Source organism: Humulus lupulus, chromosome 8 (assembly GCF_963169125.1).
Source record: "Humulus lupulus chromosome 8, drHumLupu1.1, whole genome shotgun sequence".
Classification (NCBI taxonomy): Eukaryota; Viridiplantae; Streptophyta; class Magnoliopsida; order Rosales; family Cannabaceae; genus Humulus; species Humulus lupulus.
This window is the reverse complement of record NC_084800.1, coordinates 2,289,062-2,361,150: the sequence shown is the minus strand read 5'-3', so window position 1 is coordinate 2,361,150 and position 72,089 is coordinate 2,289,062. Positions and strand designations below refer to the sequence as shown.

Below are 72,089 nucleotides of genomic sequence, written 5' to 3'. Positions count from 1 at the left end.
GACCAAAAGGTCGATCGTTCTTAGGGTCACTCTTTTATTCGTTCGAGCTCGGACCCGAGGTAAGAAAACTGCACCCAAAGTGTGACATGCATGGATATTTGTGAGGCATGTTGATTGTATAAATATGGACATGGATTGAATACAGAATCGACAAAAGTGTTAGTATCAGCTGTGAAGTTGTGACTTACTTGTCAGGTTCGGCAGTGATACTGGACACAGGTCAGGTAGCGCTGATTTATTTGTCAGAACGACCTTAGCGTGATTCACGCAAGCCAACAGAGATTAGATCTAATCGACTACTAGCATTGAATGACTCAAGGAGCATTAATGCCTGACCGACCTTAATGGTCGATGAATAAACAGAGCTTGGAGGCAAGTGGCTTACCTAGCAGCCACTCTCCTGCTAAAAAGAGAGCTTGGAGGCTAGTGGCTTATCTAGCAGCCACTCTCCCGCTAGAAAACAGAGCTTGGAGGCTGGTGGCTTACCTAGCAGCCACTCTCCCGCTAGGAAAGAGAGCTTGGAGGCTAGTGGCTTACTTAACAGCCACTCTCCCGCTAAAATCATGTGTTGTTCATTTGCTTGTTTGAAAGCTTTATGTTCAGTGTGATTATAATGATAATCATTTGATAATGTTATGAAAAGTATTATGTTTTCTTGCTGGGCTTTGGCTCATGGGTGCTATGTGGTGCAGGTAAAGGAAAAGAAAAGCTCACATAGCCTTGAGTGGAGAGCTGAAGTGGTGATGTGTACACATGCGGCCGCTTGACCACCACGGCCAAGGCATTCTCAGAGGAACTAGGGGGTTTACCCTATTTTTGCCGCTTAGGTCGGCGATATTGTAAATTTAAATTAGTAATGACCATTTTGTACTGAGAACCACTAGTAAATGTTTTGTTTAGCTTTGCAGAGCAGTTTGTAATGAAAATCTCCATTTCCTTTTTATTGGTTTTATGCCTTAACCTGTTAAGTACACTTAGAGCACGTTTTTTACCAAAGGACTCAGGTAACGAGTCAAATTTCTGGTCCACCGTTCACCGTAACTGTTCTGGGGTAGCCAGGGCGTTACAAAAAGTACCAAATTAAATGGATATTTGTGATTAAAATACTCAATTAAAGGGAGCATTTAAGAGATATTTGCGGTGAAAATACTAAAATTATAAATAAATTTCACGACAAAGTAGCAGACTTAACGAAAAAAAAACAAACAGATGCACTAAACGACACCAAAACATGAACGAAAAGTACTTTCGCCGCAAAAAAATTAATTTAAGTACTTAAGTGCTGCAAATATAATAATTTATGTATTTTCGCCACAAATATCCTTGACGAACTCTGATATATACTAGACGAACCCATATGAACAATATGATAAAAAAAAATTGATGGACTAGGTAAAAAAACATGCTACATTATTTGTATGTGCTATACTAGTATCAACTAAAATTAAAAGGCATGGATGCACGTCACTCACATTATATTTTAATCCAAAATCTAATTAATACCTTTTCGCTTATATATATATATAATAGTATTATAGTGTTTTAATATTTTAAATAATGAGAATATAATTTGATTCAATCGTCAAAATAGGTGGCCAAAAGAAAAATAACATAAGTACAAAAGGAACAAGGACAAAATGTAGCTTGATTAGAGATAGAGTGAGAGCTAGAGAGATAATGCAAAACAACTTATCTTTATTAATGGGGTCCATTAATTAGACCTATATCAAAAAGATATTAATATATATAAAAAAAAAGAAAGCAAAAGAGGATTAATTAATAGTTTCGATATATATAAATCTTCATTGTATTGTTAAAATATCACGGCATGATGAGATTATTGTTTTTTCCATTAACGAGAAAGTTAAAGAATGAAATATGGTTTTGTATATTTCTAGTTAGTTTGATATGAGAATTTTGTATATAATAATTAAGAATGTCATAAAATGGTGTGTAATTATTTGATTTGACACAAAACAGAAGAGAGAAATTGAAATAAATTTAACTTAATAATTATGAATGGAATACACATACAAATTTTTAAATGAGAATTGCTAACGAGTATTATTGGTGCCCAATACTATAAGGATATGACATATCATTATTGGTACAGTTTAATATCGGGACTTACATATTTGAATTTAATAAGTATTATAAGGTATCGCTAACTAATTATTATATACCACCTCATGTAGTGTTGGACACTTTAAGGTGCTAAATAGCAATATTCATTATTAAAAGAGAAATGTTAAGGCACACAAGTAGTATTCAACATTACAAGAAGGTGGCATATTATGCAATCTAATATCATGTATATATATATACTAGATACAAACAACGTGCAATATACACGTTTGCTTAGTTTTCTTTATAGAATTTATTAATTATTTTTATTAAATTTATATTAATGTCATATAAATTTCAAATAAATATCATATTTTAATTAAATAATTTATTTACTTTTGTTTAAGTTTATGTTTGTTCTAGTTTTTGAATTTGGGAGTGACAACAAAAGATTATATATTATATGTTTAATGTAATACTAAACATTATAAGTGAATTTTAAATTTAAGTTTCTTGTTAGTTTTTTTAAAAAAAGTAATTTGTTGCTAATTGATAGTAGATTATATTATATGTTTAATATGATATTATTTTAATAAGTGAGTTTAAGTTTAATTAAATTTTATTTAAGTTATAAAATGTATGATTTTATTATTTTTAAATAATTATTATTGTAAAATATTTCAAAAATATCATATTTTAATTTATTTAATTATTTATTATTTTTAAATAATTATCATTGTAAAATATCATATTTTAATTTGTTTAATTATTTATTATTTGTAAATCATTATCATTGTAAAATATCTTTAAAATATCTTATTTTTATTTTTTATTTTATTTAAGTTTAAGTGTTTACAAACTACCGTTAAGTATAAAAATATTCTGTTAAATATAAGAATATTATGTTAAAATTAACATTAAAATAATAAAAAGCTGTTAAAACTAAGAATTTCCGTTATCTACACACGACATAAATTGTTATATGAGACAAGTGGAGAACTTGAACATGGCAATTATTTCACAAATGAAAATTTAATATCTGTTGTAGGACACTCCCTAGTAGTATTATAGGGTAATATATAGTGAATAATATTAATACTCTTTAGCTTTAATAAATAAATATTTTTATTTTCACATCCTTATCACTTTGTAGCCATAAATAATGCTCACCACCAATTATTTCTTATAATTAAAAAAATACAATAAATAAATAAATTGACCAGTACCCTTGACACCACAATATAATTATTTGTATATTTATATCGTTCTTTTCTGCTCATATAGAATACCTCTAAAGTTCTAAGTTCACTACCTAAAATTCTCTCTTCCATTCTTGTTATTAAAATTTTCTTTATATGGCTCTAACTCTACTGCGCAGCTTTGTGCCGAACACGATCGCCGCCGTCAGGGGGCTGACTTGGAAGCCTATCTACCTGAGTACCGCCACTGTTCTGTTAGTATATATATATATATACATACTTTAAACTCATTCTACCTTTGTTAGAAAATTTCTCAAGTTTTTACTAATTTTTAACTCTCTCTCTCTCTCTCTCACGCAAATATATATATACATATAGAAAGAGAGAGAGATGTACTGTAATTGCCTGGCTACAACTAACAACACTTGATTATATCTTGTCAGGAGGCAACCCAAAACCCCTCCTCCTGTCACCAAGGGCGGCGGCCAAAGAACTAACGGCGGTGGCGGAAGTGTGAAGCCCAGCGATACTGCTCAAAACTCTCCCAAGATCACTAATATTGAAGAATCATCAAAAAATAATAATATTGAAGGACTATGGTCTTCTGAGGTTGCTAATAATTAATTAATATAATATAATTAAGTGTTATTAGTTAATGAGTGCATATCTCAATAATTGTATAATTAGTGTTTCTTATGATTTTCTCATCAAATAAAGTTTCTACTTTCTACTACTTTTTTCTTGTGATGATCAAGTTAAATTTTTTGTTGTTTTGTTAGTTAGAAAACAATTATATTGAAATTTTCTTTTTATATATAACGATTTTTCGTTTATTTCATTCAAATAACTTGTAAAGAACTCCTGTTCAAGTATAATTTTTTATTTTACATGTGCTGTAAAATACTCTAATTAAACTTCACTTCTTCTTCCAAACATGAAATCTATTTGTAACTATTTTGTAAATTCCAAATTTCAATTAACAAAGAAAGTGATTCATAATTAATAATTAAAGGAAATAATAAGACTTTTTGACTTTAACAAGTCCTACTATTAATGAGTCTTATAATATATAATAAGACTCATTAAAATGAATAATCATATTTAAGGTGTGATAATTCGTGTTCCAGTGTTTTCAGGTCCCTGAGATATGTGTATTGTTATAATGAGTACATTTGATAATTTCAAACAGTATGATCATGATATACTTTTTATAATTCGTGTCATAATCTTTTAATTCAAATTTTAATAAACCTATAACTTGCTGTAAATCACATTTAAGATATTATTTACATACAATATTTAACTTGTATGTAAGTTGAAAGATATTTAAACATTTTTAATAAAAAATTGACATATTAATATACATTTATACAACTAATTAGTAAAACATTAATATATATTATAAATCAAATTAATAAAACAAATAAATTATAAATCAAATTTACAATATCTTCATGTTTTACTACCCCTATACTTGACAGCTATATTTAATAGCAAAAAAAAAAATTGACAGGGAAAAAAACTAAATTATATGAAAGAAATTTAATTTATAGTATGTATTTTATCTATAATAAATTATATTATTTTTTTCCTAAATTATATAATTAGGTATATTAATCACACTACATTACATTATACTTGGTGATTGTTATTGTTTAATTTGCGTACATATATAAGTAGTGATTGAAATAGTTGCCGCAAAAATTGAAACATGAACAAAATTACCGGATTAATGATCTGGGTTGAGTCGCGGACTAGGTCGCTTTCTTTAAGACGTTCGCGGCACTGCCTAGAATTATGCAAGCAGACTATCAGCCCTGTTGTCTCCATGATAAAACAGCACAGTCGAACACTGTATCAGACCCCCACCCTATTGCACTGTAGAGAACCGTCGAATACAAACACCCTAAAAGCTACTGCTCGGAATCGATCATAAAATAAAACCAATATTTTTTCTGATGTGAAAATAAGAGATGTATTTTACCCCATGAAATCCATCGTACTATATCGAAGAAGTGGACAGACAATAACAGGAATAAAAAACGTTAATTAAATCGTGGGAGAGGAATGTGGATCCCTAGAAAAACTGAAGAGAAAAAAATCTTCTGTTTACCAAAAAGTTAATAAAGTTTTTATTAAATAAAATAATAATTTAATAAATAATTTTTTTCTCTAAAAAATAAGGTGCACACCACATCAACCAGCTAGCTCAGCTCGATCGGGCAGCGACGGCGGCGCGTATATAGTGTTCATGTGAGCCTTTATGTAGGGCTGAGCATAAAATCCGAAAAACCGAAAAAACCGTGTACACCGACCTACCGAACACCGAAAAAATCAAAACCGTTTAAACCGAAAACCGAAAAAACCGCCGACGGTGCAAACCGCCACTGTTCGGTCGGTTTTGAAATTTTGGGTGAACCAACCAATAAAACCGAAACCGACCGAACATAATAAAATAATAATATAATATTATATAATTATTAATTATTAAAAATTTTAAAATTTGTACTTTTAATTATGTTTCAAACTTTAAAATTTATAAATGTAATTATGTTCTATATATTTATGTTTTAAAAATGCACAAAAATGAATTCCAACAATCCAAAATTTTTAATTTTTTAACTAAAACTTTCAAAAAAAAAATAATAATAATCAATTCGGTTTGGTCGGTTTAACCGACCAAACCGCGGTCCAAAACGGTCGGTTTTTTTTTAAACTGGTTTGGTTCGGTCGGTGTTTGGATTGCACCAATCCAGACCGAAAACCGAATTCTGGATTTTTTGTTGTGAAAAAACCACCCAAACCGACCGGTGCTCACCCCTACCTTTATGTAACTCCTCCCTCTTCCACAAAAGTGAGTATCCTTGGGTAGGCTCAAGTCTACTCTTGGGTAGGCTCAAGTCTACTATATATAAATATATATATATATATAAATAACATGTGATTCACATTTTCTATTTTTAACCATTCATATATATATATATATATATAAAAAAGTTCCAACAAGTAGTCGACTACTCTTACAACTCAACTAGTCCAGTGCATGCGATGTTTTTGTGATTGTGATATAAAGATGGAAAGTTGCCAGGTCGGTCCCCTACCCTTCGATTATCATGAACAAGATTTTTCTTATTTGTATTAATATTTTAATTAATGTCCTAAGTTTGCATTTTATTAATATTAATTGTACATATCATCATAAACATAGTTTCCAAGTTTGTCGGTCAATAATGCACACTCATGTGATGTATATATATAAAATTAATTGTTCGAGAATTATTGTTTATATATATGGACTATATATATACAAACTAAACATTTCAAGTCCCATTAGATATTATTTATTTATAATTAATTATAAATATAGTGTATAGTGTATAGGATATCGTACGGTAATTTGAGAAATAAAGGATGGTTTTTATTTTTTTACAATTGAGATTAGATTATGATTGAAATCACATGAATTCAGTTTGGCTGAGCATCGGTCGATTTGTGCGATTTTTTCATATTATTAAATTTAGAATTTGGTTTTCGGTCCGGATTGATGCGATCCAAAAACCGACCGACCAAACTAATTAAAGAATAAAACCAACCGTTTTAGACCGCTGTTTGGTCAGTTAAATCGACCAAACCGAAGTTCATTTAAAAAAAAAAAATTCCATAATTTTTTAGAAAGTTTTAGTTAAAAAAAACTAAAATTTTTGGACTGTTGGAATCCATTTTTGTGTTTTTTCAAAATATAAATACATAGAACATAGTTACTAGGGGTGTTCGTAGTGCGGTTGGTGCGATTTTTCTCTAATTTTTTGAACCACACCGCATATGCGGTTTGAACAATTTTCCAAACCACAACCCGCACCGCATATACCTCAAATTGCATAAACCGCACCACAAAAATGCGGTGTGGTGCGGTGCAGTTTTGGCGGTTTATACCTATCGCCAAATAATTTAACAATTAAATATTATAATTAAGAAATATTCATAATAAATCTCATAACCATAGAGTGTTTAACAAAATAATTAAATGTACAACAAGCTGATAAATTTTAAGCAAAACAATAAAAATATAACAAACTAATAACAAATAAAAAATATAATATAAAAGTAAATATTATTTTAATTAAGGAAGAATATTTTTAGATTGAAGTAGAATATATGTTAGCATCCTATGAAACATTATATTTCTTTATAGATATTGTGTCTATTATATTATACTATATAAATATTTATGCATTAACTTTAAATGTAGTAAAATTGAAAAAAAAATATATATAAAAAAGTTAATATATATAATGATGCGGTGCGGTGTGGTTTGAAACGCATTTATAAAATTTAAAACCGCAAACCACACCGCACCGCGCAGTTTGTCAAAAATACAAACCGCAACCGCACTGCGAAGGGTTCTAAACCGCAAATTGCGGTGCGGTGTGGGCAGTTTTATGAACACCCCTAATAGTTATATTCACAAATTTTAAAGTTTGAAAACATAATTTAAAGTCCATAAACATAACATAACCTATATATATTTATAAGTTCGGTCGGTTTTGGTTCAAACCGGTCGGTCCACACGGATTTTTCAAACCGACCGAACAGTGGCGGTTTACGCCGTTAACGGTTTTTTCGGTGTTCAGTTTAATTGATTTTAGTTTTTTCGGTGTTCTAAAGGTCGGTGTACTCGGTTTTTTCAGTTTTTCGGATTTTATGCTCAGCCTTAGAATTCAGTGTCGGCCTCACCTTAAGGCAGGTGAGGCAGTTTCCTAAAGCCTCTGAACATAAGATGCCTCATCTTCTATATTCCATTCTATATATGTATACGTTACATTTTATATAAGATTAATATATACTAATAAATGATTAGTGTAAAACTACATATAAATGTGTGGAAAGTATAATAAAAATAATAATAAGAGAAAGACAAAATAAGATAAAAGAAATAGAACACAAAAAAATAACAAACAAGATGATTAAATTATAATAGATTGTTTATCTCTGTTTTAAAATTCTCATTGTTAGTATTAGATTATTTTGTATCAAATGCCAAAATTTACTATTCATAGAAAAATAATTGACTGAAAAATGACATATTCCTTGTAAGTCCATCTAAATTTTATAGGTAATGGTTTAGAGTTAGAAAAAAAAATCCAACATAAAATATGCATAAAATTCTCAGTGAAAAAAATATGCATCAAATTATATTAATGTTAAAATTTGAACGGAAAAAAAATTAAAATAAAATGTATAATTTTTTGTGTTTGCCTACGGCCTCGGATTTGCTCGAGCCGTCCCTGCATGTATTAAATTCATATTCTCAATAGAAGAAACAAGAAAGAATAGCTTATTGTAAAAAAAACTTTTACTAAGCCAAAGGTGAAAAACCAAAAACTATGCTAACCACAAAAAATATGATTTTGATCAAAAAATTTTAAACTAAAATCACAAAATTTTAACCAAACTAACAATTCAGAACAAAAATACAATTATTTTGCCAAACAAATTGTGTTGTCATATTCATTCATTTCATCATCAAAATTAAATTTATGAGTATATTTAAATTATTTTACAGAACACATGGTCTCAACATTGACAAAACACAAATTCTAAAATAAATAAACCCTAACTAATGTAAAATATAAGACTGAACATAAATATTTAATATTGTGGCTTACATTGTTGTGTTCTTTTTTAAAGTTTTTTTTTTGCCTGTTACAATAACTAACTTTAAATCCACACGTGCATGAAGACTATATTTAGTGAATTATGAAAATTTGATGGATATAGAGTTTTTAAATGATAGAGTAATATGGATATAAAAAGTTTAAATGTATAATGACTATATTGCTTTCTATAAAATACATATTTTTTGTGAATATAATTATTATTTTTTTATTATCTCGTTCTTCTATTTTTGTAAGAATTAATTTTGATGGATTAAGAAAAAAAAAAGTCATTTTTTCTCGTGGCAAATCATAGACTTTGCTCTCCTCAAAGGCTCATACTCTTCTTCCTTTTATTATTTATGTCTATTCAAATTTGCGACAAAAATCAGTAGATAGTTTATAAATTCACTAAGTAATTTTTTTCGGCAAAAATTAATAAACAGTCTAAAAAGTTGCACTTAAGTCACTAAATAGTTCTTTTTTCGACAAAAATCAGTAAATAATTTGAAATATTGTACTTAAGTTACTAAGTGGTTTTTTTTATTACAAAAGTCACATTTTACACCAATGACTCAATTTTACTTGATTAATAAAAACCTAAAAAAATATATTTCTAACAATGAAAATTGATTTGAAATATGTTTTAAAATAAAAAATCATTTAAAAGTTGTAACATAAAAAATTTATTTAATTTTAGTTAAATTAAAGTTTAATTCAATTTAAGTTGTTAGTTTAAGTCAAATTAAATATTTTTTTCATGTTAGAAATTATAATTTATTTTTTATTTTTAAATCAAATTTCAAATTTAGAAATATATATTTTTATTTCTATTAATTAATTAAAATTGAGACAAAATTAGTGTAAAATTATAACTTCTGTAATAAAAAAATTACTTAATAACTTAAGTGAAGCATTTCAAACTACTCATTGACTTTTGAGTCTTTATAGTTAAAATAATGACAATTTCTTTAGTCCCTCACTAGACTAAGTCATTCATATAGTGCGTCCCATTTTTATTCCAAGTATCATATTCTAAAATATGGTAGAATTTTTTGTTTACTTGGTGTATCCGATTGCCATAACCGGTTGGATTAAAGTAGTTTTGTGTGATTGAATAAAGTAAGTGGTATAACTGTAAATGTCAGTCCAAAAAAATGATGAGTTGTGAGTTGTATGGTCAGTATTAGCAATGTAAAAATTTATTTGGAGCTATGTAATTAAAATGATATATTGTGTAACATGAAATGCGTAAAATATAACAAAAACTCATATGTATATATATATTATGAATGAAGTATGTGAGTTTTGTATTAAGTATTTTTGGAGAAATTAAATTTTTATTTTTATCTTTGTTAATTTTGGAATGATTCAATTACCATTAATTAGGTTTGAGGATATATATTATTTAGAAGGTTTGAGGATATATTATATGGTAGAATGAGTCATATGAATGGTGTATTCTAATTCTTTTAAGTGGTTTTTTTTAAAAAAAAAAAAACTTATAGATGTTATTATGTTTAATATTAATTAATTTTGCTAATGTTTTTTATAATAAGGTTAATTAGATTTTTTTTAACCAAAAAAATTAATTTTATGAATGTATTTAATAATAAGATTAATTAGATTTTTTAATAAAAAAATAGATAGTAGAATGTTTGGCATCAATTATTTTTGCCAATGTATTTGACAATAAGATTAATTAGATTTAAAAAAAAAAAACTGTTATAGATGGTAGAATGTTTAGCATTAATTAATTTTGCCAATATAAGTGATAATAATATTAATTAGATGTTTATTTAATATTTTTTTTTATAAATGGTCGAATGTTTAACATTAATTAATTTTGTTAATGTATTTAACAATAAAATTAATTATATGTTAAAAAAAGGTAAATAGTAGAATGTTTAGAATTGATTATTTTTGCCAATAAGATAGTACGATAAGATTAATTCATTTTTTTTAAAAAAAAATTATAGATGGTACAATGTTTATTAAAAAATTTCCAATACATGTGATAATAAGACTAATTAGATGTTTATTTAACAAAAAATTATAAATGGTCAAATATTTAATATTAATTAATTTTTCCAATGTATATGACAATAAAATTAATTATATATTTTAAAAAAACAGAAGGTAGAATGTTTAGCATTAATTATCTTCCCAATGTATTTGATCATCAGATTAATTAGATGGTTGAATATTTAGCATTGATCAGTTGTAGTTTTCTTGTGATTGATAATTTTTTTTACAAACATACTCCTTGTCGCTAATATAATACTGGTTAATTTGGACATTAATTGCACAATGCAGTCATGGCGATGATATATTTTCATCGTAGTTGAAAATCTGACTGTTGATTAAGTTCAAAATACCAAATAATTTTCCATAAATAACTACCTTGGGGTAAGATCGATGTCGATTGACACTAATAGAAGACTTTTGACCACTAAAGTCAACATAAACACTCTTTATAAGTGTAATTGTTGATCTTGGAACAACACATGTGGATCCGACTGTTAATTATGTCTAAAATACTCTATAATTAATCAAGGTTGCTATAAACTACTATCTCGGGTGAGATCGGTGGCGATCGACACTGATTTGAGCCTTTTAACCACTTAAGTCAATTTGAACATTCATTATATTGAAACACTGTAGGTGGCAATTCAATCGTTGTTTAGGTCCAAAATATCCTATACTTGGCTAAGGTTTCCATTAACTACTAAATTGGGGGTGTGATCAACGTCGATCCATACCGATCATAGCCTATTGACCACTAAAATTAACAAGAACGCTCTTTACACGTGTGCTTGTTGATCTTAGAACACCACGGAAGGTAATCCGACCGTTGATTACGTCGAAAATACTACATAATAAGTTAAGGTTGCCATGAACTATTACATGAGGGTGAAATTAACGCATTGTAGCCTTTTGACATAAATAATAAAAATCTATTAATGTACATTAAATTAAATTATTTTTAAATATATCACTTCAATTCTCATAATAAAAATACATAAATTTAATTGTGTTTGATTAATTTTTATATATATTTGTAAAATTGAATATCCACAAATTTAAAACTATTTAAACTAGTAATTTTATTTTTAATGCTTATCATTATATATGTATATAATTTAATAACTTTTAAAATTAATTAGCAAAAAATATTAAATTAATAAAAAGAAATAATTGTTTGGTTCTTAATGTCAATGGACATAAAAAAGATATGGTAACTTGAGTCGGCTCAATGCCTTCCATTCCCAAATTATTTCTTAATGTGATAAGAAATACTAGGTTATTTTTTTTTCCTTTTTTAATAATATTCTAGCATATAGTAAATAATAACAATTTTTTTAATTGTTAGAATCTCATTAATAATTTTTTTAATCATTTAGTAGTACAATCAAACACAAATCTTGTAACTCAACATGTATTTTTTTTTTTTTAAAATGGCAGTGAAACACAAAATTCCCCTTCCAGAAAATAAGTAAATATTTGTATTAAAACAAACATTTTTCAATTTGAATTTTTCATCTATATAGAGAAGCTTAAAAGCGCTTCTAGCAATCCAATCTTGTTTTTTTAATTCAACCAAATAGTTATAACATTGTCAAATCCAAAAAAATATAGATATAACATTGTCAAACAAAAATAAAATAACTAAAACTACAAAGAAGAGACCTTGTTAATTATATAATATGAGTTAACTTTTGCATTGGCAAATATGGGTCAAGGATCCACATATAATGAAAGGAAGACATGTCATATAATTTTATCGACACTCTTAATGGTAAACAAAATTAGCAAATTATGCAATACTTCTACACGTAATATGGCTTTTCAATTTTTTGTTATAGCTTGTTTTTATCCATTGTCTTAAACAATCTTCCTCTTCCTCTATTCTATTAGTATAAGAGTTGTTAGAAATTAAACCAATTCAAGATTTCATTAACTTGTAAAGACAATGGGCACACATCATAAAAAGTAAGAACATTACAGCAGTAATCAACAAAGAACTTTAAAGTGCACAAAATAGAGAAGGATATCATAAATTTTATACTTGTTCTGCTATAAAAATAGCCTTCATCCAGTTTTAGCTTCATGTTGAATTCTTCTATTAAATAGCAATATTTTACATCAAAGATCACTCTTATACTCTACAAAATACTCTTACTAAACTCACAATGTAGTACCCTATAACTGAGGCCAAACACCCTTTTACAACCACTCAATGACTCTCAACCTAAGACACAATACCCTATTAGGATCAGCTGACTTGAATAATCAACCATAAGATCTTTAGCCATTTTCCTTTTAGAAATACCAGTCAAAAGTGAAGCATATATAAGAAAACGAAACATGTTATTGGATATCAATTTTCAAAACTTAAGAGAAAAAGTTCAATAGTTTGCAGCTTGGACCAAAAAATTTGATTTTTGGACTAGTTTCACCGACTCAACTTGGTGGGAAAGACAAGTAATTGATAAACAATTATATACCTTGTAAATATAATTTTGTCAAATACCTTATGAACATAGTATATACAACATATATTAGTTATTCTTTTAATTTCATATATTTTTTTATAAAAAAAAACAAACAAATAATAATGTTCAATGCGCCTAAACAAAAAAAAAAATTATGTTTGATAAGATAAAGGTTACGAGGTTTTGTTGTTGAAAGCATAAATGAAAGCTTCAATAGAAAAAATGATCATTTTGTATAAAAATGTTTTTTTGGTTATTGGAGGTATTAATCTAATTTTAGTCAATAACAAGGAAGAACAACTAATTTTATCACCCAATTAAAATTAAAAGAAATTTCATAGTCATAGAACATACATGGCAGATCGAAATTCAAGCAACAATGTTTAGGTCGAAGAAGCAAAATTAAGATCAGAGATTTTAGTGCAACAAACTTCATATTCCTCGCAGAGGGTGTCATGCTTGAAGAAGAAATAGACGTTGACTTTCTTGGTGGTGAGGTTGTGAGCAGATCAAAAGAGTGACAATAGTATGTAAATTAAATTGTATAAAAAAATCCACATGAATGAAGAAAAAAAATCCCAAAATGAAAAGCTAACCAGTTGCAGATTGTTGGGGGTAAATTGGGTATTTTAACAATTTTTAAACAATGCATGCTCATCTAGCCATCCACTATAACTAAAAGAATATCTATTGGCTCATATTCATGATGGACTTAGTCCCTGAAATGCAACTAGGGATTGAAGAATTGCCCTAAAATAATAGTTAAAATTTAGTTTCATTTTCAATATTTTACACAGGCGTAGTATTATGTAATTATTTTTGGTCGACTGGGTCTCATTATAAATTTTAAAAAACCAAGAGCTTTTATTAGAATTCCCCCAAAATTTACTCTTGCCTTACGTGGCAAAAGCTTCGCCTAAAACCCCCGAAAAACCTCGAGACTCCAGAGCAGAGAGCCAGAGCACATTTCTTCGCTTCACAGCACAGCCTCCATTGATAAATCTCCAATCAAAACACACATGGCTTCGTCTTCATTCTTTCTGCTGCTTCTCTAAACCTCTCAACCATTCAAAAACCCTCCATACTCATGTATTTATTCAAAACCCTCCTTTCCCGGAGCTCCTACTCTCTCCTCAGACCCCGAAACATCGCCCACAAATCCTACTCGCCGCGCTTGTTTTTAAAAAAAAAGCCATCACGTTTGGTCGGAGCTGAAAAGCAGAGTGATCCCACTAAGCCCAGAAAGCCTCTGGATATTTTGTTCAAGGAGGCAGTAGATATATACCCGAAGCGGGAAACTGGCGAAAGCGATGGCGAGGGAGAAAACAATGAGGTCAAGAGAGGTTTGAGGGAGCTAGAGAGAGAGATAAGGAGTTTGAGAGCGAATTCGGATCATCAGAGGGATGCGAAAGAGAAGGAAATCGAAGAATCAAAGGAGACGAAAGGCTTGTATGCCATGTTTACGAATAGGGTCGGGTCCAGAAAAAGCCCTAAGGACAGGGGATTGAAGAATCGAAGCGAAGGCGAGGGAGAAAACAATGAGGTGAAGAGAGGTTTGAAGGAGCGAGAGAGAGAGGTAAGGAGTCTGAGACCGAGTTCGGGTCATCAGAGTGATGCGAAAGAGAAGGAAATCGAAGAATCAAAGGGGAAGAAAGGCTTGCATGCCGTGTTTACGAATAGGGTCGAGTCCAGTGAAAGCCCTAAGGACATGGGATTGAGGAATCCAAGGGTGGTTAAGGAGCTTTCACAGGATATGAGGTTGTTTTTAAGCCACTTGTACAAGGAAGGTTACTTAAAGGATGCTAATTTTTTGCCTGCGAAGAATAGTGATGATAATGGTTTGGATTTTAGTTACTTTGACAATAGCTATGGCATCGACTTTATAAAGTTTGCAGCTCAGAAATATGGTAAAGACAACCAAGAAATTGCAAAGTAAGATACTCTGTCATTTTTGTTGTTGTTGTTGGATTTCTTCCAAGTTAATTGGTTTTGCTTCAATGTATGTTCTGTATGCTTTGTCATGTGTTTGAGTTGTAACAATTCTGAGGAGGAAGAAATAATGAAAATAGCTTCAAGATATATAATGTTCTTTGTTGAGCTTGCCATTTCTAGTAAATGTACAGATTTCAGTTTGAGAAAGTGAATGCATTCTCTCAAAACTTGTTAGGTGTGTCAGTTGAATGAAGGGTTATGCTTTGTATTGGTCTAAATAAATCCGTTTCTAATCAATTTGGATGGGATTTTCTATGCTTTATAAAACAGATCATTTCCTTAGTACCGACATTTTTTAGCTACCTTCACGTTTAAGTTTGGAGAAACTAGTATATGACTCTCTGCAAAACACCAGCGTGAAAATGTCACTGGTGAATAAGGGGTTGATTAAATTATAGGAAGTTAATGAAGTTCTTAGTTCGATTACATTTTAATATATTAAATTGCTGCTCAATACTGTTTTATGATATTACCTTTTCAACTAGCTTACAGCCTGGAGATTTAACCTTTAATTAGGGTAGAAGGAAATGAATTATAGTATATGAATATATATATTTATAATTAGGAGATCAATTGAAGATCCAATAAAGCATAGTTTCCTTAGCTATAGAAATCTTTATAAGATTAGTCATTTCTTAACTCTAGATGACTTTTGATTTTCATTAATTTGTTCTGTTTTCAGTTGGCATTCTAAATGTTAATTACAATAGGAGTTTTTTAGTGCTGGGATTGAGAATGGACTGTTTGTCAAGAAACAGTTTCCTATACGTACTTATGCATTAATAAATTTGAAGTGAGATTATTTTTATTTGCTTTAGAAACAGTTTTCTCTTTATCTCAATAGAAACAGTTTCCTATATGAAGTTGTGAGAATTCACTTTTTTTCCCCTCACTCTAGAATTTTCTCTTTATCTCAATAGCATTTCCTTTATGCTTTCTTCTTCTTCAAAGTCAGGATGCTACTTGAGCTCTTTAAATTCTTAATTCTCAATATGTAAATCCGATCACATTAATATATCATTGTTCTTGATGGAAACAACTCAACTATATGAAATGTCCATATTCCTAACAGAATAAACATGATCTGATATGATTTTATCAACAGTGTAAAGCTAGTATTATTAGCAATTAAAGAGTAAAAAGTATACAGAAAAGAGTTGGTCTGGTAGAGTGAGGAGCTGAGATTATGTGTAACACTATGTGCTGTTGGAGGTACTCAGCCTCAATCTCTGTATAACATCTGAAACTTAAAGGAAACTATTTGACTATCGTGGCTTACATAACTTGATCTTGATAGTTGTTTACCTGTTTTTTCATGTTTAAATAATTCCATGTTTATATGGTAATTGAGTTGAGACAAAGACATTATATGGAGGCTGAAAAAGATTGGTTTAGAATGGCGATTCAAGGTATATATTTAGGAGGTGATCACAGGTCAGATGACAATAAACTTCTTCATGTCAGGCAAAACTTAAGTTCTAGAGTCTGAGCAATGAGCTTACAAACCAATCATTCCTCTGGGCCAATCATATATTCAGCTCATTACGCTCACACAATTCATTCCTTGTTTTGTAAATGACTCGTGTCAATTACTAGTGTGTAGTTTTTTTTTTTAATAATTTATTTGTTGTTAGTAGTTTTATGTTTGGTATTTATGAGCTTTTCTCCCATCATTGCTCCTTCTGATGTTTTCAAGTTTTGATTATTTGTTTACCAGATGGCTGTCGGGGAGTGACTTGAAAAACGTGGCACTCTTTGGCTGCCCTTCCCTTGCAAAGAAGAGTGTTTTCGCAGCCAAAAGGCTGCGAAATTTTTTTGAAGTTCAAGAGGACACTGTAAGTCAATTTGTAATTAACTTATTCTCCTCCTATTGACCCTAAATTAACCTTAATAATAAAATTGAAAACTGTTTGGTGTGTTTCTTATTCAATTACCTTTTTGTTGCCATCAGGTTTGTACAAGATGTGTTTTAAAGCAATCATGCAAGTTTGTGAATCAGAATGTGTGGAATGTTGACAACAAGAAATTGATTCTTACTGATGTCTTGAATGTAATCACTCCATATGCTTTGGAGTCTGTGCCACCTGAGCTGGTTGTGCCTGATGATATAAAGGCTTCAGTTAGCAAATTGCTAAATGAGGTTGTCAAGTTGGGTCAAACTACTTCATGAAGTTACACGAATGGCGTCTCGGTTTTTTTCCAGGTAACTGAGGCTTCCATCCCAAATACGAGTGCTGTGACAGTTTCTTAGGCAGTTATACATTCCTTTTTCTTTTTCTTGAGATTGCCACTTATGTGTTTACTGAGCAAGTAATCAAAAGAATACAACTGAGTGTACCTTCTAGATACTGCATACTTGGATGGATGGTCATATAGAAGTTCAGGAAATTGATTATTAATATTTTATGCTACTCTCTCAACGACCTTCCTTTTCATATTATTAATTGATGCACATGGTGATTATGACAAAGTTACATGCCATCTACATCTAAGACAATGCATATGGCTGATTCCTGAACAAATTCAAGAGATAAATTTGCTTGCCTATATTGGTTGGCTCTATTCTCCTATCTTTTTCACTCTTTCTCATTTAACTTCCAGTTTCTTTATTCAAATTACTGCAGCGAACCAAATACCATAGTAGACAATGAATGACAGAATGAGTTGATTTGGTTTGATTTGCTTGGTTTATTCATAAAATGTTAGTAGTGATGATGATGATCACATTCATTCAATTTTCATCTGAAGTGGAGCTCTGCATTATAATCTGTGATTCTCAAGTTTTAATATGATTTTGTGCTAAAATATTGCTCTATTGTTTATTCAAAACAACTTTAATTTGGCTTTTGGAGACTGTTGACTATGATTAGCATTCAGCATGTGTAGTTCAATTTAATTTTGGTTATTTAATTGAAACACAACACTAAGTGGTCCTCTGGATCTGAATGGCAGATGATTGATCGTGGTTTAATTAACTTTGACTTGTTCCTCAACAGTTTTGTGAATGTCAAAATTCTGGGTTTTACTATTATAAATCTAATTTGGCTGGCTTGGCATTAGGTTTTATCGTTCTCCCCTTTAAATTTTTGATGCTTTTCACTTGGTGCAAACATCACGCAGTTGACTTCTATTTTTGGTTGGTCTTTCTTACCTCTGTGCTGATGCTAATCTCCACAATAATGAGGACGTAAGGTTTATATTGAACATTTCCTATCATGTGTGTACAATAATTTAGTATAAATACTTGGTCATACCATTTGACCATTTCTTATATAGTAAAGATGTGTGCACCCAAAGTATGTACCCAAACATTATATACAGTGACATGTCACTGCTTTTTAAAATAGTAAGTCCTAGTTTTCATAAATGTGATTGACTAGGCTAAATTGTCATATCACTGTGTATAATATTTGGCTACATATTTTGGGTACATATATCATTACTCATTAATTAAATATAAGAAATGATATAATATGCGTGTGAATATCACAACCCACTGTCATCGTGTTGCATGACCAAACCCATCTCGCACCAATCTCGCACTATTATTGATCGACATGATTAATATTATATATTTGAAAGTTTTTTAATAAACAAAATTGATGAATTAAATAATTTATCACAAAATATCAATACAATAAACAAAAGTTTTAATATCAATTAATTATCAAGTGTAATGTTTCAAATTCCCTAATGTGGCTTAATGCATAGATTAGGGGGCCAAGAGGGCCATAAGTAATTTATTATGCCATTATATGATTAAATGCATGATGATAATTGCATACATGTGGGTCCATTTTTCATTGTAAGGGTATTTTGGTAATTTGTTGATGGCATATTTATATATTTTCATGTATGTTGGTGAGGTATGGATGAGGTTTTTGGGTTAAATTATAAGTTTGGATGATGTTTAGGTTGGTTTTGAATCTTGGTATTCAAGGGAAAACGCAGGGGAGAAAACCAGAATTTTTCTGGTCTGTCAACTGGCGCCCCAGTGCTAGGCAGAGGAGAGCTTAGGGTGCTCTCTGACTTGGGGCAGCGCCCCAGTGCTACCCATGAGTGCCCCAACGCTAGGTCTATTTCAGCAAGACTTATTTTTAGGGCTTGGGGGGACTTTGGGGGCTCGGGGGATGGTTCCACCACCCCGTTGCATGGATTAGAAGTCCTGAGAGCACAGGAATGGTCCTGGGAGCGGTGTTTTAGACCATGAACCTTTTATCATTTATTTAATTAATGAGATTTCATATTTGGTAATGACTAGGTGACTGCTACGGGAATTAAGGACCGATCGTTCTTAAATTATTTTACGCTCGAGTCTGAGGTAAGAAATCTGCACCCAGTATGTGACATGCATGGTTATTGATGAGGCATGTTGAGTGTTCTATATGTGGACATTGATTGCATATTAAATGCTTAGCAGTCTTGCTTACTTGTGAGTGGTACTAACTTATTAGTCAGAGTTGACAATGGTGCCAATATTGATTGTGAAGCTATGACTTATTAGTCAAGTTCGACAGTAATATTGAGCACTGGTCATATGGAGTTGACCTATGAGTCAAGAATGGTATTAGCGTGTTTAACGCAAGCCGAAAAGATTAGATCTAATCGACATAAGCATGAAATGCTTGACTAACCTTAAGTTCGATGAAAATAAAAGCAATTGTCTAGTCTAAAGGTTAGTTACTTAGAGCCAGAGCCAGAGCCAAAATGCTCAGGTGACCGTAATGTCACATGGCTTAGGGTGCGGAGCCCAAGTTCGTGACTTATTAGTTACTTACCAGGTTTAAATTTGTGACTTATTAGTTACTTATCTGGTTCAAGTTCGTGACTTATTAGTCACTTATCTAATTGAACTGCAAGCCCCAGCATGATTACCAGAATCATTATTGATAGTCATTTATCTGGTTGGGCTGCAAGCCCCAGAATGATTACCATAATAATTTATTGATATTACATATATGCAGTAATAAGTTTTCTTGATGAGCCTTGGCTCATAAGTGCTATGTGGTGCAGGTAAAGGGAAAGAAAAACTCACCCAACTTTGAGTGGAGAGCTTAGGTGGTGATGTGTACATATGCAGCCGCTTGACCACCACGGCTAAGGTGTTTCTCAGAGGAACTAGGGGTTAACCCTATTTTTGCCGTTTAAACCGGCAGGTTGTAATTTTTACACTGTAATAACCATTTTGGATTGTAAATAACTTTGTAAACATTTTTATGGGGTCATATACAATTTTATGTTTTAAATAAAATATATCCATTCCTTTTGAATCGATATTTTTCACCTTAGTCTATTAATAACACCTAGATGCACGTTTATAACCAAATGACTCGTTTAGCGAGTTAAACACTGTTTAAAGTCCATAGTAACGGTCTTGGAGTAACCAGGGCGTTACATCAAGAATTGATAAGTTATGCTATATTTTTTTTAAAGGAATATTCTTTTTACTATAGAATTTTTTTATATGGAAATTAAATAATTTTTAATTATAAATTAATAATTTTAATGATATACTAAACGGTTAATATGTGTCATTTTCATGTTACATGGATTAATCCTAACTCAACTCAAAAAAATATCTTGCCAAACGAGTTTGACCTATTTTCGATCCGCACTTAATTTTGTCAACCCTAACCTACTAAAATTGTGTCATTTTTTAGTCGTGTTGTTGTGTCGAAACTCATTTTGCCACCCCTAATTATTTATTTATCTTCAAAATTACATTTTCAATCATTTATAAAAGTTGAATACTTGATTTCATTAAAAAAAATTTCATTTTATTTAGAAAAAACTAATTAATTAAAATTTTAAGAACACCTACTTTTCTTTTCTCAAAATTATCATTTTGAAAATAAAAACCAATTTTAAAAAATAAATACCAATCATTCTTAGTTTAACATTGTTGATTTAATATAAGGTTGATTATATTTGCACCCAAAATTTGATTATAACACTTCATTTTTATTATAATTTAATATATAATATACAATATTTGTCAACTTATGCTCACATCTTTTTATTTTTTTTTTCTTTTTCATATTCTAAAAAATACATATAAATAATATATTTTTTAATATATTTAAATAAACTAAAAATTAAAACAAAAAAAGATAATAACTTGTTAAAGTAAGAGTATTTTTCCAAAAAATTATACATTATTTTTTAAGAATATTATGTAAACATGATAAAATAAAATAATTAAAATTGACAAAAGAAAATTAAAGAATGTAAAAAAAAATATTGAGAAAAAATGTTAAAATTAATTTTAAAAGTTAATTTTTTTAATTAATAAGGTGCTTATATATTTTTTGGTGCAAATATAATCAACCTTAATATATGAATATATCCAATACTCTACTAGATATTACATTATATTTACAGCCATATCTTAACGAAAAGCATAACAAAATTTTCTCTTTTTTTTTTATATAGGAAGCATAACAAAATTTTAAAAAACTGATACTATTCTTTTTTATGACTGAGAAAAAATTATTCATTCTTCCAATTCTTTTTTCTTTCCCACTTCTTTTGTCAGCCTCAAAATTTGAATCTTTGACTGGTTCATATTGAATTGGAGCATACTTATATAAAATCATTGCAAATATCAACTTTTCCATTTCATTTTGGCACAAGTATTACTTATTTTAATTCGGACATTTTTATTTTTTAAATTTAGACCATGGTGGTCCAATTTTATATTCGATGAAAAAAAAAATTGCCACATATTAAAATTCTCACGTGAGTGCACGTGATCTAAATATGGAAAGTTAAAATAAAAGGGTAGAATAAAAGTCCGGACTCATTATTTTTCTCTTATTATTAGCTTTAAAAACAAAGATGGCCTAAGGCTCTAAAACATAGAGAGCGACCCACGTGGTGATGCTGGAGTGTGGTGCGGGTTATAGCCCGAATCCGCTTCATCGGTCAAGCCGGTCCCGTTCTTTACACGTGCGCCGATCTACGGCACGTGGGAGATTGCTCTGCTTTCTCACTCCTATGACGTGGATTAGAACAAAATAACAAAAAAAGAAATAGTCATAGTCATAGCAAGACAGAGACGGTTACGAGGTAACAAATCAAATTCGAACACGTGTCTAGAAAACGTCACGGTGACGGTTAGAAAACGAGATCAGATTATCTGAGTGTCTCAGAGATCGGGAGTCGAGTCCGTAATGCCCCATTAAGGTATTGGTCTATGCGGTTCTTTATGAGAGAAAATGTCTTAAATACCCCTACATGTTATTATTGTGTTAAGTGGGTCCGTTTTGCTTTTGGATTTCAGGTCAACGAAGCATGTTTAGCTACAGCGAAATGTTTCGCTTTTTAATATATATTTTATATTTTTTGAGGTGTTACTCTTGCCATATCGTTTCATTAAAAAATATATATATATTTTTCTTTTTCTTTTTCGAAATAAAACAAAAAAAAATTATAAATTGATTTATAAACTAACATTATGTTCTTTCTTTAGACAAACCAGTCACAGCTGTGGTTAATTATTATTACTTTAAATGTTTAAACTTGTCTTGAGAAAAATGGTAATAATAGTGGGCCGAAAACATCGATATCTGAACGGATATTCTTAACTAAAAGTGACGTTCAAGCTTAGGAAACATTTTCATATGGGTTGTCCAACGTGGATTTATTTATTTATTTGTTTATTTATCAATTTCAAGTTTGTTTGTATGCATTGTCTTGAAAAACTTTTGGTCAAATCAAATAATTAATCATATAAGATAAGGGCAGCAATTAGTATTTTTCCATTTTGATTGAATTATATATAATAGACTAATTTAGTTTTTGCTTTCTTATATATAAAATTACTAAGAGTAATTACAAAAAGAAAAAACCTTTGCGATATCATTACAATAAAACAAAAGTTTTCATTATCCTTTACTTTTTTTCTCATAAAAAAAAGTAGTGGCAGAATCGTAAAATAACGGGGATATGTGGGCAAATAGCAATCCTCATTCTCCAACAACATAATAAGCTCGTTGGTTCCTTCCCTCGTCTCTGCCACTTTTTATTTCACGTTACTTTTACTTCACTTTCTCTCATTTTCCCGGGATTTCATCAGAAAATACCACTCCCGGCTCCGTCGCCGGTTTTTTCTGGTGAACCATCCCCGATCCGATTCTGATAGTAAAAGCCGGCCCGATTCACTTCATACTCTACATCTGGTGGGTTCTATTCAGTGATTTATTACTGAAGCCGTGGTTCCACTCCGATTCTTCAGTTGCATAGTTTGATTATCGCTGAATTCCTTCCGTTCTCTGAATTGTAGTGACTTTTTTGTTTTTTGGGTTGTAGGTTTTTGAAATGAAGAGCTGAATTTGTTGTTTGAATTTAAGCTTGAAGCGAATCTAGTTGAATAATTTTGGAATTCGTTTACTGGTTTTGTTTGTGAAAAACTCACCATTTCAGAAATCACACTTTCTTCAAAGTAATTTATGGTGTAAAAGTGCTTAGTTTCTGCTGGAGCTGTGAGAGAGAGAGAGAGAGAGAGGGAGAGGGGGATGACGTCGGGGACTCGGTTGCCAACATGGAAGGAGAGAGAGAACAACAAGAGGAGGGAGAGAAGACGAAGAGCTATAGCGGCGAAGATCTTCTCCGGGCTGAGAATGTACGGCAACTACAAGCTCCCCAAGCACTGCGACAACAATGAGGTCCTTAAAGCCCTCTGCAACGAAGCTGGTTGGACCGTCGAACTCGACGGCACCACTTATCGTAAGGTAAACAAATCTCATTTCTCTGTTTTCCATGTTCCGTCATCTATAGTTTGTGTTCACGATATAAGAATGTCGTTTATCATTGCAGCCACTAATTTGAAAACGATCGCTACAAATTACTACTACGGAATAGGAATCGTTTAAAATTGTTCTTATGCCTTTGCTTTTGAGATCATATATAAATCTATCTGCTTAATCAAACTACACAGTTTCTCTTCACTCAATTTAGCTTCACACAGTTTTTTTTTTTTCAATTTACATGGCATTTAGAAGAAGTGGGTTATTCATTATTAGAGCTGATGTGAAACCGTTTAGCTAAAGTATGCTGTTGTAAGTGGCGCAAGTTAGTCGAAAGAATGGGGCTGGGGCTTTCCAAGATTTACTTCATTTTATGCGCTCTTTTAGCTGATTGCAAAAATTAGATTCCAGCCCTGCTCTGCTTTTTACTTTTTTTTTTTCTCCTCATGAGGGTACTTTAGATCTAGTGAGGGGAAGACTGTTCTTTTTATTTTTATTTTTTTGTGGGTCTCTTTTACCTTTCGACGTTTGCAATCGCTTTTACGCGTGAAGCACAAGATTCTTCTATCTCTTTCCCTCTGCCTCTTTGGCTGTGACTTTCTTTTTAGTCTCAGACAGACCCAACCTGGAGGCGAAGGGACCAAGATACCCTTGTTCAATTTTCGAATGGGGATTTCTAAAACAGCTAGTTTTGAGTTTGGGATTTTCGAGAATTTAGAAGGTTACTTTTGCCAGTTCATTGAGACAGAGTTGTGTTTTGGGTAAACCTTTTACTTTCTCGGTTACTGCCAAGTTTTCCGTTTTATCTCATGGCTCCCGTGATTTCCCTCCTCTTGTGGAATTTCTGTCCATTATTTTGTTCCTGCTGCATTCTAACTTTCTAGTTCAATTGTCGTTTGTTGCATTAAAGAACTACCTGGTGGGTCTTGTTTATTTTCGTCTTTTTGTGCTACTTTAATTAAGGCAAAATACACAGTAATGAATAGTGCAATGTGGTTGAATGTATTTAATTGATTTATTCTTCATATCATCACTTATGTTGATAGGAATCTTGGCTAGCACGTCATACGTTAAAATTTCAATTATTTCTCAGATATGGTATTGGAAAAATCTGATTAAGGGTTTGGCATATGAAAAATAAAAGAGGGCTGTATCTTAATTGAATTCCAGTCAATTGCATTAAGTTCAAAATGTAATGAAGTATTCTGAACTCTAGGAACAAAAAAAAAAAGGATAATTTTGTCAATAATTTTCAAAATCATGTTTCGATATTCTTTGGCATGAATATGTTGAAATTTGAGACCCTGCAATTCATTGTGGGATTGTAATTCTCTCCCAAAATTAAATTGCCATTTTCATCGTCACGATAATGGTATCTGGTTTTCTTATCCTAGAGTGAATATTAGCAAGTTAATTTGATCATCACTTTTCACCTTAATTATGGTGGGAAAGTCATTGAAGCTGTGTTATATTAGATTAATGGGAGGGTTTTGTACAGTTAAATTAGCCATTAATCTTCTTCAGATATATACATGCAGGGATGCAAGCCTGCTGAACGCATGGATATGGTGGGTGGATCTGCCGTAACAAGCCCATGTTCATCTTACCATCCAAGTCCCTATGCTTCCTACAACCCAAGCCCTGGCTCCTCTTCCTTTCCTAGCCCAGCGTCATCTTCTTATGCTGCTGCCAACCCAAATGGTGATGGTAATTCCCTCATCCCATGGCTGAAAAACCTCTCATCAGCATCCTCGTCGGCTTCTTCCTCCAAACTCCCTCATCTATATAACCATGGCGGTTCCATCAGTGCTCCTGTCACTCCTCCATTGAGCTCCCCAACTGCCCGAACACCCAGAATTAAGACAGACTGGGAAGCAAATTTGACCCGCCCACCCTGGGGTGGGCAGCTCTGTTCCTTCCAGCCATCTTCTATGCCACCAAGTCCCGGGCGTCAGATTGTTGACCCGGAATGGTTTTCTGGGATCCGGATTCCCCAGGGAGGACCACATTCTCCTACATTCAGCCTTGTCGCTGCCAACCCATTTGGTTCTAAGGAAGAGGTTATGGCTTGCGGAGGATCCCGCATGTGCACTCCTGGACAAAGCGGGACATGTTCTCCGGCCATTGCTGCAGGTTCTGATCACAATGCTGATATTCCAATGGCTGAGGTCATTTATGATGAATTTGCATTTGGAGGTCACATGACAGGGCTGGTTAAGCCATGGGAAGGGGAAAGGATCCATGAAGAATGTGGAGTTGATGATCTGGAGCTCACTCTTGGTAGCTCAAAAACTAGGTATGTTATTGTTGGAGTGGATATTTGATTATAAGATTAATTGATTACTTTCCTTACTCAATGGACTCATGTGTTTATGTTTCAGGTAAAAACTGCACAACCGGAAATATCAGTCGTGAATCTTGTGATGTAACAATTTTACTGCTTTTCTGTGTTACTTCAGAAGAAGGGTAAGAAAAGATCAAGGTGATCACAAGAAGTTGTTTTTTTTTTTAATATTATAATTTTTATAAATGTCATTGTTCTTAAGTTATATACATATATAGATGTAGTTAGGGGTGGATTTACAGCCTTTGATCATTGTCTGTTTAAATGAAAGGACTCTTATTCATGTACGCGGATCGGTGCTTTTCATTTATATTTACCATTTTTGTGTAAATCCATTTTTACCTTTGCCTTTTGATAATATTTTCACGTGGATGACTTATTTTCAGGTAGGTAATCATTTGGTATATGAGTTTTTGCAAATTATTATTTTGATATTCTCTATTTTCAATAATGTTTATATGTTACTCTCCACTTTAAAATTGTACATATTTGATACTCTAAATACAAATTTAATTAATAAAATTTTACTAATTTAATCAAACTGTTATCAATTATATAAGTTCTAAATTTAAATTTAATTACTTAATTACATCAGTTTGATCATATTGATAAAATTTTATTTATCAAATCTAGGTATAAGGTATTAAATATGTATAATTTTAAACTACAAGGTACTATATGAACATTATTGAAAACAGAGAATATAAAAATAATATTTTGTAAAATCACATGTACAACCAAAATGTAAAAACATTTTGTAAATTCCCTATTTTTAATTGCTTTTTGTGGTAACTCATCGTCGAAATTTCACTGGGGATGTGAATTTTGTCTCCTTAATCGAGAGGGTTAAGGAAAGGGAGCACCTAGGAGACAAAATCTGTAGGCATGGACCAGATTTTATGATTGGCTACAGGGTTATGCCTCTTTGGAATTCCTTTTTACAATCTTTTGACCAAACTTTTCTAGGTCTGCTTTTTTTGTCTGGTGAAACCCACTAAGGTTAGAGCGTTTATCCGTTGGCTTTGGACCCATTAGGCTCTTGTCCTTTCGTTTTTTTTTTGTCAATTTTACATCGTTAGGCTCAGTTAGAGGATTTATCGGCTGTGTGTAAAAAGCTTGCAGTACGCTATTTGTTCGTAACACTAGTCTTCTCCTAAGCTACACCAGATAATAAGCCCTCCAATTATTATTTCGAATGAATAGGCTATTTGTTCGTACCTAAGCAATAACAAAAGACCAATTATTATATTTTGCATTAAAAATGAAGTAGAAGACAAATACCATCACTGAACCATTAACTAGGGCTGAGCATTGGGCGGGTTACAAGGCATTTTTACTTATCCAATGTCATAATCGGGTTAGCAAAAGTGACCCGTAACTTGCCCAATTAAGAAATTTTTTTTTTTAACCCGTCCAATAATTTGGGCGTGTTGATCGGGTTAACCCGCCCAAACCGAAATGGTATATTTTTTTTGGCGGGTTGGTCGAGTTGAGCGGGTTGGTCGGGTCAACCCGCCCAAACAAAAGTGATATTTTTTTTTTAACATTTTTGTAATTTTTTTTTTTAAATACTAGTACTAGTAGTGTGAAGTTTATATTTTTAAGGTTAAAAAATTATTTAAAATTTATAGTAAAAAAATTAAAACAAAACTTAATTAATTTATATATTTATTTGAATATATTAAAAATAATAAATTATTAATTGAGCGGGTTGGGTTATATTGGGTGGGTTGATAATTATTTTCAACCTGCCCAATATAACAATTGAGCGGTTTAAATTTTGTTCGGTTTATTCAGGTTGCGTTTTTGGGGGGTTTTTTCGGGTTGGTTTGGACGGTTTATTCGGGTTTTAAAAATTTTTGCACAGTGATATTACCTTAAGTAGGCAACTTTTTTTTAGTTATATGGGCATTTAAATTTAGTAATATCGAATCACATGTTTAAGGTAAATATGAACCAAACAGACCGAACACTATGTCAACGTCACAAATTGACCTGTAATAAACTGAAAATATTTGAGCATTCATTTGTTTTAGTCGAAAGTAATTGAATATTTAGGTGCAATGCATGGATGGCTATTCAATGCCACGATTCTTAGCTGAATATTATTGATAGTATTTGCATGTGATGTTTTTTTAATTCTAAAGAGAATAGTGAGGGAAATTATAATAAAAGCTGTGTTTTATCAGAAACCTTTGTATATCATGAACATTAACCGGTTTATTAAAGGTTAGGAAACTATTTGATAACTATTTGATACTCTGTATTTTTGCAAAGTATTATTTTGGTACTCTCTGTTTTTAATAATGTTCATATTGTACTATGTATTTTAAAATCGTATATATTTGGTACCCTAAACTCAAATTTAATTAATAAAATTTTACCAATTTAATCAAACTGCTATCAATTATGTAAGTTCCAAATTTAAATTTAATTACTTAATTACATATAACTGATGACAGTTTGATCATATTGACAAAATTTTATCTATCAAATCTAAGTCTAGGGTATCAAATATGTATAATTTTAAAATACAAGGTATCATATAAGCATTATTAAAAACAGAGATTACTAAAATGATATTTTGCAAAAATATAAGGTACCAAATAAGTAAATTCCATTTATTAAAGAGAAAAAATCCAGCCCCACTATTAGGGGTGAGCATCGGTCGGTTTGGGCGGTTTTTTCACCAAAAAAAATCAAGAATTCGGTTTTCGGTTTGGTGCAATCCGAAAACCGACCGAACCAAACCAGTTTAAAAAAAAACCGACTGTTTTGGACCGCGGTTTGGTCGGTTAAACCGACCAAACCGAATTGATTATTTTTTTTTTTTTTTTTAAAGTTTTAGTTAAAAAATTAAAATTTTTGGATTGTTAGAATCCATTTTTGTATGTTTTTAAAACATAAATATATAGAATATAATTACATTTACAAGTGCCTTAAGTTTTTTTTTTTTATTAAAAATTTTAATAATTAATAATTATATAATATTATATTATTATTTTATTGTGTTCGGTCGGTTTCGGTTTTTTTGGTCGGTTCACCCAAAATTTCCAAACCGACCGAACAGTGGCGGTTTGCACCGTCGGCGATTTTTTCGGTTTTCGATTTAAATGATTTTGGTTTTTTCGGTATTCGGTAGGTCGGTGTACACGATTTTTTCGATTTTTCAGATTTTATGCTCAGCCCTACCCACTATAGTTGTGGGTTGCTATGGCTAATATTGTGATCCTGGCATTTAGTGGTGAAATCTGGCGTTAAATACTTCCGGCAACTCTTTGAGACTTGCACTGTAATGAAGAGCTGGACCCAAGTTGTCACACTACCTATTCCATAGCATAACCATTCGGCATGGGTGAAGCAGAGGTGTAAATAATGTATATAGGTCTAGAAGAAGAGGTGAAAATGTGGACTCTCATTCTTTAATTGTTGTGTCTAGGCCAGTATTTTTCGTGTCATACTTGTGTTTTTCGAACTCGTACCATATCAAAAAGTCCAGCACACATTTATATCTTTACTGGATACAAAAATGCATGTTTGCTTAATTTTATTTATAAAAATAATTATTTTTATTAAATTTGTATTATTATCATATAAATTTAAAAATTAAGAATTTCCATTATCTACACATTTTATATATTAATGGGTTGGCCTCAACTTTGTAATCAATACTTCTTGCATCCCCAACTAAATAGTACATAATCAATACAACTGACGAAATTGATATAAGTTGTTAGTGGTCGAATCACTATAATCTCTGTCTCATTTATTTTTTTGCTTATTGCATAAGTATTCTCTCCTAGTTTATGCACAAAATTTCTCCTATCTCATTAATATATTAGTTTTCTAACAATTAGATCAACAAATATTTCACCTTAGAAGTAATTGTATGAAATTATTACTTTCTTATATGTTTTGGACACACAAAATAAATTAGAGTTTCATTCTAGTATAATTACATATAGCACTACTAGAAATATAGGTTTCTACTTCGTTTTTTATACAAACAATAATTAAAAACCAAAGTAAAAGCTTCTAAATGGACTTTTACTTTGCTTGTGGGAATGACACTTAAAAAAAATAGGCTACTACTTCACTTTCATAAAAAACGAAGTAAATAGAGCAATAAGATGATGGTCGTTTTTGGTTGGTACACCGAAGGGGGGGTTTCCACTTCGGTTTTTATGAAAGAACCAAAGTAGAAAAGTGTACGTACCAAACCGTGCCCTTAGTTATTTTGAGACCATTTTACTTTAGTTTATATATAAACACCGAAGTAGAAAGTCCACTTTTCACTTCAGTTTTTATATATAAACCGAAGTACTTCACTTTGACGACATTTCCCCCATCTCCCTCTTTGAGCCAAAAGCCAAAAACGTCATTTTTGGTCATACGATTGACGAGGGTTTGGTTTTCAAACCTTTTTTTTTATTTTTTTTTATTTTCATCATTTCTTATAACTTTCCTTCATTATAAACTGAAATATAGCCTAGAAATTCTTCTATTTTGGTTTTTTAGATGAAAAAAATACATTTCGTCATAGATATTATTTCTTATGGATTATTGGTGTTTCTTGCCGGATTTTGACCAGATTTTTGTCATTGTAATATGTTTTTAAGCTTCAAAACAGGTATGGATTACTAAATCATTGTTGTGATGATAATATTTTATTTTTCTATGTTTTTTTCAATTTTTTTTATTCTCATATTTTGTGTTGAATGTGTATAGGTGTTTGAGTTGATAGAAGTTATTTCAATCATCAATGAATAGGTTTGATCTTATAAACTTTGTTTGATTCTTTTATATTATTCTGAATTTTATAATTAGATTTAGTAATATTTTGTGAATTTTTCTAATTATTTGTTTATTTTATTATTTTATATAGTATGATAAAAACTTGTTTGACTATAAATATATATATATATGTATTATGTATGTAATACTTCTCAATGGTTACTACCCACAGATGAGTACTAATAATTATGGTGATGTGACAATATGGTAACTTGGTATAGCAAGTCACCAACAGGTCATTTTGATTAATTTAGTTATTATTTTTTTATCATAATTAATCTTTATATAGAAATTGACATAATTTTAATTAGCCAATATGTAAGTCCATATTGCTTTTTTAATCTCTCTGATGTGTGATCAAATGTAATACTAATATTGAGACCATGATATCATGTTTATATAAATTTGAGAGACTATTATCCATTAAAAACATTCATGACTCTGAAAGATTAATTTTTTACTTTTTAAAACAGGTCACAAACATGATAAGGTTCTTAGTGGACAACTACAATACACCTATCCCAGCCATACTTGAGATCTCATCCAAGGATCATCCATACGACCCTACTCATGATTCAGTTCTTTCTCGAGTCAAGTACCTCTTTTCTGCTGAATCTGTGGCCTCAGATAGACATTGAGAACTGCCGATATTCTCTTAGTGAGATGGCAAAACAACATAGCAATCAGTCCTCAAGCTGATAGAGTTTATTATCTACTTTGGCTCTTGTGCTTAATATTCAGGCTAATAAATCTTGAATAACTAGTTTCTTTTTTTTGGAAATTCATTGAAGACGACCTCTTCTCTCCACTCCAATCTATGAGAAAATGTCTGATAATATCTATAAAGAATTATGAACAAAAATCTGAAGTGGATATCAAATGGGGATGGACCCATGGAGCTTACTCCTTTCATCACCATAGCATAGATGATTATTGTGTACTTAATATTCTTCTATGCTAATTTGAGTTTTTGTTCTGTGCCTAATAAAACATATATTTGGTTTATGAGAATTCAAAAAGTTAATATTTCAATAAGATACTTAATATAGTTTTTTCTCTTTATATTCCGAATATGATTTTTTTTTATTAAAATACAATTAAAATATATATATAGATTTCTAACAATATAAAAATGTTTTGAAAAAAGTAAAAAAGTTATTGTTGCTTTTTTTTTACATTATTTTCATATAATATTAATAACTTTGAAATTTATTTATTATTTTAATAAATATATTTTTCTCATTTTGAATTTTGAATATAAATACACAAATGGGTGATTGAATATTTGAAATTTAAATGCTAATCATAGCCAAATTTTGTAATTAGTAATCTTATTAAATAGAAAATGTAACTTTTAATCTACCAATGAATTTTATTACGAGACAAATAAAAATGACATATATTGTGCATTAAAGTTTATTAGGTGATAGTTTATTTCAAATAAACATTTATATAAATTTTAGTATTTAATGTTTTATTATAGAAAAAACCTATTATTAAAAATATATTGAATTTTTTAATAAAAACATAAAATAACAAAAAGATGTTTTAACAAATACTATATTTATTTACGATATGTTAATGAATAATTTTTTTTAAATGTATATTACAAGCTATTAAATATATCAATCACCATTGTTATATTTGGAAACAATTAAAATAATATTTTTTCATTAAAAGGGTATTGAATAAACTAATAGAATTATAATTTTCATTAATTAAAATTTTGAAATAATAAATATACACACACTAATGTTAAAATTATTAATTGTATATAGAAACTAAAATATGTTGCAAAACTGTAACGGTTGCAAAACTATATTCTTTTTAGTGGTATTTGAAAAAATGTAACTAAAAATAATTAAATATCATTTTCAAATATTACGAAATTTTTAATAATAATGAATTACATACTTGTTTTTTATATTAAATTTTTTTTTAGTGATATTCTATAAAAATGTTACTAAATGATATTTCACAAAATAAATTCCTTTTTAATGTATATTTGTAGACATTTGATATAATAAAATTTTATAAATACTTTCTAATAACAATTTAACATTACAATATTAGTTTATGTATACAAAACATCTACGCAGTACACATAACAAATAAAAAATATGTAATTCTATTTACAAAAGTTTACTAAAACAAAATACATAATTGTAGTATAGAGCTTTCCTTCTTCTTCTTCAGTTTCTTTCAATTTCTTCAAAAAAAAATCTTCTAAGCTCTTAATTTTCTTTTGCAATTTGCATAGTCAAAATGCTTGCACTGGTAATTCAGACACCTCCCAAATCTCACAGAATGATACATAGATATGCTCCCTCCATCAAGCCATTTCTTGCTAACGATGCTATCTCTACATCACTAAATTGAAATAATGCACCAAATCCAATAAAAATGAGGATGATAGTGAAGATTAAAATCGTACACTCAAAGAAATTTCATTATCAATATTCAATATCTTCGACATATCATAAGAAAATAACCTAGAAAAAAAGATAAAATGAAAATAAGGATGATAGTGAAGATTAAAATATGACAAAAGTATATGAGAGCATTACCGCACAATGAAAAATATGGGAGGTGCGCGACACTGGGCTTTGAAGTCTTGACCCTAAGGTGTCCTATGGTGGTGGCAGTGACTTTCATATCTGTCTATAGAGCGAGATCGGAGCCGAGAATCCTAGAAACGCCGGCGACATTCAAAGTCAATCTTTTTGAAAACCCAAAAAATAAATAATCATTTTTTCTTTTTGAAAACTAGAATGTAGCAGTTATAACATTCTTGAGTTATTTTTTTATTAATATATAATGCTTATTTATAATACAAATTTCCTTTATAATGTTTAGATATGATTTTTTTAATTCTTTAATTTAATAATTATATGATCGACATGTCATCATGTCACTCTTATAAAAATTTAAAAAAATCACAATTTATTTTTAGAAATTTTAATTAAAAACTATAAATATAAACCATTGATCTTAATCCAATGGTTAATATCAAAGTAACTATCCATGGGTAGTAACCATTAGAAATTGTGACAAAGTGAATTTACTTTTTAAATATTTAAAAAAATAAATAGCTTGAAGATGATCAAAGTGTTGTTCATTAGTTTTTATAACGTAGTTTGATTTGTTTTTTTTTTATTTAGTGGTTTGATAATTAATTATGTAAGTAATGTTTTAGTAGGGTCGTCAATTGAGTGGTGACTTTGTTGTTCATTTCGGGTGAATTGAAGAGTAATATTGAAGGTTAATAATTTTTTAATTTTATTTATATTACTACAAGATTTATGTATAAAGATAAGGTTAATTAAATCATGCATATTGGATTTAGTGAAAATTATGTTTGAAAATTAGTAAAGTAGGTTCTAGGAAATTTGAGTACTGTGGTGATATAAGGATGAATTCATTTTTCATTGATTATTGTGTTTATTTGTGTTGCTTTTATAGGTAATTATGAAATTGCGGCATGTTATAGAAACAGATGATACTCTGCCAAATTTTTTAAAAAAATTATAAGACTAGAACCTAATAATGATGGATTCATCTATGCTTGATTATTGTGTTTGTTTGTATTGATTTTATAGGTAATTCATCTATGTATTGCTTTTGTAATTTTTCTTTTTATATAGTGCATATTATAAGACTTTTTCCAATTAATTACTCGACAATCCTACAAAGATATTCAATGTTGCATGTCCAAAACAACCACAAAGTCATGAATGTGGTTTTTATATTTTGAAGTACATTAGAGATCTTGTACCAGCATCAAATGCAATGGAAACCTAAAAGAAAAAGTAAGTTTAATTTTAGTATCGATAACCTATAAAATAATCAATGTTGTTATTAATTTTATAGTTTGATGAGAATAAGGAATATTGTGAGTTTGCAGACCTCTTACCAATCTAACACGAATGGTTAGGTCGATTGATGACATACATTTATTAGGAAGCCTATTTTGTTTGAGTTCGTTTAGTTCTAAGTTTAGTTTTATGTAAATGTATTAATGTCAAGACTAACTATCTTACTGTTGACTGCGTTTTTGGCCAACGACGTGTAGATGTCAAAAACTATAAAAACCTTCAAGAGAAATAAACGACACAGACGATTTTTATAGTGGTTCAGCCCCAATGTGTTGGTAATAGCCTAATCCACTTAGAGTTGTGATTATAGATCTGCACTCAAGATCAGATAAACCTGAGTCAACTGAGTTTCTTCAGTGCAGATTACAAGAATACAAGAATTCTCTTAAATACAAGTACTCTCTCTCTCTAGAAAATAAGAATTCGAATCAAAAGTTCAAAAGTCCCCTTTATGATGCCATAAGCCTTGTATTTATAGGCTTAGGATCGTACAGATCATATCCCCCATAATCGGGATATTTTGTTATTCTCATTATATTTAATTTACAATAATATTCAAAATATAACAGTGCACTATATTCGTGGGATAAATGAGAGATTCCCGCGCAAGCCAAGACCGATTATTGTTGAAGCTGTTTCTGGGATCTTGTGCGTAGCTGTGCTCTATCTAGTCGATCCATATCTCATCCAAGCTGGTCGACCACACCTTCACTGGGCAGACACGCACCTGACTGGGCAGACATGCACTTGGCTGGGCAGACATGCACTTGACTGGGCAGACATGCACTTGACTGGGCAGACATGCACTTGGTTGGGCAGACATGCACTTGACTGGGCAGACATGCACTTGGCTGGTCGGACATGGTCATGATTGGTCAGACCTGGTCATGACTGGTCGGACAAGGTCATGTCTGGGCAGTCAAGCACGTGACTGTTCGGCCAAGGTCATGCCTGAGCAGACATGACACTTGACTGGCCAGTCAAAATTCTTCACTGGTCTACCGGGTCACTCCCAAGCCAGATCACCCCACCATTCCTTGCCATTTGTCATTTCTATTGCCACGTCATCGAACTCCAATTTTTGGGGATAACACTTACTTAAGTACTTTGTGTTTATGCTTGGGTATGACATTTATAATTAATGAAAGTTAGCATATTTTTATTCAAACTAAATTCATAACTAATTCCAATTGCAACAATATATATAACTATAAATTCATATAATTAGATCATTTAAAAAAAATTAGTGCAAAAAAAAAAAAATTAAGAATTGAGCCATTTTAAAATAATTATTCAAAAAAAAATAGGGAGGAGACTTTCTACTTCGGTTATTATGTAAAAATTGAAGTAGAAAGTGGAGATTCTACTTCAGTTTTTACATAATAACTGAAGTAGAAAGTGCCCAGCAAGGAAGTGTACACAACTTTATACTTTGGTTATTATGTAAAAACCGAAGTAGAATCTCTACTTTCTACTTCAATTCGCTCCGAACTACTGCAGTTGCGAATTTAAGCGAAAACCGAAGTGAATTCAGGATAAAAACCGAAGTGAATTCAACATAAAAAACTGAAGTAAAAACTCTTTTTTCTTGTAGTGTAGATTAAATTTTTTTGTTTCCATTTTGATATGCCCTTAACTAATAAAAATAAGACAAATCAATTAAAATGATATTTCATATAGTTAATAAATGGAGCATATGTAAAGTAGGGCATGACGTGTTCGTTATACTTATGACAACCCTCATATATATTTTTGAGAAATTATGAAAAATTTAGTAAGCTGAAAACAAGAATGAATTTTTTATTTTGCATGTGTAGTGGTTCAGAATATTACGAACTTTGTTCCTAAATTATCTAGAATTTTTAAAAAACGTACACGAGGATTGCTGTAACTACAATCATGTAAAAAAATTAGGTAATAACTTATCTATGTGTGTAAAAACTGTATTGTGATGTATTGGTCGGGTAAAAAAGATTACCCTACGGCAGAATTCCCTACATTTTATATAATTATTAAATGTGATATTTCAATTATATTGTCTTTTTTAAGGAAAAATTATCTTATTTTAATTGGGTAGAAAAATACAGGATCATATACAAAATAAGAAAGTATTTGAGCAAGGTACATAACACAAAATATTAGATATGCTTTATAATATTATTATTAGCTCCTCTATCAAAGATCTTTACAATTATTTTTAATAATAATTTACAACTTAATTGCTTATTAATATAATCAAATTAAGTCAGAGGAGACTTGTTATAATAACAATATAAAAATTCGACAGAATCCAGTAGATAATATTCATATTTTCATCGTAAAATTATTTTAGAGTATTTAAAGTAATAAATAAATACATTTGCAGTCGTTTTAAACGTGCCGTACACAGTTTATTTATCAGTAGAAAATTAATTCATATTCAGCATTTTTATTTTATTTTATATGAATTATCATAAGAGTATTATTGGTCAGTGACAGTTTCTGTCCTCAAGCCGTGACTTTAATACTTCCTCTTCGCTATTCAAATAATATCTTAATGGTCTGAGCCACACATACATCATTCTCTGCCTTTGTCCTGCTTACGTGGCCTCAATCCGCTTGCCCTTTCTCTCTCCCAATCGTCTGCTTCTCTCTCTTCTTCATTCCCAATTCCAAACCCTAATTTCACACTTGTAATTTCTCTCTCTCTCTCTCTCTCTCTCTATCTTAAAAATCCCGTCTTTACCTGTTGCTGATTTTATCTATTTGGGGAAACAAACTAAAACTCCCAATAATTTATTTTTGTTTTGGGAAGGTTTTCGAAATTTCTTACTCTCGAAGTCTGAACCTTCAATTCCCAGCTTAGAACTCAATTTTCGTGAGCTTACCTTCGATTATTTTATTGCTTTGTCTGTTCCCAGAAGGTCAAAACCAGAACTTCTATGCTCGTTTTCTGTTCCGAGTAGCTTGTAAGATCTATTTTCACTGATTGTTTTTTGTTTTGTTTTTGGTTTTGGGAGCTATTAATTTTCGATTATTTTTGTTATTTAGTATAAGGTATACGCCTAAATCCGCTAATACATGTTTAAGCTCATGCTGGTACAGGAGGTATGAATTTATTAGGATAAAGGAAGATCTGGGCTGAATTATTTTGACAAGTATGTCGGTAGAAAGGTCGTTCGAAGCTTGGGAGGAGGTGCAGCGACATGGTCAGGACCTGGCGGACCGGCTGGCACAGGGTTTCACCGGTTTGATCCAGTCCCACATAAATCCACCCCCTTTTCCGTGGCCCAACTCTCAAAATTCAAAGCTTTTCGATCTTGAATTCCCACCTCAGAGTTTTGGCAAAAGGGACTTTGGATTGGTGGTTGATAACTCGGGAATCAGTGGGGTTTCTGCAATTCTTGATATTGGCAATAGGATTGGGCAAGCTGGGGCGGATTTCGGGGCGGGCTTGAATGGGATGGTTCAACAGTTCTTCAGGATGTTGCCTGTACCATTTTGGCAAGAGGATAATTCAATGGCTACAATCCGAATGGATTTAGATAAGAATAGGCAGAGAGCTGATGTCGGTATGATTGTTCAGGAAGAATTGGGACCGCTGACTGATAGGTTAAGAGATTTCGGCTTTGTTGAGAATGACAATGGTGTGGATGGAGTAGTGGATGAAGAGGTTGCTGGCTTTAATATGAGGACGGCTGGTCATCTTGCTAGACCTCAGGTACATTTGTAATCATCGGTAAGATGTAATCTAAATCATGTATGGCTTGGAAAAGTAGTGACTGCCGAATCACTTGGACGTGAAGGTGCAAAATATTTAGTTTTGTGTAGAGGATAAATGTCTTTCTTGCATAAGTTTTTTTTTAATTGATGCTAGAAAACCATTTGTTCCTATTTTTTCGTCTCTCTCTCAGAATAGCACAACTGAAGCTTACAGAACAATTGATTTCTCATGTTTTTCATATATACTCTTACAGATGATAATTAGTCATTTTGTCATATTTTTCCATTCTTTGATAATAAGACTTAATTCCAAAAGTATATAAGCATTATTGAAGCGAAAAAAAGAAAAGAAAAGAAGGAAACTTATAGTTTCAACGGATGTTTCTTAGTAATTTATTTCATGTAATTCAAATATTTATTGAGAATTAGAAACTACTTTGTTCATTGTTAGCAATTTACTTGGCGAGGGTGATGGTGTTATCCACTGGCTTACCTCTCATATTTTAATTGGCTCTTTTTCATTGGATTTTAGCATTTTCATCAACGAAATTTTAATAGAAGCCATGATGTACACAGTTCGTTTGCTATAAAAGTTCGTCAAATTATATGCAGGGAATTGTCAATTTCACATCAACATATGATAGTAGAACACGTGATGTGGATAGTTCTTTGGTTGCAAGAGGAGACTTATGGAGAGTTGAAGCATCCCACAACAGTTCCACCTCTAGGAATGACAATTCATCTCTCTTCCTTGTTCAGCTTGGTCCAGTACTTTTTGTTCGTGATGCAACTCTTCTCTTACCTGTTCATTTGTCAAAACAGCACTTGCTTTGGTATGGTTATGATAGGAAGGTACGTTCAATGTCATCCACTTCATGGACCTGAAAATTCCTACCAAATAATAAGTCCTAGCCCTGGATGGTTTTTACATAGAATTCCACTGAGGCTTTGCTTAAAATTGCAGAATATGTTAGAAGTAGAGCTATTCTCTTTTCAAGTGCTTTATCTTCTCTACTTGCCCCCTGCATATATCTACTAACTTTTGCCTTTGTATTTTCTCTATTTGCCCTCTGCATATATCTACTAAGATTTGCCTGTGCATTGATAAATATAAAAGGAAGCAGTTGTTATCTGTATGCTTTATAGGCCCTCTGCATATAACTTAGTTATTTTAGGGAATTTGCCAACAATCTATCTATAAACAAGTTGCAATTATTGCATGCTCACTTTTCTGCAGTGACCTGATAAATTTATGGTGTACTTTTGTTATTTTTATTAGCACTACTGTACTAAAGATGTTTTGTTTCATGTTGTTTGATTTATATTTGCGAAGAGGACCATAAGAAAAGAAGCTTATAATGATACAGATTCAGTTCCCAGTTTCTGCATTTTGATAATCATTTTTCTTGGTTACAGTATGTTAATTTGTAGCCACTTTTCCATCATATAAAAACATCTATATTTTTTTTCATCAATTTTCAGTTCACTCTGTGATGATTGCTTCTGTTATTCTCAGAATGGCTTGCACTCTCTTTGTCCAGCTGTGTGGTCAAAACACAGAAGGTGGCTCTTAATGTCAATGCTCTGTCTCAATCCCTTATCTTGTGTAAGTTGGCTACTATGCTCTTAAATAGAGCTCTTTAATTTTGGAAGAACTTTCAAGCATCATCCGGTGTGTGTTTGCTCCCATATGTAATGTTTTCTTTTTAACAACTGATACTAGATATTGATATGGTTTATTTGTTTTATCATTTGAAGCTTTCGTGTTTATGATCTATGATGTAAAAAGTGAGAACTTGATTGAATAATATGAGAAGTTTTATGATATTGTTGGTTCATCATGCTGCTCTTTATCGTTCAGTTTTGTAATCTCTTTGTAGCATCTCATATTGATCCAACCCAGAGGTTGTATTTATATGTTTAATTTATGTTATTTGTTTTTATCCCGATATCCCATATACCTAGCCTTTTCTTTTCTAATTTTGATCTGCCGCACCTGAATCTTGTGAGGCCATGACCCTAATATTATTATTTACAACCAGAAAAAACCTTCCTGCTCCTCTCCTCCATATTCCTTTTATCATCGTTATAATAATGGTGTCTTTGTTTTAAACCTTTTGTAAATCTACCTGTAATGCTGGTAAGATTAAGTCAACAGCTTAGATGGGGTCGGGAGGGAATTTTTTCAGCTATTCTCCCTGTCTCGATTAGCAATGGCCATTATGGAATTCTAATTGGAACATTGAAGATCAATCCTTAAATTATATCAAAGCACATTACACAAGCAGCCATATCCCCAAAATTGCATTAATTTGTGATATAATCTAATGTTATGGACTTGTTGGTTATTAACATAATTGGAAGAACTTGTTGTTGTTCTGTACACTCATTCACCTATAGAGGTTTGAGTGACTTCTACATCTGCTAAGGTTCCCAATATTGTTATTTACCATGTACCAGCTTGATATTTGAAAGTATGAAGTCATACCAAAAAAAAAAAAAGAAGACGAAAGTATGAAGTGATTATATTTTAGAATTGGTCTCTGTAACAGTGGACTTGCACTGAGATGTAATATCTGTAATACTTATCCCTCCCTTCGCTAGGCTATTTTGTTTATTTTTATGACCACTTTTCTTCTTCTTCTCCTCCTTCTTATGTATCTGTATATTTCTCTCTATGCAGTCTTTCGTTGATTTGCAATTTCCAAATGGGCAATTGACTTATGTTTCTGGTGAGGGGTTAAGTACAAGTGCTTTCTTACCAGTTTGTGGAGGTCTTCTTCAAGCTCAAGGTCAATATCCAGGAGAGATGAGATTTAGTTTCTCTTGCAAGGTTTGCAAACTGATTACGTACTTTTAAGATTTTTATTTTTCCTTAATGTTGGTTTAATTTGTTTTTTTACTCATTAGAACTAAGAATTTCTGGTTAAATGTTGTATTAGAATAAATGGGGAACACGCATCACTCCAACGATACAATGGCCAGACAAGTCTTTTACATTAGGTCTTGCACAAGCTTTGGCTTGGCAGAGATCTGGTCTCATGGTGAGGCCTACGGTTCAAGTCAGGTTAGTTTCTTCTTTATTATACTTATTTTGAGATTTGAAACATGTAGATTATGAAAAGAAACATGGCTGGGCTCCAAGTCAAAGCTACTTCTTAGACTCTTTGATGGTACACAAATTGTGGCTTGGGCTAGGTTCTGATGCAGAATGGGTTTTATTTTGAGATGTTACGTGCCAGATTTAGATAGCTGATTTCCTATCTTGTGATTTTTTTTGCTCCTTGACGTAAAACAAATCTTACCATAGTATTAGAACTTGGCTCTTTTGCCCTTATGTCATATGCTACCCTACTAAGTCTTGCCTGTATGGGAACTCAGCTAAATGGTCCCTATGTCAATACCGTATGATTACAACTAGGCCTGCCATATGGTATTGTGTTAGAAAACCAACATGAGAACTGGGCCTGCCGTATGTATGGTGCTAGAAAACCAACATGACAAGTAACCATCGAGCTGGGTGATTTGGTATTTTTTTTTTCAGGACAGAAGCTGGTTTTTTAACTGTCTGAACTATGATGTACAATTGCTAACATTATGCAGTATTACATCCTCATAAACAGTCACTTGAGTAGTTGGTGTGAAGCTTCATTTATTTGGTTTTACTATGGTAGTCAGTAGTGTGCTTTCTATTAAGCTCTACGCTAGTTTAGTCTAGATAATATTTTAAAACAATAGACATTTTTTCCCTATTAAGTATTCTTTTTACCCAGTTATTGCTGTCAACCTGAATATTGTTTTTTCAAATGGATTTTTTCATGGAATTTTAACCATTTTGAATAGTATTTAGTCCATCGAAATTCATGTTCCTATGGTAATTTCATAAGATAAGTCATGTGGTTTGGGGTTGTATGTTTGCCAAGGACCATAAAAGTTTCGTCAAAAATTGGGAAGTCATCTTTTTGTTTTTTTTGGCATTTTTTTCTTTTAAGATTCTGTTACTATTTACTTGTTGAATTTTATTACACTTGGTGTTTATATTTTTCCGGTTCTATGGTTTGTAACAATCAGTTTATGTCCAACATTGGGGGGAAGCAATCCTGGAGTGAGGGCAGAACTCATTCATTCAGTCAAAGAACACCTAAATCTTATATGTGGTTATGCACTAGCGACACATCCTTCAGCATACGCATCTGTGTCGGTAAGTTATTTTTTCCAACTTAGCAACATGGTATTAAAGTTTCCATAGCATAAGCTTCCAGTTTTCTCCCATCACCACAACCAAAACATTGATTCCATCTTTATTTTCCTTTGTTATAATCATATCTAATTATTAAATTTGAAATCTGATATTTGACTAGTAACTTAGAGAATTTTTAATCAAAACTGGCTTTGATGCATAGAAGCTGAAGATATTTATGTGTTGTTTTTATTCTGCTCTTATATATTTAGTTATATACGTTCAAATTGATGCTTGTTCTTGGCCAATAATATCTTACTCTACAGATCAATTCTATTAATATAGTATATATTTTTTAAATAAACAATTTATCTCCATAATTATTTATTTTAGTTTGTTGTTATGCTGGTTATTCAGATTGGCAGGTCCAAGTGGAATGGAAATGTTGGCAACTCAGGGTTAGTGGTGAGAGTGGATGCTCCTCTTACCAATGTTGGTCGACCTTCCTTTTCTGTTCAGATAAATAGTGGTATTGAGCTTTGATTATTTACTCTTGTACTCTCCAATAGAAGTGTATATAATTTAGTGTCAAATCTTTTTAATGCAACATATGTCAAAAAAAAAAAAAAACTTTTTAATGTAACATCTCCACATGTAAATAAGATTGTTGAAAGCTGATATACCGATCTCCCCTTTTTCCTATGTCGGGAGTTCATTTTATTGTTACAACTCTCTTATATTAATGTATATATATCTAGAATAGTCTACTATGTTATCTTATTATTTGATTTATTTTCTATCATTCCTATTATGATATCATCCTTTTTAGTTGGCTATGCAATCATAAGAAAATAAAATGTAAATTCAGATTTTGAATATTAGAGAATAGAAATAAAGCAAATATTCAGTTAAATGATTTCGAAGGGCAAATTTAAATAATAAAGTGACGAATATGACTAATTTTACATACAATAATATAATACCAAATGACTATAGTCTTCTGTTCATGCAAGTCATTACAATTGTTGTTACGGGACACTGGTATATGCAGAGAAAAACTAGCAAGTTAAATATTACAATTATTGATGTTAGAATTTTAATAGAGGAACAGACAAAATGACAGATAAATTAGATAAAAGATACAAGACCGTTGGAAAACACTATTCACTGAACAGAGCAAAAACACACATACCTTGGCACATTATGGAAAAGAATTAATGATTTTCAAAGTTTTGAAGTTGATGAAGAGTAGTTATGTTGTATGGAGGCACATAATACATTAGCACTGGCATCTTCGGAGGGAGACTAGGCAAGGGAACTTCAAAATTAAGAGTGTTGATCACTTGCTTTATAGATGGCCGACACGTGGGATCAGGATGACAGCACCATAAACCTACTACCATCAAGCATTTGATCTCTTTGTTCTCGCATTCCATACTTAGTTTCTTGTCAACAGCTTCAAAAATCTGGCCTTTTCCATAGAGTTCCCACACCCACTGAACCAGCATCACCTTGCTTGGTTCTTCATTAACTACAACTGGTTTTCTCCCACAGCTGATTTCAAGGGCCACCACGCCGAAGCTGTAGATGTCCGATTCTTTACTAGACTTGCCAGTGGTGAGACACTCCGGGGCCATGTACCCTCTTGTTCCAGCTAACACAGTTGTGTCTGAGCCCCTTTCATGGTCGACTAGCCTTGCTAGCCCAAAGTCACCTAGCTTGGCATTGAAGTTTGAATCCAACATGACATTACTTGACTTGATATCTCTATGCACCACGCACTGTTCCCATTCTTCATGAAGATACAAAAGGGATGAGGCCAAACCAAGAGCTATTTTATGCCTTACTTCCCACGGCAGATTGAGCTTCCCACCAAATAGGTGTCTGTCAAGGCTTCCGTTGGGCAAATATTCATAGACAAGAAGAAACTTATCCCGTTTGTGACACCAACCAATAAGTTGAACCAAATTCCTATGCCTTAAACGACTTATAATTTTCACCTCAGAAATATACTCTTTCTTCCCCTGCGTTGATCCTTTAGACACCTTTTTAACCGCAACTTCGATGTTGGACTTGCTTAAGCGGCCCTTGTAGACACATCCAAAGCCTCCCTCTCCAAGCTTCCCTTCCTCGGAAAAACGGTTTGTTGCTTCACTTAGTTCGATGTAAGTAAACCTCTTGGGGCCAGCCCCTCTTTCGAACTCGCCATCCATGGAGACATCATAATCTTCCTCCTCTGATTCCATTTCTCTGCCAACTCTCTTTCTCCATAACACGAACCATACCAAACCAAGTACTACTACTCCACAACATAGAATACCAAACCCCACACCTAAACCAATCGATAGTCTTTCTTTGCCTTTTCCTTTTCCATTGAGGGTGATATTTTTAGCACCACCAATAACACTCTCCAAGGTTGAGTTAAATGACCATGAATGAACTTTATGTAGTTGAATCAGATCACCAGTGGCTGCAGAAAAACCAACTCTTACCTTCTCCGGCAAAACATTCCTCAAATCTACTATGTACGAAAGACTATAGGCATCATTATCCGTATAAGTCAGAAAGACACTCAAATTGTGAGAAGTGGAGTTATAACTCACCCAAGCATTTGCCACTCTAGAGCCATCTCTCAAGCTGGTTTGTAACGTGACATCTGTTACTGAAGAAATGGAATTGATATCGATTCCCATATGATCGTAGCTTGAATAATCCCAAGGATTTAAATAAGTGTCGAACTCGACTGCAACAATAGGATTAGTGGTACTCGAATTCTTCGAAGATTCTGGGGTGAATAGTGCGAGGTATCCGCCACTTGAGTTGTAAGGAATTTGTGACTCGAACGGTGCAATAAAGAACGATAACCCATCTCCGGACAGTCTTTGGTTGAGACCGTCGATGACAAACGTGAAATGGGTAGTGAAATCTGTGAGGAGTTTTGTGTTGGAATCCCAAAGCTGCACGGGCTTGTCGTAAGAGACTCGACCGTAACTATCGCCTAGAGGACCATCAACTCGATTCCTCGTGAGCTGTAGATCACCGTCGGCCGCGTAGGCGTCCTCTTCGAATCGAATGTCGGGCATGTTCGGCTGAAAAGTGATGAAGTTGAATGAAGCTCCATTGCCTCTTATGATTCGTATGAACGTGAAGAGAGTGGTAAACGTGATTAGAAGATAAAATGGTTTATATGAAATAATCATTATTGCTGAAAACTAACGGAAAAAGGGCTGATCTCAGTCTTCTTCCTCATGGTTAACCTTTTTTCTTTCTTTCGAATTTATGTCAAGTGGGTTATTGTTGTGAGTTACGTTGAATTCAGCCCATGTTAATTTTTTTTAATTTTATTATTGGTATTCATTCAAATAGTGTATAATAATAAAAAGATGTACTTGAAATAGATCCAAAAGTTGCGAATGAATATTAACGCTTAACTATCATCGTGTTCGTCGTCAGTTTCATTATTATTTACTGAAAGAATACCAATGCTGATATATATATATATATATAAGCCTGTTAACAGAGCCGGCTGCCGGCGTTGACTACCATTCGATCCACATTTCACAGCTGAATCTAGTATATACCAGCTGAGGGCCCATTTGTTCTTGTGGTATATAAATGAATAATTTTTTTTTCTCATTTTAGAATATTAGAATGAAATTATAATGTAATGATTTTTTTTAATATTTTGATATTTTGGTCTATTTAAAATTGAGATAAATTATTTCAAGATTAAAAAAAATTTAATATAATAATTTTTTTATTTATATTAATTTTTATTTCAATATATTTTTTTTCATTTTTATTCTTATTATATTTATGGACCACTTCCATCCGATGGACACTTTCTTTTTTTACATATATTTTACACGAGTTTTAGATACTTAGATCAATCCAAGGGTCAAAATTAAGGCATAATTAAAAATAAAAATAAAAAGACCCAAAATAGTCTCTGCCTTGTTGCCGATCACAGTTAGTCGGAATAATGTGTATGAACTAAATCCTATTCAAAATACATGTCAATGCCAACATATATTTGAGTTGGTTGGAATAATATTGTGTTGGCATGGCACATCTTGAAAGTGTTTGTTCGTTTTGTCATTGATTCAATATCAGATCAATTTATTTTTACAAGGTAGAAATAAGGTGCAAATAAATTAATTTAGATTCATTGAATCAAAAGAGTCGGTGAAAAATGACAATATTAATATATATGAAAGTTATTGTTAATTTAAATAACGAAGAAAGTCGGTAGGTAAACATATGCAATGTATTCTTGTTGTTTTCTCCTCAAATCCTTTTAATATTGTCATAAACTAATTTCTCATTCTGCCTCCAAATTTTAATTATAAAATAAATTGATTTTCATTTAAAATTCCTTAATATATAAAGTCATGTCCAATAAATTTACTCTTTCATTACCTAGTCACATCAAAAACTATGGAATCAATATTTTATTTTGAAAATCATCCCATATTATTAACTAGTCTCTTCCACATTAATAAATCTCAGGAGAATAGTTTCTTTCTTGATTTCATTTTTCAACATCTCAAATAAAAATGACGATTTGAATATAATAACTATTACAAAATGTCAATAACTAATTATAAAGTACCACTCGAACTTGATTATCTGATGCAAGGCTCCTTAAGTTGATGCAAGACTCCTTAAGTTGATAAATACATATTTCACACTTAATTTGTCATTTTTATTTCTTTATTTAGCTTGCTACTTGTCAAAGCACAACATCAGCAGCCACATCTGCGGCAATGTCCAAGTCAGGATACAGAACAAAGCATCGAGTCATCAATCAGTGGTCCTAGCACAATCATGGAAGAATAATTGTATATCAGAATTGTATAGATTTCTGTGTAGGTTGTTAGCAAATTTGTTAGAATAATTCTCTACGAGTAAACAATCTATTTGGCCAAGAATATTGTGTATACTCTCTGAGTTGATTATAAATTCAAAATACCTCAGCCTTTCTTTGAGCTGAGAAATTCATTCACTGAACCGTATAAAATCTTTCTTGGTATCAGAGCTTTTCGGCAGCCGCCATCATGTCCTCCTCCGGGTCTATCTCCTTTTCCGACGTTCCTTTCGACACTCTTGGCTCGTCTCGCTCTCTCTCAGCTCTCTTGGCTTTGATGCTCACTTCGGCTCCTCGTAGCAGTGGCGCTGCTTCCCTCTCATTGTTTGGCAACACTTTGAGTCAGCCTTTCGTCCTCAAATTGGATCGCACAAACTACACCCTCTGGAAAACCATGGTGTCAACGATTATACGTGGGCATCGTCTCTTTGGCTACCTAGACGGTTCCACACCACGTCCTATGGAGTTTCTTCCGGCCAGTGTCGCCTCACCTGCTGACCTCTCGGCTTCCGAACTCCTTCCCAACCCCGACTATGAGACTTGGCTTGTGAATGACCAACTTCTTATGGATTGCCTATATGGCTCTATGACTGAGCACATTGCATCTGACGTTATGGGGTGTACCACTTCTGCATGTTTATGGAGTGCTTTCGAGACCCCTTATGGAGCCTATTCCAAGTCCAAGGTGGACGATACCCGCACCCAGCTACAAACGACTCGCAAAGGCTCTTTCCCGATGTCGGAGTACCTCCGTCAGATGCGCACTTGGGCTGATGTTCTTGCGATTGCAGGTAGCCCTTACCCTGAATCTCATTTAGTCACTAATGTCCTTTATGGTTTGGGTCTAGAGTACCTCTCCATTGTTGTTCAGTTGGAAGCTCGCCTGTCTCTTTCCTGGCTTGAACTTCAGGACACTCTTCTTCAGTTTGATAGCCGTCTTAAGCGCCTCAATGCTCTCTTCCCCCCTCGTCCAAACTTCTCAAAGACCCGCACTCTCCTACTGCTCATTTCGCCCACAATCCCTCCTCATTTCCTCCCTCTGAGCGTCCACCTCAGTCTCCGTCTGGGGATTGTGCTTCTCAGCCTCGTGGGGGGATGAGGGGTTCTAGTAGTCGGTCTTGTGGTTGAGGGGGGCGACATTTAGGATCACGCCCCACATGCCAGGTTTGCGGGAAATATGGTCACAGTGCAGCTGTGTGCTACAATCAGTTTGATGAATCATTCATAGGAATTGATCCTCGTCAATCTCAGTCACTTCCTCAAAGGACTCCATCAGCATTTGTAACCTCCCCTGAAACTCTTGACCATGACGCCTGGTTCGCTGATAGTGGTGCGAGTAATCACCTCACAACTGATGTTAGCAACCTGAATCACCAAACCTCTTATGGTGGTAAGAATATGTTAACTGTGGGTGATGGTGATCAGCTCACAATCTCACATGTTGGTACTGGGATTTTGGCTACTAAAATCTTCAGTTAAATAATCTATTAGATGTGCTGAAAATCACCAAAAACCTTGTGAGTGTATCCAAATTAACTGCTAATAATGATGTATTGATGGAATTTTCTGCTGATGGTTGTTTTGTTAAGGACAATGACACAAAAGGGTGTGCTCACAGGGACACTTCGGGATAGTCTTTACCACTTGGACACCACATCACTCAAAACGACATCACAATCCACCAATGCTATTGTCTCATCATATATCAGCTGCTTTACCAATCACTTTAACAATATAAATCGACCAATGGTTGATATGTCTTTACTTTCCCAAAAAGAAGTTTGGCATAGGCGTCTAGGCCATGCTTCCCTTAGAATCCTTAAGCAAGTTCTTCCCAACTCCAATGTATCTCTTTAAATTAATGAGAAATCGTTATTTTGTGATGCATGTCAATTGGGAAAATCCCACACTCTCCCGTTTCCTGTCTCTTTCAGCAAAGAAAAATCTGTGTTAAAGCTAATACACACTGATATTTGGGGCCCTGCACCCGTTATGTCGAATACTAGCTACCGCTTTTATATACATTTTGTTGATGATTTTAGTCTGTTCACTTGGTTGTACCCTCTCAAGGCTAAATTTGATGCACTAGCAACCTTTATTCACTTTAAAGCTTTAGCAGAATCAAAGCCCTTAGGTCTGATTAGGGAGGGGAGTATCAATCTTTTACTCAACTTCTTGATGCACATAACATCATTCTTCAACATTCCTGCCCTTATACCTCGGCTCAAAATGGAAGAGTCGAGCGTAAACATCGCCATATAGTTGAGATGGGCTTAACTTTGCTTGCTCAAGCATCCATGCCACTCAAATACTGGATAAATGCCTTTCAAACACCAGTTTATCTCATTAATAGGCTTCCTACTCCAGTTTTACATCATATCTCTCCATATGAAGTTCTATTCCACAAAAAACCAGATTATCACTTCCTCAAGACATTTGGCACTGCTTGTTTCCCTTGCCTCCGACCTTACCAAGACCACAACTTTAGTTTCTGTTCCTTAAAGTGTGTGCATCTAGGCTTTAATGAACATTTTAAAGGGTACAAATGTCTTAGCTCTACTGGTCGAGTTTATATTTCTAGGAATGTCTCATTTAATGAGTGTGACTTTCCTTTCCAACATGGTTTTCTCAACAATTTTTGACCTGAACAAACAGTTGTCTCCTCCCTAAGTTCATGGTTTCCTCTCCCATTTTGTCCTCCCTCTGCTGCAGGTCCCATATCACAACCACCTGCTCCTCCTACTATTGTTTCCAGTGATTCCACTCCTCACGTGTTCCCAGCAGCAGCACCCGCTAGTCCTCTGGCTCCTCACTCACCTGTGGTAAGCTCCCAAACTCAGTCTTCTTTGGTTTGTACTGATACTACTGCTAGCCCTTGTCCCATCCGTGTTCCAGAAGCTAACGACCTGTCAAGCTTTCCTGCCTCGAGTTCTCCCACAACTCCTGGACCTCAGCAACCCTTGCATCCTATGATTACTCGGGCCAAGGATGACATCTATAAGCCTAAGGTTTATTTGGGCCAGTTACAATGGCATCCTCTTCATCCTGAACCTCATTCAGTTGCTGATGCACTTGCCATTGAGGGGTGGAAAAAGGCTATGCAAGAGGATATTCACGCACTTCAATCCAACCAAACGTGGTCACTTGTACCTACCTCGCCTTACTATAGCTTGGTTGACAACAAATGGATTTTCAAAGTAAAGACCAACTCCGATGGCTCCTTTCAACGGTACAAGGCGAGATTGGTTGCTAAAGGCTTCCACCAAAGACTAGGCATAGACTTTGGGGATACCTTCAGTCCGGTTGTCAAAGGATCTACTGTTCGAGTTGTTCTCACCATCGCTGTGTCAAAACAATGGCCAATTCGAAAACTCAACATCAACAATGCATTTTTGAATGGCATACTCGACGAAGATGTTTATATGGCACAACCCGAGGGATTTATTGACCAAAGTAAACCTAATCATGTGTGCAAGCTACATAAATCACTGTATGGTCTAAAACAAGCTCCGAGGGCCTGGTTTGTGTGACAGTCAGAATCCCGTGATCCGTAAGGGGAAAGACCGGGTAAGCTGTGCAATCCCATACCGCCTGGGGAAGGTCAAGTGTAATGATTCTAAGACTGTGTAGGTATGGGACTACACAGTTGAAGAGGGCTTAAATGGATTGATGGGTACTACCTATATCAGGAAGATGCATATTCTTTTCGGTAGCCTATCACTTGAGAACTCCATGGTTAAGTGTGCTTGGCCTGGAGTAATCTAGGGATGGGTGATATAACGTCCCTAAGGTAGGGTACGTCTGCCACATACTCGTAATTCTAGGGTTTACGAGTATGTAAGGCACTTGACCAAAAGAATTAAATAAAATGATACGAAGAAATACAGAAAAATTTAAAACTTTTATATAAACTTATTAGAAGAAATTATTACACGTATGAATACTTTAAATTTAAGGCAGTCATATGAAAACTCTAAACCATTATTGCATTGCTACTGAGTCCGTGCTCCACAAGTTGCTCAACAACTAAAGCCACACCTGAAAAAAAATGTTGGAAAATAACATAATGAGCTAACGCTCAGTAAGCAAATCTCATGCATACACATACACATGAATGTCGTGAGTTTGTAGTGCACATATACTAATATGCTGACTTATATACTTATGCATTTCATTTATTGCTCATGCACTTTCAAACTTTACTTTTATGCTCTTTCTTTTAGTTTCACATTTTTATGGGCCCAATATCACTTGTGCACACTGTTTGATTCGGCCAATGTCTGCAGGGCTTGTTACACATATCATATAGAATCCCATGGGTTCTCCTCCGGCTAGCCATCATCTCAGCTAGGCTCATCATAACACTCATTTCATCGTCGCCATAGCTGCCATACTTATTACACATATGGAGGAGAAAGACGGGAACATGGCAAGCATGTCTGAATGGTCAACTCTGACCCAGCCCATACTAGTGGGCAGCCACTATTAGTCTTATAGACCTCCGTCTTCTTTGCTGAACTTACTTAATTGCTTCATCAAAACAGTGGCACCCTTTTTAAACATATTATTATCACTTTGCTTAAGTCTTGTGTCATTAAAATGTTAAATTTTACATAAGACTTTTCAAGGCATTTCATAACTTTTCTCATATTCATATGCATGGTCTTATATCACATAATAATGTATCACATAATTGTACATGCCATGCATACATGCTGATGCTGAAATGCCAATGTTCATGTTCATGATTCATGTTGATGGTATTCAATCAAGGCATTGTATCACATCTCATATAACTCAAAACATCTTTAGTCATAATACATGAAGCTTTGGGTTGGTGGCGTTGTTATACCTTAACGTAGAGCTATGGCTCAGGTCTAAGGTTTCCAGCCTAAAAACTTAAACGCTTCATATATCATAACATATAACAAATCATGAACATAAAGTAATCCACATATCCATCAACATAAGAACACATACTTGCACATAATTCATATCATTCTTAACCAAGTAAGACATCTTTCACATATCACGGAATTCATCAATTACATATCACACAACACCCTTATGGTGTTCATATAACCATTCTTCACATACTTATCATATGCATCATCATCATACCATACTTAACTCAATGTAGTCATGCATCTTACACTTAAGCACAAAAGGTGAGATTTACTTACCTTAGGTCCTTAGCTTATTTTAAAATTGCTCAGCAAGAGTCAATCAATCAAATCCATACAAATCCTATTCAAGGCACATCATTTATTAAATTCTATCAAAATCGTAAATATACACTATTGATAGTGTATATTAACAATACCATAAACTATATGAATGATAATAATAATTATTATCAACGTAATACAAATAACTCTTCATATAAAACCATGCTTTAAACCTTGCTCATAAGATAATGTACTCTTATGATAATAATAACAAGAATAATAATTATCGTCTATAAATAAACTTAATTCAATATTAATAACAAAAATACTTCAATAACAATACATATATGAATGTATATATTCAAATAGTCATTTTATAAAAGAAATCATATTTTTAACATAAAGTTGTAATAATCGATATAATGATAATAATATAAATATAAATATTTATATTATTATTAATTAGTCATAATATCAATTCCAGTGATATAATAAATATACTTTATCCAAAATTTACTGGTCTTACAAATATCAATAACTGTAAGAAACTAATACTGATATTATTTTGATATTCAAATATTAACAAAATATTAATATATAAGAATAATTGTTAAATAATAAGTTTACTATAACTCACACTTTTTATATATATATATATATATGAAACTATATTCTTGATTTACTTAACAAAATAATAACAATAATAATTAAAATTACTTAATCATAAAAATTTCCATATTAATATAAAATCAATTAAATATGTATTTTTATACTTTATTTAATATCTAATATTTTCTAGAAAATTGGACAGCACAACGGCTATAAAGTGGACAATCCCAAAATCAAAACCTGTATAAAAAATACATATAATCCCAGACAGCCAGTAAATTACAGAAAATATTCCATATATCAATAATATATAATTATATACTATAAATACACATAATAACAATTACTCTAATCAATCACAATATAGGTCAAAGAAATTATACCACAATGATCGGGTTCCACAATAAGTCAAACAGTGATTTTCTGAAACTCAAAACGTACTTCGGAACCTCGAACACTAAGTTTCGACCGTCGGTCTACGGTGGATCGCGGTGGCTCGTGGTGGGCCCACCACCCAACTATGGTAGATGTAGGAACAAGTTATTGGGTTTTGAAGCCCACAACACGAGGAGCACGATGGTGGTGACGGATCGGCAAACGGATGCCCGAGGTGGCCGAATCGCAACTTTGAAGTCGCGGGGTGGCCGAACTTAAATCGAGTGGTTGAGGCGTTTAATCGGCGAGTGAGCTCTAGATTCCCGTGTAGGACGATAGTTCAGAGGCCTCTGAATCCAACGGTCCGGCGCGTGGCTAAAAGTGGTTGCCGGAAAGTACTCCTGCGTCGTCGGCAACAGTAGCACGCAGAGAGAGAGAAAGAGAGAGAGAGAGAGAGAGAGAGAGAGAGAGAGAGAGAGAGAGAGAGAGAGAGAGAGAGAGAGTTTCTGAGGAGAGAGAGAGAGGCTCGGGTAAAAAGAAAGGCTGAAGCCTTTTCTTTTCTTTTCTTTTCTTTTTTTTTTAAATTACACTTGGACCCAAAATACTAAAATTCTTTTCAAATAAGCCCTTTAGCAAAACTTTCTTAATTTTATAAAAATCCCCAATTAAAATTATATGACATTTGAGTCCAATACTTGACTACTCAAGTTTCTCTCTCTTTAATCTCATTAAAACATAAAATGATATTTTAAACACTATTTTTCCATTACTATTTCTTAAATTTGTAAACTTGTACATTTTATGTATGAAAACTCTGATTTATAATAAAAAAATGTATAATGAAAATGTTGGATATTACAGGTGACCTCCTGGGAAGTTTTCCTGGGAAGTTTTCCCAGGAAGTGTGCGAGTGAGGACAAAGCACGCTGGAAAGACTCGTCTTGGTTTGTAGGGCCAGTAGTCATTCCAGAATGCAGCCATAGTGATGTGGGGCGTCAGATAATGGTATCAGAGCCTTGACCCAGCCAGAAGTGTGGCCGACGGGGACGTTGGGCCCGTAAGGGGGGTGATTGTGACAGTCAGAATCCCGTGATCCGTAAGGGGAAAGACCGGGTAAGCTGTGTAATCCCACACCGCCTGGGGAAGGTCAAGTGTAATGATTCTAAGACTGTGTAGGTATGAGACTACATAGTTTAAGAGGGCTTAAATGGATTGATGGGTACTACCTATATCAACAAGATGCATCTTCTTTTCGGTAGCCCATCACTTGAGAACTCCAAAGTTAAGCGTGCCTGACCTGGAGTAATCTAGGGATGGGTGACCTCCTGGGAAGTTTTCCCAGGAAGTGTGCGAGTGAGGACAAAGCACGCTGGAAAGACTCGTGTTGGTTTGTAGGGCCAGTCGTCATTCCAGAAAGCAGCCATAGTGATGTGGGGCGTCACAGTTTGAAAGACTTAAAACCTCTCTCCAACAGTGGCATTTTCAGAACTCCAAGGCTGATAACTCCTTATTAATCTACAACAACAATAAGGTGATACTTCTAGTACTTATTCTAGTACAGGCAACAATGAAAGAGTTTTAACTCAATTTATTGCTGCTCTAATCAAGAGTTTCACCTTGAAAGATTTGGAGCCTTTAAACTTCTTTTTAGGAATTGAAGTGTTCCGAGATGACACGGGTATCTACCTCACCCAATCCAAATACATCGAAGAACTACTGCACAAGTTTAAAATGGAGAATCTCAAACCTTGCCCCACACCAATAGTTGCTGGTAAACCATTCTCTTTGACTGATGGTGAAAAACTCAACAATCCCTCAATATGCAAAAGTCTATTGGGAGCACTTCAGTACTTATGTCACACTCGGCCAAACATATCATTTGCAGTGAATAAGTTAAGTCAATTTCTTTAGGAACCAACCACTATGCATTGGAGTGGAGCAAAAAGGATGTTGAGATATTTAAAGGGAACAGTTCACCATAGACTTCACATTGGCTGCAGTGATAATCTAGGCTTGATTGGATACTCGGATGTCGATTGGGCTTGTTGCCTTGATGACAGGAAGTCAGTTGTAGGGTATTGTGTATATCTAGGAGACACTCTTGTATTGTGGCCATCCAAGAAACAAGCTGTAGTAGCAAGATCAAGCACATAGTCCGAATATAGAGACTTGCTCATGTTGCACCCGAAATAACCTGGTTAGAATCTTTACTCAAGGAGTTGAAATTTTCTCTGGCTAACCGATCTATTACTTGGTGTGACAACATCAATGCAACAGCCCTGGCCTTCAATCCAGTGTATCATGCTAGGACCAAGCACATAGAACTTGATGTACACTTTGTGAGACAAAGTGTTAAAATAAGAAATGGAGGTAAGATACATACCATCAGCAGATCATGTAACCAACTGTCTTACTAAAGGATTGACTCATAAAAAGTTCAGGGGAAATGGTGTACAATCTTGGGGTTCAACAGTCACCCTTTCGCTTGAGGGGTGGTGTCAAAGCACAACATCAGCAGCCACATCCGCAGCAATGTCCAAGTCAGGATACAGAACAAAGTAATAAGTCATCAATCAATGGTCCTAGCACAATCATGGAAGAATAATTGTATAGATTTCTTTGTAGGTTGTTAGCAAATTTGTTAGAATATTCTCTACGTGTAAACAACATATTTGGCCAAAAATATTGTGTATACTCTCTGAGTTGATTATATATTCAAAATACCTCAGCCTCATTATTTTTTGAGCTGAGAAATTCATTCACTGAACCGTATAAAATCTTTCTCTACTAACTTTTCAACGCCAGCAAATGCTGCCGTATTGAGCAGCTTGATTTGACTGCCACATACAATATAACTATAGTAAAGTTTGACCAGCCAATAAGGAGCATAGAATATGAAAACAATCGATTTGTATTGTTGGTACTAGTTTGACCAGCCACAACACAGGAAATTTGTGGCTTCCATTGGGCAAATATTCCTAGACAGACAAGAACTTCGGAAATATACTCTTTATTCTTCTTCAGTGAAAACTATATGCATAAAAATATAGTAAAGTTCTTATATATATATATATATATTAATGAAGCCCAATTTTGGAAGTCCACAGTATATGATCTAGCCATACGAATTAATCATATATATATATTGTTATTTGAATGAACTATTGATCTTATAATTATATTAGTAGGTCTTCTTTGGTTGGGGGATAGAATAAAATGAAAATGATTTTTTCTTTTTCTTTTGTTGGTCATTTTTTAACACATTAAATTTCATAATAGTCCACAATTTTACCAATATATTTTACAATAATATTTACTCATATATACATATCGAATTGTATTTTTATTATCACCATGAATTCTATTTTCTTTTCTTATTTCGTCGATATATTGTAGATGAGTCATGTAATGTAAGAGTTTTTTTTATTTTATTTATTTTTAAATGAATTGTGTTATGTAAGAGTTAATGAAGTTGAATAATTCTTAGAAATTACGTTATGGGTCCATGCATGTTTACTATGCTATTTACAAATTATATACTATGCATAATGTAGAGATCGCTCATATAGATCCATAGGCCTGACGATCTAATAAAAACAAATTAAACTTTGGAAAGTTAGGCATAATTGATTGGCGTTGATTTATTTATTTATTTTTTTAAAGAAGAATACTAATATTAACAAATTATTATAATTAAAGTATGACTACATGGCCGGCTGCCGGCGTAGCTTGAGTCTTAATAATGAGTTAATTAAGTTCTAGATTAAAAAATGTCTTAATTATGTGACCTCGTCTATTAATTATTTATTATTTTTGCAGCATTTATATATATTATGGTATGGAGTGTTTTCAACAAGTCCAATGTCATGGAAGGTTATATATATTTATAAGAAAATTATTTTTGTAAAGTGACATGCATTAAAGAAAGTTTATTTTTACCAAACGTCCTTTACAATATTATTATTTTTTAACACAGATTTTTGCAAAAGAACTCAATTTTCAAAAAAGAAGAAGAAAAAGAAAAAGAAAATATAATGATTTATTTAAAAGATTAAATAAAATAAATAATATGGTTCCTACCTTTATTGGTAGGATCTTTTTCATTTTTTGTACATGAAGAAATTATAATCAAAATATTTTTATATGAAAGTGTAGGTTTAAATAGCATCCCATCAATTTTTTGTAAATTTCGAATAATTTACGATATCAAAATCAGAGTTCAAACATCTAGAAATTTGTTCATTTTAATACCCGTGTAAAACAGATTATTAGAATTTTGATTTTAGTATAGTAAATTATTCAGAGCTTCTCATATGACTACGATACCATATGGGGCCAGATATCACTCCTGTGCTCTTAGAACTTCTAATCAAAGTGGTATTTGACCCCATATCACATTGTAGTCATTTATATGAATGGTATGCATGTATGAGTAGGGTTATTACTGCTAGACATGTTTATTATGATTTGGTAACGTGTGTTATTAACTGTTTATGAGCATGTTTAAGTTTTCTTGCTGGCTCTTGGCTCATAGGTGCTATGTGGTGCAGATAAGGGGAGAAATGGAAGACGGACCAGCTATGAGTTGGAGAGATTGGTAGCGACGTGTACATATGCGGCAGCTTGACCACCACAACCAAGGTTTCTTAGAGTAGCTAGGGTTAAATCCTATTTTTTCCGCTTAGGTAGGTGGATATTAACTTTTGACTTGTAATTTCCCTTTTAATCTGTAAACAACTTTGTAAACGCTTATTATGAGATCTCATGTACATCTTAACGTTTTAATGAAATATCAATCTCTTTTGGCTGAAATTTTTAACCCTGAACCGTTAATCACATTTAGTTATATGTTTATAGCCAAATGACTCGTTCAGCGAGTTTAATATTATTTAAAATACACATTGTAATGGTCTTGGCTAACGTGTTACATATAATGTCCTAAGTACATGTAGGTTATTAAAAGGTCTCGGTCTCTAGCTCTCACTACATGTATTAGATATACATGAAATATGTTTCAATAGTTATATCTTTATATAGCGGTGATTACATTTCAAGAATATTAAAAAAAATTGTACATATATTATATATCTATCTATATAATTATATATAATCAATTCTCAATTATGAGACTGGTTTAATCATAATTCATACATATAATGATTATCTATATGTATATATATTTATATGACAATTTTCTTATAGGATTTCACTTTAAACTTTATTAGTGAGATTCTTTACTGTTTTCGACTAGTGAACAATTTTCGGTACAACTTTTTTTATGATCATGCATATTGTAGTTGTTTAGAGTATTTTGCAAATTTTTAGAAAATTTTGAATAATTTACAGTACCGAAAACTAGGTTGAAACATATTATTTTCCACATAAAAAAAATTAGTCACGTGCATCAACATATTTGAATTTAGTTTTCGGTACTATAAGTTATTTGAAATTTTCTAAAAATTTACAAATGCCATCATAAAAAAATTGCATAAAAAACTGTTCGAAAGTCTAGAAAAAGAACACAGAAAGCCTACTGTTAGTAAAGTCAAGCCTGTAGAAAAATTGTGCTATTTATATATAGGATAGCACAGTCTTTTATATTGATATTTTTGTCTTCAAATGATCATATCAAACAGACCAATTCAGCCGTTGATGAAGAATTTCTCTAAAAAGACAAGAAAGGAAAAAAACTAGGACTAAGAGATCTCGTGTCTGACTCTGTACAAATACCATCTTCATTAAAATTATATATGTTCGCTAGTACTATGCTGTTCCCCCTCTGTAACCTGTATTGATCCATATTCAACAACAATGGAGTACGTTATTAGCTCATATAATTTTACTGTTCTCGTCAAGTTAACCATTCTTATCTTCTTCTTCCTACTCGAACAGGGCTCTTCAGTTTCCTTCAGCTGGCCTGACCAAAATATGGACGACGACATTAAATTGGAGAAGGACACCACCAGAGCCAACGGGGCTCTACAGCTCACAATGAATCAAAGAGATGCTCCTCTAAATTATAGTTATGGTCGAGCCTCGTACAACAAGGAGGTCCAGCTCTGGGATCCCAAAACAAAACTTGTTACAAGCTTCACTACTCATTTCTCATTTGTCATTGATGGACTCAACGAAAACAATAACGGAGATGGCTTAGCGTTCTTCATTGCGCCGTTCAAGTCAGATATCCCAGAGAATTCAACTGGCGGAAACCTCGGACTGACAAGCCCGGCATCTTGGAATGATTCGAGTAGTACTAATCCTTTTGTCGCAGTGGAGTTTGATACTTATCGGAATTTATGGGATCCTAGCTCCAATCATGTTGGTATCAATGTTAATTCCATAATCTCAAGAACAAATGTCTCACTGAAAACTAACATGGAAGATGGATCTAGAGTGGCAACTGCTTGGGTAAGTTATAACTCTGCTTCTCAAAACCTAAGTGTGTTTCTCAGTTATGGTGGTAATGATACAGCAATTGGTGAAAACATTAGTCTTTCATACGTAGTAGATCTGAGGTTCTTGGGAGAAAAGGTAAGAGTTGGTTTCTCTGCAGCTACGGGTAGACTGTTTCAATTACATAAAATTTTGTCGTGGTCATTTAACTCAACCTTGGAGATTAGTACTGATGATACCAACTCGAGTCCGAGCTTCGAAGCTTATAATCCAACCTTGGAATCTTCCAAGGGGAAACTTAAAAGACAAAAAGTATCAAAGATTGGTTTGGGTTTGGTTGTAGGTTTTGCTATTCTATGTTGTGGAATACTAGGTTCGGTATGGTTCTTGCTTCGGAGAAATAGAGTTAACAAGGAAGCGGAAGCAGAGGAGGAAGATTATGATGCTTCCATGGATGGTGAATTCGAAAGAGGGGTTGGCCCCAAGAGGTTTACTTATCACGAGCTAAGGCAGGCAACAAACAACTTTTCCGAAGATGGGAAGCTTGGAGAGGGAGGCTTTGGAGGTGTCTACAAGGGCTTCTTAATCGAATCAAACACTGAAGTTGCTGTTAAGAAGGTGTCTAAAGGATCAAAGCAGGGGAAGAAAGAGTATGTTTCCGAGGTAAAAATTATAAGTCGTTTAAGACATAGAAATTTGGTTCAACTTATTGGTTGGTGCCACAAAGGAGATGAGCTCCTTCTTGTCTACGAATATTTACCCAATGGAAGCCTTGACACACACATATTTGGTGGGAAGCTCATTCTACCATGGGAAATAAGACATAAAATAGCTCTTGGTTTGGCCTCTTCTCTTTTGTATCTTCACGAAGAATGGGAACAGTGTGTGGTGCATAGGGATATCAAGTCAAGTAATGTCATGTTGGATTCAAACTTCAATGCTAAGCTGGGAGACTTTGGGCTAGCAAGGCTAGTTGACCACGAAATGGGCTTAGACACAACAGTGGTAGCTGGAACAAGAGGTTACCTAGCCCCGGAGTGTTTCACTACCAGCAAGGCTAGCAAGGAGTCCGACGTCTATAGCTTTGGCGTGGTTGCGCTTGAAATCTGCTGTGGAAGAAGATCAGTCGTACTAAATGAAGAAGATCCAAAGAAGGTGGTGCTGGTGGAGTGGGTGTGGGAACTCTACGGGAGAGGCCGACTTGTTGAGGCGGTTGACAAGGGACTTGTTAGTATGGAATATTGCAACGATCGGGAGATGGAGTGCGTAATGATTGTTGGGCTGTGGTGCTGCCATCCCGATCCAACATGTCGGCCATCTATAAAGCAAGTGATGAGTGTTCTTAATTTTGAAACTGCATTGCCTATTCTGCCGCCCAAGTTGCCCGTGCCAATGTATGTTATGCCTCCATTCAGTATTACTTCTCTCGATTCCTGCTCATTATTTTCCGTTGTTACAGGGAGTTGTTCCACTGCTTCAACAACTTCAACTAGCTCTACTAAGCCTTTGCTAAAACTTTCTGATCCTGCTTAATTCTTTCGCATATTGATCATGATCAGGTTTTAATTCTTTCGTATTTGTCTAGAGTCAACATTTGCAATATACCATATTCATTTTTTTTTTAGTTGATAGAGGACCAGTTACTTGTTTTTCATTGGAGTATATATTTTTATTCAATGGTGAAAATTGTATTTGTTAAGTGCAAACGATCTTGTCTTTGGATTGAATGGAGCTCCTGCGACAAGGAAGCTCAGAGACGAACCGGTATTTTCTTTCCAAAAAATCATCAAAAAAACTTGTTATAAATACAAGCTAGGTTTCTAAAATGAGAAAACGACAACAATACCAGCTGACTATAATCAACAAAGACAACGACCAACTAAGGCCACAAACGACAATAACAGTATTTGACCGACGTACCTATTAAGCTCCATGCTACTACATCATCACGTACCTTCGGTAGCTGATTGTGCAAAATGAAAATCTTCTGTATAATATTTTTAGAGCTAAATTTTTAATTAGAAAAACCATGAAAAGTGGAAAAGAAATATTTGAGTTGTATTTTCATGAATAGAATTTTGTACAGGAATAGGCGCCAGTTCAAGAATATATTAATTAAAAAAAAAATATATCAAATATATGCTTTTTTTTTTTACCTCTTCACATATATATATATATATATATATATATTAATTTTCACGGCTCCAACAGAAAATTCCTAGTATTAATAATTTTTTATTTTTTTTTGTTAACTTTAACAAATTATCCTTATATTTAACTATAAATTATAATCATGATTTAAACTTAAATAAATAAATAATTAAACAAATTAAAATAAAATATTTTAAAGATATTTTATAATAATAATTATTTAAAAATAATAAAACAGTATGTTTTATACTTAAATAAAATTTAATTAAACTTAAACTTAAACTTCAAGTATTATTAGACAAAAATAATATAATATAATTTACTATCAACTATCAATAAACTTAAATTTAAAATCTACTTATAATATTAATATTATATTAAACATATAATATATAATCGCTTGTTATCATTGCAAAATTTAAAATCTAGAACAAACATAAATTTAAACAAAAATAAATAAATAAATAAATTAAAATATGATATTTTAAAGATATTTTATGATAATTTAAACAATTAAATCATATTTATTTAAAAATAATAAAAACATACATATCATTTTTTTATCTTATAAATTTGTGTGATAGTTTGTATTTTATCGAGTGATTGAATGCCTTTTTCTTCATCAAAATTACCAAAGGTTATTGTGAAATACATTAGAAACTAAAAATAATTGATTCATGTATACTACTATTTATACTATGAATTTTTATATTATTATTTTATTTCTATTTGTTGGAACTTTTTATGAATTATTTAAAAAATTTGAAACAATTGAGTTGTGTGTGATATGGGAAAAGTCCCACATGGAATTGGAACACTCTTCATAGAGTGTATATAAGTTGCAAAGTCTATGTCTTGGGGTGTGCCCCAAGGGGTACCCAGTTTTGTGCGAATGGGTGAGGACTCACACACTTGACCACCACACGAGCGCCGCCGTCCGACCGAGCTGAGCTGGCGGGTGGTGTGGTGTCTTATTTTTAAGTTTAAATTTTTTTTTTCTTTCAACATGGTATCTAAACGTTTATCATTTTTTTAATTAAATTAATTTTAAAAACGTTCATTTTAATAATACCAAAACGGTTTTTATTTTGATTAAATGAAGATAAACGTTTTTTGCCGTTTATATCCTCCTCTGATTTAATGAAAAACGTTTTTAGACGTTTTGGGATTTTCTTCTGTGTATAAGTTAGATAGAGTTCTTTTGAAAAAGAGATACATAGTTCTTGTTCTTTCTTGGTTCTACGAAATTTCTCAGAGCAATTTTTATAAAGGGTGTACAAGAACGATCCTCTCGGTGCAGGGAGGGATCGTACAGAGGTTGTTTTATCCTGGGAACGACGTGGTTGATAGATTGCCGTGCACACTTAGGGCAGAGCCTCGAAACGTCTTAAAGAGAGAGCGACTTTGTCCGCGACTCAGCCAGAAATATTGATCGGTAATTTCGTTCCATTTTATTTTTCTATTGTGGAATATCACTATTATTAATTTATTTTTAAATATTATTGTAATTTATATATACGTCATGTAGCTATGTATATATATATTTATGTCAATGTTGTGTTTAGATGTCATAAATATAGAAATTATTAATATAAATATTTATATATACTATACAACTATAATTTATTCTATTATATATATATTAAAAAAATATTGAATAATTTTTTATTAAAATTATAAATAATGTTTACAGTTTTAAAACTAATGAACAAATGTGTATTGAATATTGCTTCTATCTAGCATATTTATATGAATACTTTGTTTTTTTTTTACTCTCATGGCCATAAAATTAAATTTTATAATTTATAAAAAAAATAAAATAAAGAAAATATCTTATGAACATTTATCATTAATAATATATATATATATAACAAAATAATTAACATCACACACTTAGAGTAGACTATTCGTTGACCATGTTATTTTAGAACTTGGGGTTGTCTGGCTTATGTTCGTATTCCTGATCCTAAGAGAATTAAACTAGCAAGTAGAGCCTATGAATGTGTATTTATCGGATATGCAATTAATAGTAAAGCATATAGGTTCTATGATTTAAATGCACATGTTATTGTGGAATCAAATGATGCTGATTTTTATGAACATAGATTCCCTTTTAAATTGAGAAATAGTGGGGGCGCATCTACTAGCAACATTCCTGTGATTAGGAATAATGAACATATTGAGGATAGAGAATCAGAACCTAGGAGAAGTAAGAGAACTAGAGTTGCTAAAGATTATGGTTCTGATTTCTGTGTCTATACATTAGAGGAGGATCCTGCTAACCTCCAAGAAGCCTTGTGCTCTTTAGATGCTGACCTCTGGCAAGAAGCAATAAATGATGAGATTGAGTCTCTTGAGTCTAACAAAACGTGGCACTTAGTTGATTTACCTCCTGGTTGTAAGCCTATAGGTTGTAAGTGGATCTTGAAAAAGAAATTGAAGCCCGATGGTACTGTTGAAAAATACAAGGCTCGTTTGGTAGCCAAGGGTTTTAGGCAGAGATAAAACATAGATTTCTTTGACACCTTTTCACCTGTTACGAGGATAACATCCATTAGAGTTTTGATTTCCCTAGCTGCAATTCACAATCTAGTTGTACACCAAATGGATGTTAAGACAACATTTTTGAATGGTGAATTAGAAGAAGAGATCTATATGGATCAACCGGGAGGGTTTGTAATCCATGGTCAGGAACATAAGGTTTGCAAGTTAGATAAATCTCTGTATGGTCTTAAGCAGGCACCTAAGCAATGGCATGAGAAATTTGACAATTTAGTTATCTCACATGGATTTAAAGTGAATGAAAGTGACAAATGCATCTATTATAAATTTGATAATGACATTTGACTATTGTATGTCTATATGTGGATGACTTGCTCATATTTGGTTCGAATATCCATGCTGTAAATGCTGTGAAATCTCTGTTGTGTGCTAACTTTGATATGAAGGACCTCGGAGAAGCGAATGTAATCCTTGGTATTAAGATTACTAGGTCCAAAAAGGGAATTTCTTTGGATCAATCTCACTATATTGAGAAGATTATAAATAAATACAATTACTTTGATTGTAAACCTGCTTGCACACCATATGATCCAAGTGTAAAGTTATTTAAGAACACTGGTGACAGTGTAAGACAATTTGACTATGCGAGCATCATTGGCAGTCTTCGATATGCCACTGATTGTACGAGACCCGACATTGCCTATGTCGTGGGATTATTGTGCAGGTTTACTAGCAGACCTAGTATAGAGCATTGTCATGCTATTGAAAGGGTCATGAGATACCTAAAGAGAACCATGAACCTTGGATTACATTATCAGAAGTTTCCAGCTGTTCTCGAAGGTTATAGTGATGCAGACTGGAACTCTCTGTCTGATGACTCCAAAGCAACAAGTGGCTATATCTTTAGTATAGCTGGTGGAACTGTTTCTTGGAAATCTAAGAAACAGACTATTTTGGCACAGTCCACCATGGAGTCAGAAATGATAGCACTAGCTACAGCTAGTGAAGAAGCAGGTTGGCTGAGAAGCCTGCTAGCTGAGATCCCTTTATGGGAAAAACCGATACCAGCTGTGTTGATCCATTGCGATAGTACCGCGGCTATTGCAAAAATTCAGAACCGTTATTACAATGGTAAGAGACGACAGATACGTCATAAGCATAGTACTGTTAGAGAGTTTCTCTCAACAGGAGCTATTAGAGTGGATCATGTTACGCACTGATGATAACTTAGCAGATCCTTTGACGAAAGGATTAGCTAGAGAGAAAGTCCATAAAACATCGAAGGGAATGGGACTATTGCCCTTAGAATGATGAATCACTCATGATGGTAACCCAACCTAAAGACTGGAGATCCCAAGAACTAGGTTCAATGGGTAATAACAAGTTGTGAAGTGATATGAGTTGAATCATGCTATTTACGTTAAAGCAAATAGAAGCATGAATTCCTGAAGCGATGAGAGGATGAGTTAATAGAAGCTCTTAATGAGATCTATACTCTATGTGGAGTGGAGTACCGAGCTACAAGAGTACTCTTGATAGACTCACCTATGTGAATGTGGAAGTGGGGCCGCTTCCTATGGAATTTGGGCAAAATTTCTAGAGCATTCACTATACTGGGATAGACGTGCATGGCCATTAACGCACGGGCTTTTTTGATTATACCCTTGAAAGGTTGGTGTGTGGTACGATGTTAGTAATAGAGTTCAAGACTACGTGTCACTCTAGTATAATCTAAATCGTATTCACTACGCAAATGTTCAAATCGAAAGATACATTTGTTTATGCACAATCTTATAGATTCTGAAATTGCTCGAGAAAATATTTTTAAAAAATTCAAGTGGGGGTTTGTTGGAACTTTTTATGAATTATATAAAAAAATTGAGTTGTGTGTGATATGGGAAAAGTCCCACATGGAATTGGAACACTCTTCATAGAGTGTATATAAGTTGCAAAGTGTATGTCTTGGGGTGTGCCCCAAGGGGTACCCAGTTTTGTGCGAATGGGTGAGGACTCACACACTTGACCACCACACACGCGCGGGCGCACCGCCGCCGCCGTCCATCCGACCGAGCTGAGCTGGCGGGTGGTGTGGTGTCTTATTTTTAAGTTTTAATTTTTTTTTCTTTCAACATGGTATCTAAACGTTTATCATTTTTTAATTAAATTAATTTTAAAAACGTTCATTTTAATAATACCAAAACGGTTTTTATTTTGATTAAATGAAGATAAACGTTTTTTGCCGTTTATATCCTCCTCTGATTTAATGAAAAACGTTTTTAGACGTTTTGGGATTTTCTTCTGTGTATAAGTTAGATAGAGTTCTTTTGAAAAAGAGATACAGAGTTCTTGTTCTTTCTTGGTTCTACGAAATTTCTCAGAGCAATTTTTATAAAGGGTGTACAAGAACGATCCTCTCGGTGCAGGGAGGGATCGTACAGAGGCTGTTTTATCCTGGGGACGGCGTGGTTGATAGACTGCCGTGCACACTTAGGGCAGAGCCGCGAAACGTCTTTAAGAGAGCGACTTTGTCTGCGACTCAGCCAGTAATATTGATCGGTAATTTCGTTCAATTTTATTTTTCTATTGTGGAATATCACTATTATTAATTTATTTTTAAATATTATTGTAATTTATATATACGTCATGTAGCTATGTATATATATTTATGTGAATGTTGTGTTTAAATGTCATAAATATAGAAATTATTAATATAAATATTTATATATACTATACAACTATAATTTATTCTATTATATATATATTAAAAAAATATTGAATAATTTTTTATTAAAATTATAAATAATGTTTACAGTTTTAAAACTAATGAACAAATGTGTATTGAATATTGCTTCTATCTAGTATATTTATATGAATACTTTGTTTTTTTTTTACTCTCATGGCCATAAAATTAAATTTTATAATTTATAAAATAAATAAAATAAAGAAAATATCTTATGAACATTTATCATTAATAATATATATATATATATATAACAAAATAATTAACATCACACACTTAGAGTAGACTATTCGTTGACCATGAAATGCTTGGTATATTTTGAATTGCTCTTCGTTTTTTTTATTTTTATAAATAGATTGTAGGATTTTATTTACCCTTTTAACCCTACACCAACTCAGTAAGTATGTTAGACACTACAAGGTCAAAACTTGACCTTTCACTCAACACAAAGCCACGGCTAAAAATGAGACACTATTATACTTCGCTGTTTATTACTTTATCTAAATATCTAACCCTGAGGGTCCTCACTCTTTTCCTTGTCTTTGTTATCCTCCTATGTCGACCCCTAGCAAATTCAAGCTTGAATTTGTGTAAGGTCATAATCTTAGTTCCCATATCTGCTGGGTTCTCTTCTGTAAGACCTTCCCTATTAGTACTTGTTCTTGAGTCATCTTTTCCTTGATGAAATGGTACTTAATCTCCATATGTTATGTTCGATCATGGAATACTGGGTTCGTACATAAGTGAATACAACTTTGACTATCTGTGTAGATTGTAGGTATTCCACACTGTAGGTTAATCTCCTCCAATAGGCCATGTATCCAAACAACTTCTTTAATTGCCTCTGTTTTTGTGATATATTCTGATTCAGTTGTAGATAGTGCTACTACAGGTTGTAACTGAACCCTCCAACTTATGCAATTCCCTCCTATAAGAAAATATTATGCTGAAGTTGACCTTCTTTGATCTCTATCCCCTGCATAGTCTGCATCGATGTACCCTTCTAATCTTAGAGCATAGTTCTGTTTCTTATATGTGAGTCCAGTATCCATAGTTCCTAGTAGGTACCTTAGTGTCCACTTCATAGCTTCCCAATGAGGTTTGCCCGGATTTGACATGTATTTACTTATTACGCTCATAGCATAGGATAGATCAGGTATAGTACACACCATTAGATACATAAAGGACCCTACTGCATTAGAATACAGAACTTTGTTCATATATTTTGCTTCTTCCTTTGTTTTGGGGATTGCTCTTTAGACAGTTGATGTTGGCTGGTAATTAGTAGCTTAGTGATCTTAGCATTATTGGTCATTGAAAATTTGTCCATAATTTTCTGGATGTAGGTTGCCTGTCTGAGATGCATCTTTCCTTTACTTCTGTCTCTGCTTATTGTTATCCTAAGTATCCTTGTAGCTCTTCCCAGGTCCTTCATTTCGAACTCTGATCTCAGTAGTGTCTTTAAAGAGTCTATATTACTTATGCTCTTGCTTATTATAAGCATATCATCAACATAGAGTAACAGATAAGTAGCCTTTAGAATATGAGTTTCTTTGAAATACATGCAAGTGTCAAAATTACTCCTAATAAATTCCTGTTTGGTCATAATAGCATTGAACTTCTTATACCATTGTCTAGGTGACTGTTTTAGTCCATATAGAGATTTCTCCAGTTTACAAACCATTTCTGAATTTCGTATTTTGACAAAACCTTTAGGTTGCTCCATATAAATCTCTTCATCTAATTCCCCATGTAAGAATGCAGTTGTGACATCTATTTGATCCACTTCCAGGTCAAATTGAGTAGATAGAGCCAACATAATCCTAATAGTCTTGTACTTTACAACATGTGAGAATATTTCAGTAAAATCTACTCCCCCTTTCTGTGTAAAACCCTTCAAGTCTTGCCTTGTATATTGTAGGTTCCTCTTCACTTTATCCTTCCTTTAGTTTAAACAACCACTTACACGCTACTGTACTCTTCCCTTTTGGTCTAGGTACTAGTTTCCAAGCTTTATTTTTTCTTAGTGAGTTCATCTCCTCTTCCATGGCCTTTATCCCCAACTTTGAATCCTTACTTTGAATACCTTCTTCATAGGACTGGGGTTCTATAGCCTTTGATTCCAGTTCACTCATGAATGCATAGACTAAATCTTCATTCCAAATATTGAAGCTGTACTTAGGGTTAGGTTTTGGGACTCTTTTCTCTCTATCACGAACTAGTTGGTAATCTGTGGGTACTTCGTCCATGTTCTGAGTGTTTTCTTGTGGTTCATTTTGGACTCTATCTTCAACTTTATTAGGTTCCACCTGAACAGTGTTAGACTCCCTTAGTGTAGGGGTAGGTTCTTCCTGGTTAATAGCTGGTTCAACTTGTATTTGTTCCACCTGAACCAAGTTAGGTATGTAACTAAATGTATTTCCTACATTGTTAGCATTTTCTTGAACACCTGCAGTTTGGTTAGTAATATAAGGAAAAATATTTTCTTGAAAAATAACATCCCTACTTATAAGTGTCTTAAAACCTCCCTTTTCTTTGTCCCATAATTTATAGCCCTTAACACCTTCTGGATACCCCAGGAAAACACATTTTATGGCTCTTGGTTCTAATTTCCCTACACTTTGGTGTGCATAGGCTGCACAACCAAAGACTTTTAAATTTGACAGATCAGGTGGTTTACCTGTCCATCTTTCTTCTGGGGTTTTAAACTCAGTAGCACTAGATGGACATCGATTTATTAAGTAAACAGCTGTCATAACTGCTTTTCCCTAGAAACCCTTTGATAGTCCTGAGTTTATGAGCATACACCTAGTCTTATTCAATATTGTTCTATTCATTCTCTTAGCTACCCCATTCTGTTGGGGTGTAAGTCTGACTGTCCTATGTCTTTGTATGCCATTTTCTTTACAATAATTGTCAAATTCATTATTGCAATATTTTAGCCTCGTTCTCAAAGTCTTGATTTTTCTGCTTGTAAGGTTTTCTATAAGATTTTTCCAATGTCTAAATTTATTTATAGCCTCATTTTTATGTTTAAGTAAAAATACCCAAACTTTTCTAGAAAAATCATCAACAATAGACATGAAATAGGAACTGTCCCATGAGTACTAGTTTTCTCAGGCCCCCATAGGTCATAATGAATATATTCTAAAATAGACTTGGTTTTGTGAATACCTGTTTTAAACTTCAGTCTGTGATGCTTTCCCAATACACAGTATTCACAACAATCTACCTTGCTTACTTTGTCTTTTCCAAGTAAGTGTTGCTCACTCATTAGTTGCAATCCTTTCTCACCGATATGATCCAACCTCCTATGCCAAAGAGTAGCCTTTAAGTCTTCGGGTGATGTTTTTACTGTATTATTGCAGTTAGCTATTGGCTCTCCTATTAGACAGTATAATCCTCTCTTCTTTAGACCCTTCATGATGACCATAGAGCCTTTGCAAATCTTCATCTGTCCTCCCCTTATCTTGCTGTCTACATTTAAGTCATCCAAAACACTAAGTGAAATCAAATTTCTAGAAAGGTCAGGTACATACCTCACCCCTATTAGGGTTCTTAGGACGCCATCAAACATCTTGAAACACACTGTGCCCGATCCTTTAATGGTGCAGCTTTGGTCATTCCCCAGTATTACCTTTTCCACCCTGAGATTCCCTGAAATCAGACAACAAATTTAGGTTGTTAGTCATATGAAATGTCTAGAATCTAGTATCCATTCATTCTTAAATTCTGAAGCAGCAACATAAACTTCACCACTATCATAACCATCACTTATGTTTGCATTTTGATACTCATGGTTCTGTTTTGGTGTCTTGAGAACAGCTGTGTTAGGTTCTTCATATCCATCCTTTTTGTTCTTGTTATTCTTCCAAAAATAGCAATCTCTCTTGAAGTGTCCGGGTTTGCCACAATGAAAATACCCCTTTTGTCCATTAGGTCCTTTTGATTGAGATCGATTCCTGTCATTACTGTGATGACCTTTGTAGTGACCCCTGCTTTGACTTCTTCCCCTATTTTGCCACGGTTTCTTGTGAACTAGTTTACCTCTGCTCAGATTCACTTCTCCACTAGAGGTTCCTAATTTTTCTATTTTCATTTCCAAATCCTTTGACTTGAGGGCTGAGATTACTTCTTCAAGTGTAATCTCAGTTCTTCTATATTTGATTGCGGTCTTGACTTCCCTATAGGATTCTAGTAGAGAGATTAGTATGATTATGACCTTGTTCTCATCACT

The 72,089-nt window shown here is 32.9% G+C and overlaps 6 protein-coding genes across 8 annotated transcripts; 5 read left to right on the top strand and 1 right to left on the bottom strand.

The window, feature by feature from the left end:
- Positions 1-14,334: 14,334 nt before the first annotated feature.
- Positions 14,335-20,606, top strand: LOC133794131 (uncharacterized). Of its 2 annotated transcripts, XM_062231331.1 has the most exons (4): positions 14,335-15,345; positions 17,123-17,240; positions 17,357-17,608; positions 20,419-20,606. In XM_062231331.1, exons 1-3 carry the CDS (start codon positions 14,501-14,503, stop codon positions 17,573-17,575), a joined length of 1,182 nt encoding a protein of 393 aa, XP_062087315.1. In that variant the 5' UTR covers positions 14,335-14,500; the 3' UTR covers positions 17,576-17,608; positions 20,419-20,606. The 2 variants fall into 2 exon arrangements, with proteins under 2 accessions (XP_062087315.1, XP_062087314.1); XM_062231330.1 differs by lacking the exon at positions 20,419-20,606 and having other exon boundaries at positions 17,357-17,967.
- Positions 20,607-23,419: 2,813 nt separating this feature from the next.
- LOC133794130 (BES1/BZR1 homolog protein 4-like) lies at positions 23,420-26,922 on the top strand. The gene is made up of 3 exons (XM_062231328.1): positions 23,420-24,137; positions 25,691-26,448; positions 26,534-26,922. The coding sequence occupies exons 1-3, from the start codon at positions 23,922-23,924 to the stop codon at positions 26,535-26,537; spliced, it is 978 nt and encodes a 325-aa protein (XP_062087312.1). The 5' UTR covers positions 23,420-23,921; the 3' UTR covers positions 26,538-26,922.
- A 10,816-nt stretch (positions 26,923-37,738) lies between these two features.
- LOC133794128 (uncharacterized) lies at positions 37,739-43,830 on the top strand. 2 transcript variants are annotated; one of them, XM_062231326.1, is made up of 8 exons: positions 37,739-38,113; positions 38,235-38,865; positions 39,480-39,719; positions 40,384-40,473; positions 41,551-41,700; positions 41,810-41,934; positions 42,939-43,068; positions 43,465-43,830. In XM_062231326.1, the coding sequence occupies exons 2-8, from the start codon at positions 38,305-38,307 to the stop codon at positions 43,588-43,590; spliced, it is 1,422 nt and encodes a 473-aa protein (XP_062087310.1). In that variant the 5' UTR covers positions 37,739-38,113; positions 38,235-38,304; the 3' UTR covers positions 43,591-43,830. The 2 variants fall into 2 exon arrangements, with proteins under 2 accessions (XP_062087310.1, XP_062087309.1); XM_062231325.1 differs by having other exon boundaries at positions 37,740-38,113; positions 38,250-38,865.
- A 348-nt stretch (positions 43,831-44,178) lies between these two features.
- Positions 44,179-46,154, bottom strand: LOC133794129 (L-type lectin-domain containing receptor kinase IX.1-like). The gene has a single exon (XM_062231327.1). The coding sequence runs from the start codon at positions 46,128-46,130 to the stop codon at positions 44,262-44,264; it is 1,869 nt and encodes a 622-aa protein (XP_062087311.1). The 5' UTR covers positions 46,131-46,154; the 3' UTR covers positions 44,179-44,261.
- Positions 46,155-59,877: 13,723 nt separating this feature from the next.
- LOC133793614 (L-type lectin-domain containing receptor kinase IX.1-like) lies at positions 59,878-61,992 on the top strand. The gene has a single exon (XM_062230924.1). It carries the CDS (start codon positions 59,878-59,880, stop codon positions 61,990-61,992), a length of 2,115 nt encoding a protein of 704 aa, XP_062086908.1.
- A 193-nt stretch (positions 61,993-62,185) lies between these two features.
- On the top strand, positions 62,186-65,115 carry LOC133793613 (uncharacterized mitochondrial protein AtMg00820-like). Its single transcript, XM_062230923.1, has 2 exons — positions 62,186-62,223; positions 64,740-65,115. The coding sequence occupies exons 1-2, from the start codon at positions 62,186-62,188 to the stop codon at positions 65,113-65,115; spliced, it is 414 nt and encodes a 137-aa protein (XP_062086907.1).
- Positions 65,116-72,089: the final 6,974 nt, after the last annotated feature.

Bases quoted from the DNA above. Each gene is read 5' to 3' on its own strand.
- LOC133794131 (XM_062231331.1), top strand. From the start codon at position 14,501: ATGTATTTATTCAAAACCCTCCTTTCCCGGAGCTCCTACTCTCTCCTC. The intron at 15,346-17,122 runs GTAAGATACTCT...TTTGTTTACCAG, and splicing joins GACAACCAAGAAATTGCAAA to ATGGCTGTCGGGGAGTGACT. The intron at 17,241-17,356 runs GTAAGTCAATTT...TGTTGCCATCAG, and splicing joins TTGAAGTTCAAGAGGACACT to GTTTGTACAAGATGTGTTTT.
- LOC133794130 (XM_062231328.1), top strand. From the start codon at position 23,922: ATGACGTCGGGGACTCGGTTGCCAACATGGAAGGAGAGAGAGAACAAC. The intron at 24,138-25,690 runs GTAAACAAATCT...ATATACATGCAG, and splicing joins ACGGCACCACTTATCGTAAG to GGATGCAAGCCTGCTGAACG.
- LOC133794128 (XM_062231326.1), top strand. From the start codon at position 38,305: ATGTCGGTAGAAAGGTCGTTCGAAGCTTGGGAGGAGGTGCAGCGACAT. The intron at 38,866-39,479 runs GTACATTTGTAA...AATTATATGCAG, and splicing joins GTCATCTTGCTAGACCTCAG to GGAATTGTCAATTTCACATC. The intron at 40,474-41,550 runs GTAAGTTGGCTA...CTCTCTATGCAG, and splicing joins GTCTCAATCCCTTATCTTGT to TCTTTCGTTGATTTGCAATT.
- LOC133794129 (XM_062231327.1), bottom strand. From the start codon at position 46,130: ATGCCCGACATTCGATTCGAAGAGGACGCCTACGCGGCCGACGGTGAT.
- LOC133793614 (XM_062230924.1), top strand. From the start codon at position 59,878: ATGGAGTACGTTATTAGCTCATATAATTTTACTGTTCTCGTCAAGTTA.
- LOC133793613 (XM_062230923.1), top strand. From the start codon at position 62,186: ATGGAGCTCCTGCGACAAGGAAGCTCAGAGACGAACCG. The intron at 62,224-64,739 runs GTATTTTCTTTC...ATTGAGAAATAG, and splicing joins GGAAGCTCAGAGACGAACCG to TGGGGGCGCATCTACTAGCA.